The 72089-nt window shown below is 36.2% G+C and overlaps 1 protein-coding gene across 1 annotated transcript; it reads right to left on the reverse strand.

Moving 5' to 3' along the window:
* Nucleotides 1-2401: 2401 nt before the first annotated feature.
* LOC131077809 (eukaryotic translation initiation factor) lies at nucleotides 2402-14238 on the reverse strand. Its single transcript, XM_058015372.2, has 9 exons — nucleotides 13832-14238; nucleotides 7600-7674; nucleotides 7167-7268; nucleotides 6537-6788; nucleotides 5431-5528; nucleotides 5099-5186; nucleotides 4601-4951; nucleotides 3998-4240; nucleotides 2402-3864 (listed from the first exon to the last, which is right to left on the reverse strand). The coding sequence occupies exons 1-9, from the start codon at nucleotides 13997-13999 to the stop codon at nucleotides 2773-2775; spliced, it is 2469 nt and encodes an 822-aa protein (XP_057871355.1). The 5' UTR covers nucleotides 14000-14238; the 3' UTR covers nucleotides 2402-2772.
* Nucleotides 14239-72089: the final 57851 nt, after the last annotated feature.

Raw genomic sequence — 72089 nt, forward strand, 5'->3', positions numbered from 1 at the left:
AAGGCTCTCTTTGGCAAAGCTTGTGGTAAAATTCTTAAGTAACTTTTCACTACTTATCTTGCTATTTATAACCAAGAGCATTCTTTTTACGCACGTTTCCACTATTAACCCTAATTTACTATTCTTGATACCTTAGGACAATGTGCACAATTTTTTCAAATATTTTTTATTATGAAAAAGAAGATACATTTTCAAATATTTTGGGTTATGCATTTACTACTCAGAATTATCTTACATCAACATCATCTATGTTCCTAGTTGTACTACTGGTATGTTGTAAGTGGTTTGTTTTGACCTTTGTTTTGTTGACAATGGTATGTTAGTGACCCGCTGTAAGTGGCCTGTTCAACTTGAATTTGTACAAGGTCAGCACGCTTGCTTTACTGCTTCTATAATAAAAAACATATATGACGTCCATTTTCAAGACACAAAACATTATATTGAATTGTAATGACTATTAATGGATCTAAAGACTCGTCGTGAAAATATGAACACCACAAATGGAACTCAAAATTGATCTATGAATTTGAACATTCTCTTAGAGCTACAAACCCGATTGATCTAAAGAGGTCGACCTAAGAGAACCTAATCTGTAACAAATCCATAAACATAATAATCCTTGCACATTATTATATATCCAAACAACATAATTCAAAAGTCGACATTCAGCTAGCTCATTTTTGTTCATATTTGAATTATAAACAATTTTATGTAGAGCTGTTTCAAACCGACAATGCTGAAGCTCAGTTAATGTTTATATCGAACACCTAAGAACTAACCATACAACGACAAAAACTAGCAAGTTGCCGCCCACATGAATCCACACTATAATTCTTTCATGGCAAAAATTAAAAATTAACATCTGGACTGGATTTCTAACAAATTGATGTGGCGCCTGTATTGAGGCAAGTTGCTGCCACACGAATTCACACAATAATTATTTCATGTCAAAAATTAACATCTGGACTGAATTTCTAACAAGTTGATGTGGCACCTGGATTGAGGTTAGAAGGAGAAGTCGTCGTCTAGTATTTCTTTTGCTAGGATCTTTCCAACTATTAAGGTTTGTTTGCTAGACTTGATTTCTGTGCAATGTAAGAAAAAGCTAAGTTTAAGTCTGTCTACAGTGAACTTCTTGGACAAAACAGACCTACCGGCTTCTCTTGCATCCAAATGGTGTAGAGGCCTTGCAAGTTCATATGATTAAGTTGAGGGTTCTTATGTTGCAAAACAAGGCATGGAGCTAGTTTACAGCTCCTGCTTGTTTCAAGCCATTCATCCTCATGAACACTAAAAGTGAAATGCCAGATTGAAAGGGATTCATTAAAACGGATCTATCAGCTCTACATCAAGGGTCATCTCGAACAAAGTCCAACACTCTAATTCAAAATGGTTCCTGGATTCCAATTGTGCTTTTTTATTAAGACTTCACATCTAACAATTTCGAAGTTCTTGATTTTGCAATGGAGATAAATCTGTGATTCCTGCCGACCATAATTTTCTTTAAAACTCCTTTGACATTGGATTGCAGTTGTCTTTCAACTCTTATTAGGGCTAACTCATCATTAAAACTCTGCTTGCAGTTGTCTTCATAATGTACCTAGTATGGCATTCATAATGCCTGGCTAGAGATCAAAGATGAACACTTTATTTTGGCCTTGCAAATTCTCTCTTATTTCTTCCAACCAGACAAACTTCACCTCTAGGCAAAGACCCGCAAAACTCCCAAACTCAGAACTGTCAAACAAAGACCATTTTTAAAGGTATCATTTAACAGGAATCGATATTTGCATGAAAATGGAATGAATATATCAGATTAATATTTTTTAAATGCATTATTGAAATATCACATTAACAATAACATAGAAGTATCAGATCAAGGAGTGGTCACTAAAGATAAAACAGAAAATTATAGAATGATTTAAACAATATGAAACTCCAATCTTCCTGCCACATAATACAAACATCAATGCAATATAAGGAGGAGAATTTCATTACACGACAATGACCTCAAGTACTTATGACTAATTGCTACAAAAGAACACTTCCTTGGAAAATTTCCACAAAACAATGTTTGAAGTAGAACTTAATGTCTAAAGACATCTCTGAATAGTCATAAAATGCTTTCTTGTTATAAGTTTTCCACACTAAAGAACAACAAAACTCAAACATGGATAAGAGATGCTTTGAACCACAGAACATTCATCATGAATTGTAAAGCCTGTACAGGAAGAATTGTCCAGTTGCAAAACATTCATAAATGTGTCTCGCTATAAAATTCATATTGCATCATAAATAAATGCACGCTGCATATAAACTTTAACAAGATATTGAATAAAATGTAACTATTTCAACATAATTGTTTGTTGTTTCTCCATGTTGTGTCAGGGCACCAAAGAAAGAAAAAAACCTCCATTAGGCCCACTAAAATAGCTTTATAAGTTCAAAAATTACATTTCATGATAAAATATGTCCTCAAACTGCAAAATATCTAACGAACAAATGACATGCTTTCTTTTAGAAAAATAACTCAAATGACCTCGAAAAATATACAACTCATAATAACATGTTCATAAAGAGTTTCTCAGAGCACCTTAGTAGTATTCTGCACTCTAATTAGCCAGATTTGCCATCCCTTTTCTTAGATTTTAATAGATAAAATTCCAGTAAACTATACCTGAATGTACCAGGAAAAACATATGCCAAATAAAGTTATTAACATATTTCCATATGAAACCCTACACAACCAAAGGGTTACCAAGGAGGGTTTTTTTATGCAATAAGCTTCTCACACTCTCCGAGATCACCACTCTGAGAACCCAATACTCTTTCGGCAGATGGATTTGATCTTATAGTTCGCTGGGCTGCTTCCAAAATTGTTCTCCTGACCTGTACATCTTCCACCTTTAACATTGCTTCTTTTAGCAACCTCAGATCTGTTGCGCCTGTAAAGCTGAGTTTTCCTACTATCTCCCCAAGAAGCTTTGGTGCTAATGGTATGTCAATGGTTATATCATCGCACTCCTCAGCAATACGAATTATTCCATCCTTTATGTCTCTATCTGAAAGTGTCTTTTGAGCATAAAGGTACTCTAAAAGAGTTATAATTGATTCAACGTGACGTTCACCCTTTTCTATTGCCAACATAACTGCCTGGTGGACAAATTCAGGATAATAGCTAGGCCACTTTAACTCCTCAACACAAAGCTTTGCTTCTTTAGTATCACGAATACTAAAATACTCCTCCAACAAAGATATTGTTTTTTTATGAAGCACCTCACTTGGCGGTTTTCCTGCTGATACAGGTCTTTCAGTAACAGGCGGAGGTGCTGAAAATATATCTTTTTCCACTTCAACTCTAGAAATTCCTGAAGGATTGGAAGATCTAGGTCCTCCAAGAGGCTCAGGTGTTCCTACATTGGGCACCAAGGATGGCCTAGCAGCTGAATTCTGCAATAATGCACTTGATTTACCAGTAAGAAACCCTCCAGTACCTTGTGGCAACAATTTAGCGTTACCTACTGAAGGCTTTAAAACCGGTGCTTGTGTACGCCCTTGACTGGGATTCCCAACAGGCGACGACATCAAAGTTTCATTTTTGCTGCCAATCCGATTGCGAGAAAACAACTCCCATCCTTCAGGATCTGTTACAGGCATACCAGGCATCTTTCGAGTTCCAGGAATAACAGGCATTCCAGGCATTCCGGGCATCATTCCACCAGGCCGTCCAACACCAAAATTGCTCCCTGCATTCAAACCCATACCAGGTGCACCACGACCATTACGCATATTGGTTGTTCCAGGCCTTAAACCTAGTTTTTGCTCAGCTTCAGAATGGATTTCATTTATGGTTTTTGCTTTAACCTGAAATTATCAATGATGGAAAGTCGAAGTCAATACCACAGATAGATCCAACAAAAAGATAATCCTTATCATTGCAGCCTTTAATAAACAAAAGGCAACAAGAATGCAAATATAAAGTTAGATTGGAAACAACCTCTTCACGTCGAGGAATCCATTTATTAGCGCGCAAATCTAAAACATCACGAACCATAAACCTCATTCTAGATGCTAAGTGAGGATTATTGCCCAGTTCCTTCATCCGAGCAAAATAAGAATCATTGATAATGCGTGACTTTGGGTTTTCCTCAAGCTGTTTGCCAACTGTGTTGAACAGATGGCAAAGGGCCTCCACATTCTCCTCAGCTGGAGGAGCTTTTAAATCCAGACCTAATAATTCCTGATCCACAGATAATACAATGGAACAATAATGTCACTTTTGCTTTTTTATATTTTCCTCATTTACTATTAATATTTTGAGTAAAATTCTTTAAAGATGCATTCCTGATGAAAGCTAAACACAGTATTTAGAAAGGAATTGGTGCACAGATATCTACTGCTCACCATACTTAAAACATTAGAAGAAGTAAATATAATTTGAATCCAATAAACTACATGCTTGTGACAAATCTGCCTAAAAATATTAATTCTAATTAAATGAATAAGGATTAGGGTAAACCATAAGATATATGATGTTACCATGAATGGATAAGCATATGTAAGTTAAAGCAAAACTAGAATATGACATTCTTGTACCAACCTGAACACAGTGATGAACAATTTTTTCAGGTATCATCTTGTGTTTAAAAAGCTCTCCGATAAACCTTATGTTTCCCAGAGTGCGCAGCTTAACCATCTTCTCCTTGTCTCGGCGTTCTGCTTCTTGCTCCGGGGCTGTCATCTGTTTGATCTCATCCCGGAGAGCATCTGCACCTTCAAATGCTTCTTGACAAATATTAAGCAAAATCCGCCTGAAAGCTATAGGTTTTCCATCCGGATCATCAGAAGGGAATTGAGGTAACGCAGTACTCAGATCCTGACACAGCATGGAATACATTGAGCAGAACGTTGGTTCCAACACTGCCTTGTCAAATATGAGTGATATCACACCCTGGCAATGCAGCATATTATTGTTAGTCAAAACCTGTTCAGCTAATAGAGTGTAAAATCATATAATCTTTTTGCAAATTAAGGAAATTAATTCAGAACTTAACAGAATATAGATAAAGGATACATCAGAATGAAAAGAACAAAAGACCTGCAGAATATCTGCTGAGGTAATCCCTGCATTTATGAGTTGCTCTTTAAGAACATCAAACTTTTCTGGAGTCAGCTTATTGAGTATCCTGTGTATCAAATACTAATTAGACATTCACTTTAAAGAGAGCCCAAAAACTATCACAATAGATCAGTGATTCCAAAGATACAAATCATAGAACCAAAATCTAAGATCATGTTAAAGCATATAGTTAGAAGGGTCATCCCTTACATTTATGAAAAATTCACTTACTAGAGAGCCCAACCTTATGCCACAAATCAGCATTATCAGTTGTTAAAATTAAAATTAAAAAATATGATCACTGGGATTACCCTTTAACATTTTTTAGAACTTTATCCTTCTCTGACACAGTCCCCCTCCTAGCAGACCATGGAGCAGCAGCCTTTATTAGGGCAGGAGCTGGCCCCCCCTGTAAAGATAGAAATTTAAAGCATTAAAAACGAAATATCAATTTAACAGGCAAAGACTCCATGTCAGTTTACACCAGTTAGAACAACCCTACTGTAATTTCATATACTTGTAGATCTATGACTATAAACAAAAAGCTTGAAGATTTGAGCCTTAAGTGCATACTGAAGAGAGAGGATGTAAGATTCAGCCACAGGGATCATATATTGATCAACAGCTTGAAAGTTGAAACTGAGAAACAACAGTGATACCAATCAAAGCAAGGTAACCCACCACAACAGCAATGCTAAACAATGTTTTTACAAGAGAATAGGCTGTGCTAACATGGACAACCTGAATTTCACCCTGAAGCCTGCCTCATTGGCAAAGCCTTCCATATACAGAATGCTAACATAACTAACTCGACTTGCATAGCCATCAATGTCATACCACACTCATACACAACACATCACTGCACCTACAGAAATATCAGATAATGTAAAATTTAACACTACAATATTCTGATATCTACACCTTCCAATACATAACCCAAATTGCCTCATGTGTCTTAGCATTCTACCAACTCATCATAACTTCTAAAATTAGAGATTACAATGCTACGACCAATAGAAACGCCATTGCAACAATACTCTGGTATCTACACCTTACAAGACATAGTAACTTAAACTGCCTCATGTTTCTTAACATGCTACCAACTCATCATAATTTCTAAAATTAGAGATTACAATTCTGCGACCAATAGAAACACCATTGCAAGGCCCATCTCAGGTGTCTAAAGGAGCCACTGAACATTAAGGGAGGAAAGAAAGCCTCTCAATACTTCTTTCAAAATATCCTACATTATCAGAACCAATTCCTAAGTTTGCCTAACCTAGCTGATTTTGAAACAATGTGAGATGGCAGTAACTGAATATACATCAATTCAGGAACTAAATTCAATTTAATCAAAGTAATAAAACCAAGTAAAAGCAAATATATTTCAATGCAAGAAGAATCAAACAATGAATACCCCCGGAGTTGATGTGACTTGATGTTTGGGAAACTGTGTGTTCACTTGCTCCTGGCGACCAGACTGGTAACCAGATTCCTGTTGCCTTGAACTTAATCCATATGAATCCTCTGATCTACGAGCAGAATATTCTTTGCTTTCACGAAGTGTTTCCCATGGCCTTTCCTCTGGACCAGGAGTCGGTGGTGGTGCCCGACCTCGCCAATCACGGTTATCAGGCTCTGCATATCGTATATTGGATTGTGCTGGTGCCTACAGACATCAACATTGCGACAAGCTAAGAATAAGTTGGTTGAAGCAGTCAGCAATGTAGAATAGTGAAATGCTTGTGCACAGATATCAAAACACTTAAAACAACTCTTCAAAAGACATATTAAGAAACACACAGGAAGAACACTCAATCCTAAAACACCAGTATGTAGAAAATTATATCGATCTCTTTTTAGATTATTAATTTTGACCATTTCTATACTGGACAGTAACATAATATCAGAGACATGAACAAGGCAACCAATGTAATTTAACGTCTCTTTAACTTTACTCGCATGAAAAAAGAATTCAAAGGAATCCTCACCAACAAATAACCACATTCATTAGGGTAAACATTTAACCATCATATACGAGGCTTACATTAACATCGCTGCGGCCCCAGACAGGCTCATCACTGACAAGTAGCTCTGATTCTATGTCCTGTCTGGCTTTCAGAATATCATCAGGTGTGCTTACAATTGCCTGTTATCCACAAAAGAGATTATCAAACCATAAAAAGTATATAAAGATAAAAACAAAAGCATCTGGAAATCCATATGCCATGGAATCTTTACATTACATTTCGAAGAGAAAGTAACAACCAAATCCAATATTCATCCCTTTATCATTATAAAACAGGCTTAAATAGTGTCATCACTCTAATAAAAGAATATTGTCAAAATTCACATACAAAATTTTAGAAATTGGATAGGTATCGTGATGCATGTCATAAATAACTCAGATTGAAACTGTTTTTGGTAAACAGTGGTTAAGACAAAACTAAAGGATTATTCAAAATAGACAATATACACACCACATCTTGTAACTGCAGTATCTGCTCTCGTGTATATCGTGTTCGTTCACGACTCTCAAACCTTGAATCTGCCATCTGCAATAGACAGAAATCTTCAACATATTTATATGTGTGCCAACTTTTACACAAAAACAGCAAACAATAATACTAATTCAAACTGACTCAGGAAACATTATAATATTTTCAAAACCATGTACCACAGCATTTCAAGGATAAGGACAGCAGTCCAGAGGGGCATTATATGGAGGTTTTCAAAACCATGTATCACAGAATTTCAAGGATAAGGACAGCAGTCCAGAGGGGCATTATATGGAGATGAAAGGGGACAGCTCTGTGTGTGTATGTGCAGGATTTCCAGGGTGTCTGCGTGTTGAGGTGGAGGGCCCAGAGGGAGACTACAAGTTTTTACAAGTTTAGGTATACATGAATTAAAATTTGAATTTAAACATCCATATAATGTATTGAGTTCAATATAACATGTTCATTTATTCAAGCATCCCATAAACAAAAAATAAAAATTTCTGATTTCATTGTTCAATGTTCTCATTACGACATAACACCCACAGAAGACAGAATTATAAATGAAAGTGTAAAAGTGTAATGGCAACAAGCATATTTTACAACCGTATGCTCTCTTTTGACACATGCATGACTTATAATATTTGCTCATTCTGCATCTGCGTGCTCTCATTTTATATTTGTCTGCTCTCCTATGGTATTCCATGTTGCCAAATCAGTATCAGTTATGGGTAGACATGTGGCTATAGTACAACTGTACACCAATTTTCTTTATTTGAGAGGCAGGGATGGGTACACTCTGGGTATGTCCATACAAAAAACCTTAGTCACCACATTTGCCGAATTTTTAGCTTCAGGTTCGAAATTCTGTGAAAATATAAAAAAATGTATGAAATTCACAAAAAAATCGTTTAAAATTCGCAGGAAACAGGCAGAGATTTTTGCCATCGATGGATATTTTTTCACTGTTGCCGTCAGGAGGTACGAGGGCTGCAGGTTGACGCTATGCTTGCCGCCGGTAAGGTTTGTAAACAGCCGCATTGGGAGACAGGATTTAAATGTTAAAATTAAAAAGACATCATAAAGCTGCCCGATAAATGTGAACCTTTATTAAACATTTAATAGTATTAAACATCTAATATAAGTTGTCGCACGATATAATGTTAACTAATACTAAAATCTGATATAAATGTTAACTAATAATACTGTTAATATATTAACATTTACTATAAAAGTTGTCAGATTTAACACGGTCCTGGTTCGGGGTTCGGGTCCGGTTCGCCTGTGGTTCGGACAGGGTTCGTGGTTCACAGGCCTAGTTCGAACCAGGGCGAACCCAAGAGGACCCAGGGTCGAACCCAAGAGGACCCAAGTCGAACCCAGGGGTCTGACAGCCCAAAAATGGATTTTTTTTTTTTGCAAAATTTAATTTTTTTTTAATTCCACCGCATAAAAAATTAAACTGACCCTAAAAGTGAGTTTTAAAAATATTAACTTGGCTCATTTCACACAAGCAACATGACTACAAGCAAGGGGAAACGAAGATGTGGGATATGGAGCCAAAACATACTGATTTGGATAAATTCACTTCTCAGCTTGTTGCATTTGATGACTCAGATAGTGAGCAAACTTAAAGTGCAAGTACAAGTGTCATTGGCATTGGTATTGATTCATCTAATGTCAATGTCAATCATGAGGAGGAGGAGAATGAGGATGACGAATTAGAGAATCCATTTGATGATCAAACTTTAAATTGTTGAAAGTTGAAACAATGATACTTGAATATTTTATCATTTTGATATTAAACTTGATGTATATGATGCTGTTATGGTATGATCATGATGCTATGATTACAAGTTTATGTTGGTTTTGTTGTTTGTATGATACTATGTGACATGCTAATCTTAATTCATGCTTATTGGCTGCATATTAATATAATTTACATGTTTTTGTACTAACAAAACCCAAACGAACCCAAACCCCTTTTCAAAATTTTGCCATACCGGCATACCGGTTCTTCGAACCCGAACCGGTGCCCAAACCCGAACCGGCAACCTAGTAAAATTTGACAAATTTAAATTAAAATATACAAATTAAAATAAACAAATTTAATATTTGTGTATTCTGAAATTTTTTAGATATATTATTTATATTTTTTTTAAACTCAAATTTATATATAAAGCGAATTTAATGACAAATTTTTTTTCAAATTTTTTTTCAAATTTTTTCCTCACTCAAATTTTATCCGAATTCTATTGTTGGCGAATTCGAACTCGAACTCGAACACGGTGACTTAGCACAAAAATATAAAAAATCATAAATATATTATTATATACATAGTTGTAACCTAAAAACAGGAATTAAATTCATCAATACACATGTCATGCATTTGCTTAAAAACTACCAGAAATATTAAAATAAAGTATACTAATTTGATAAAAATTTGTTAAAAGCAGTTTGCAGGCTATGTACATGAATTGTTTATTTTCAATTCTACTTGAAAAATATAGGCTTATTATAAATATTAATAAGTCATAGAATCAGCAAGAATGAAATATACCCAGCAAGCAGCAGATCAAACTACAATAGCAGCAAGGCTATAAATCGTAGTTGGCAGCTATCTATGTCACAAGGTTCATGTTCGCATTCAATTTTGGCAAAGAAACATTTTGGAACAAATAAGTCACTAATAATATTTTCAATATTCTTCATCTTTATTATTTTCATTTTCAACCTAACATTAATAAATTCTAAACACTATTTATAATTAAGTTGTATTTATTTTTAATTAATTTTATTAGATTATTAATAACTAAAAGGCCTCCCCTGTTCATGGGGACTCTAGTGCAAATGCCACCTTGAAGTAGAGAAAGGAGGCAAAAGAGTCACCACCATCCAGTGGATGAGCAAAATTGAACTTTACCAGAGCTGCAAGAGGAAATCCTCGATAATCAACTACTGGGTGTATTGATGAAATGAGGAAATCCTCATTTCATCAATACACATCACCGATTGATGAAATGAGTAGAAATATATGATTTCATTACACTTCCATTCCACGGCTGTATGCAATTACTCAACAGTTGTGCAATTACATTCTATAGCTGTACGCAGTCATCTACACATTCTACAACTGTATGCAATCATGTCTTTGTACACCAGACATCCCATATGTCCCTTGGATGGCCAGGGATGTTTTGCCGCCATAGACATGTCCCCAATTCACCTGATGACAGGGAACAACAAGACGCCACCCACCATCCAACTGTACTGGGGATGTCAAGAAGGGCAGGGACGGAGGTTAGAAAGGGGACACATACACATGTAACCCTAGTTAATAACATATGCATCTGATATATATTTCTTCTAGTCTTCAAAAGAAATGACAAAAAGCAACAATTATGGCATAATGTCAAAACTTCATAATTGCCATTTCACATAGATAGGGGTGCAAAGACAGAAATTGAGATATGCTGCAATACCCAGGTCCGGGGTTTCACACACACTAAGCAAATATAGATGTTGTTCGCCAAGTCTATGACTGAGGAAGTGGTCATCATTGCACAGTCAAAACACAACATGCAAAAAACATACACTTCTGTTTGAACCTTGCATACTTCAGCACAAAGCAATCACAGGTTTAAAGTTGCCCGGATCATACAAGGAAAATGATTATGCCCTGTGAAGTCTAGCAGCTTGATGAGAAGGATTGTTAAAGAGTAAAAAACTGGACTAAAAAATTGCAGGGATAATAAGATTGGCATAAAGGAAGCCAGTAGCTTGCTAAGGCCTGGTAAAGTTAAAAATAACAAACACAATCTTACCAGGAACACCTTTAAAAAAACCTATGCTAACAAAGGCAATTCTTAAAGTAAACCTTAATAAGATACAATATGCTAGCATTTAAGAATTTTAAGTTAATCAGACATTCTAATTAAATTCATTAAAAATATGTCATAAAAAAACTCAAGCTCGAGCAACACAATTTCTACAATGGCATTGATATTTCAATCCAAACCTGGATGAAACCAGCACATATCACATGGTATAAGAGAACACAATCATCAGTTTACCGCTGTATTTAATAGCATTTGACACTTGAATCATGTAAGAGTATAGACTAGAAATAACAGTACCAAGTTTGATATGTTGATGCACACTATAGAATCTTATTTTCACTATATGGTCTGCATTAGATAAAATTAAAAAATGAACTGCACACCCTTATTTGTAACAACATCGCATACACAACCCAACAAATTCTATTGAGTTGATGTATAATACCATGATGTGGAATAGGTTGAGGGAATAGGGTTCAAAATAGAGCACTCTAATGCATCCTTGGCACTTATCAAAGAAATAGGATTCAAACTAAAGCACTTCAATGTATCCTTGACTCTTTTTAAGGAAATGTAGACATGATTTCAATGGAATAGTTCTGTATTTCAATGAAACATGGACAATATATTATGAAAATGATTGTAAGGAGTGTAACAAGAGGAATGGTTCCTCAAGAATAATTGATTTGCTCTGCATTAAGGACTCCATTAAGCAAATCAACAGACAAAATCAAGGTTTTGGTGCTTTTCAAGTGCAGTCTACTAATATAGAAACAAAAGCTACTGAAGATCGGGACTCTGCATGCTCTCACATAATAAGTGAAATATTTTTACTGTAGTTATACTTTTATAGAAACAAGGCTGGGTGCCTAACATGTCAAATAAATAAGTATTCTACACTCTCTTTTAAGGTTCTGGAATCCCTTATTTTGTGGTATTCCCTAAGTATCCTATTCCAAAAACAGTACACTACAAAAAAAACACCTAAATATACTTGTAAGAAGTTCATTTAATCTATATCGTATATAGGTGTCTCAGAATAAAACGCTTCAAGTGTGAAAGTGGCTCAAGCAGTTCAGTCAATTAAAAAGTGACTCAACTACATTTAGCCCAACCAACCCATCAATAAGCAGGACATGTCAAGGCACAATCATATCGAGTGCAAAATCTTATCCATAATACGTTCATCCTAATGATATTTTGTTGAAGGATATAAAAGATATGAGTAACAGCTCTCACTAAGTATCAAAATACTTATTATTGGCACAAAAAGGGATTGAAAACCCAACAAAGCCACTTTAGTCAGATACACTACAAACAGACTACAGACGATACACCATCCCATGTTATGCAACATATACTTCCCAGACACAATCCAACGAAGTACATAGGGCTACATAATAGCAGTTTTGATGTGGCATTTGTTGAAGGAATTAGATTCAAAATTGAGCACTTTAGTGAAACATTGGAACTGGTTGAAGGAATGAGATTCAAAATGAGAACTTCAATGAATCAATGGATGTTGTTGAGAGAATCCAGCTATATTTGCAGCAGCATAGTTGGCCTTCACTGAATTCTTGACAAGATGGCATGCAATTCTTGTAAACATTGCAAGAAAGTGCACAACCCTTCAACGATAGTTAACATGCCTTTGACTTGCTGCATAAACAACATACTACAAAAAAAATTAGATACACGTAGCAAGCGGAGTGTTGCAGTCTGCGCCACATATTGGGATCTTTAAAAAAATGATTCAAGAGTGAATGGTGCAGTTCAATCAATTGAAAGAGTGATTCAAAGACCTTTTGGAAATACCTCCTCATACAAGAGCAGTTGCTCAGTTAGTTGCAATCAGATCTAATGACAAAAATCTTATCTATCCATTCATCGTAACAATGAAATAAAAGAATACAAAAAAAGTAAAAGCGCATTATAAGAAACTTGACAAACAAATTGCCACAAAAAGAAATCACGATTCCAACAAAATCTCTTCAGTCGGGCTCAGATGAATAAAACTTCGCATCCCATGTATACGATACGAAAGCATTCAGATGTCCCAAAAAACACACAAAAAATTTTGACGTTGTTAATAGGAAATCAAATTTAATAGACCGGAGTTCTCTAATGGGATACAGCAGATTACACCACCAAAACCCAGCAGGTATTCAATAGGACAAAACAGATGAAAAGAACCCAATACTGCGATCCACACAAAACTTATATGATTAAAACCCAGATCACCTAAAACCCTGTTTGCTCCAAAACTAGGGCTTTAATCCCCACTCTAATATTGGTGGGTAGATGGGCAATCCAGAAAAAATTTCATTTTAAATACCCAGATCCAAATAAAACGCAAAAGGGAGAACATAACATACTTTAAAGGCCTGAGGTCGCAAACCCTGAGATCCATAGTTCGAATCGCCAGAAGCAGCAGCAGCGCCGGCTGAAGCAGAAAATACAACGCTGGAGTCAAAACGAGTTCCAAAGGAACGCCCTTTAACTCCTCCTCCTGGCCGCAAATTGATGGACTGATCTGCCTGCATAATAACTCTTTCTCTTCCTCTGATCAATAAAAACGCGCAGACTAGATAACTGCAATAGAGTTTTCAGAGGCCTCCTCTCAGCCTCCTCCAAAAAAATCCAACTGAATGATATTTTCTGATTGCAATGGAAGGAGACGTCTCCACCCAAGAGAAAAAAGAGAAGAGAGAAAAGGGATCTCTCGAGAGGAACAAGAAAAGAGAGATGGGAAGAGGATGATGAAATCAAGCAAGGGGCGTTAATTCTGATTAATCTTAATCGTGGTTCATTATTATTATTGATTATTTAATTAACTCCTACTTGTTCAACTATTTTTGCTTTAGGGTGATTATTATTTTAGCATTCTTTGGCTTGAAAATTTTTAAGATATTAAAAGCTGATTAGGATTCTTAGGTTTTTTCTTTTCTGTTACCTGTTTGGGTTTGGAGGTCGGTGAATTTTGTCATGGGGTGAAATGGATGGTTAGGTCGGCCTTGTGGAAAATGGGCCCCTAGTTCGCTGGCACATAGTAATACAAGGGGGAATCTATGGGGTATATGAAGATGCTAAAGGATTTATTTTCCAATGTATTTATGAGGTACAATGTTTTAAGAAAAAAAATGTTTGTCTTTTGTCTTAATGGCTACATTGAAAAGGTGTGCAATTTTGAGAATTATTTCTTAATTTCAGTGTTAAATTTATACAGTGAGTAAATAATAATTTTGGAAAATGAAAGATTTTAGTAATATGTATAAATTTGTGTTATTGTTTCGAGATTAGATTGTGTATATGTTTGTTTGCATCAATGTTTCGGATCACACTTTGTGATCTATCATCACAATGATAGTTAGCTCATAGAATAGTTAACAAACAAACACACACGATCTAATCTAGAAGTAGTAACAAGAACTACTATGGATTGGGGAAAACTAATATCTTTAACATTTACAAGATCAAGTAGTTTATGAGAGTAAGAGTTATCGTTAAAGTATGGTAATAGTAATATATCTATTTGACATGAGGGTTGTTTAATTAATCTTATGGAAGTTATCTTTTTTTTTTATGTTGAATCTTTCATTGTGCATCGGGTTCCAAAAGCTTGTTATTTTGTGTAGCCACGCTTCCTCAAATAAGGTAGTTAAGTAGTTTGCTTTCAATTTGTCTTTATACTTGATATGGATGTCATTGTAATCTACGCACTCTATGATGTAGTGTCGTTGTGTTTCTACCATCCTCATGTTACAAAATAGGCATGCTCTCATTTCCCACTCCTCTTTAGTTATTGTCAACTTGTCAATCTTGCATCTAAGATGATATGACCTAGTCCTTAACTAGATCATCAACATATTCATCTTCCTCTTGATTTTTTCCTATGTAGGTTTTTCCATTATGGTCTTGTGTGAGTTTAAATTCTTTGATATAGAAAGCTTTTTTTGTGCAATTTATTTTGTCCACATAATTGTCCTAAATTTTTATCACATACACTTTTTTATCTCACCATTAGTGCTTAGACTATAATAACAGTTTCCTACTAACATGGATAAATAATAAATTTTAACATTTACCAAACTAAAAAGAAGCCAACTAAAAATTTCAAGTGAAAAAAAAAAATTCTTCTACATTGTAACAAGAAATAACATGTATATATCATTATTATGAACATTAGTAGCATGAAACAAATGTTGATACAAGTAATAATCATATTCATCTTTCACAGTTTTTTACTTCTATGAAATTTAATCATTAATGAAACATATCATATAAGAAATAGAGAGAGTTAAGAGACTACTGTAGTTTAGATATCAAAGTTTTGAATCACAAGTCTTAGTATGGATCTATGGAGGGAGAGCATTATTTGAGCGCTTTACCTCCAATCATAAGCTTGGTGATCTCCCACACACCTTCTGAATTGGAAGTGACCCTACCCTTCATGAGGGTATAGACATGAGAATGGGTCAAGTTGCCACCTGAGCCTAGTGTTTGCACCCTACTCTAGTATAGCAAGTCACATAATTATATCCCATATTAACTATGCATGACCCATGGACTAGACTAAGTAACTAGACACTGTGAACTAGCTAAGCACAACCAAACCTTTGTTCCACCTTGGCCAAAGGTTTTAATGATGTCACTTATGGAGTGCATTCATTTTCTCACCCACCCCTACTCTACTTAGATTCTTTGTCTATCTATAAATTAGGACCAAATAGATTGACTAACTTGGTTGACTTGACTTCCTAGTCATGCAATTCACATTTCAATTCTGATAATGGTCTCATATGTTGATATGTGGTGACTGATCAACAAAGTACTATACACTCAACACGTATCCTCGCCGGGGTCCGGGGTCGGGCCAGGTTGGGCCCTCGGAAAGCGGGTGGAGCCCACTGCAGGGGTTCGGGGGTGGCAGCCCCCAAGAAAAAAAAATTGCCATTTTTGTTGTTGAAAACCGACATTGTAATAAAACCCTAAAAAGGCCGACTTTGTTTGTTGCCCTAAAAACGCATGTTATAAGCGGCTGGGATGCTTAAGGCATTGTAAGGTTGATGTACTATTTTTGCTAGATAATAAGAAAGATTGGACGGCTGTGTATGGTGGACGTAACCCATTATGGGTGAACCACGTTAAATCTATGTGTTATCTGTGTCCTATTTTATTTCTTTATCTTTTGTATTTAAATCTACATATAATTGTTAGTTGATATTTGCTTCGGATATGCTTGAAACCCTAACATCATACTCTCTTGTCATGGTTCATATGGTTGTTTTAGTTTACTAATCATAAAGTTTTTGACCTTCATGTTAGAAAATTACATGACTATCACTTCTTACACTCCTATGTCTAAGTGAACGGATAGGCTTAACAAATGTATTGTAATAACCTAATAAATTCCTCTTAGAGCCAATCTAGCCATAAAGCTAAAACTTATTGTAGTCTAAGCATCAGAGGTTTACATGAGTATCTAGGTTTAGGCTTCACAAGCTGCCATTATCATGTTACTTAAATGAGATGAGCAATATTTCAGTATTGTATCTTCTTAGGTTTTTTCAAGACTACTCATAGTTACTTAAAGTTTCTTCCCTTTCATGTACTACAAACCTATGGCTTTTAAACAACTTGAATAATATTAAAATCTGGGCTCTATTCTTGTATAAATTCTTCACCCTCCATAGAAGGACTTAAGACAAAATTAAATGTATCTTTTAGCTCAAATATATATCTTCTCTGTAATAACAAAAATAATTATCTTCCTTTAAGAACACTTCTCAAGAAAGTTAGAATAAGAATATTATACCCTGTTGAGGATTCCTTTATGGAATTTGATAGAGCTTGCACATTATGATATCTCCTACTTATGAAATTCGATAGAGCTTTCATCGTTATGTTTTTCAAACTTGGATATTAAACCATGTACTCTTTCAGTTTCACATTTACTAGTAATTAGAGATTTGACTCTTTATGGATGAGATTGTAATACAATCATTCACAATTTGCTAAATAAAATAAAGACAGGTTAACTTTAGCTAGTTATTTCTTATAACAAAAGAATGGTCACACCATGTACATGTTACACCAGAGTCTAAAAAAATAATAGAATCATTCATCTAAGAAGATCCTCATGCACATAAAGCTAGTATTTCTCCATGAGCAAATTTTATAGTTCAAGTTCTTCAATACACTGAAGTTTGCATCAAAGATTATATCGAATGGTTTCAAATAACAAAATATAAGAAAGAAGATCATGACTGTGAAACAAATAGAAGTTTGGTTGTAAAAAGTAACACTTCTATTCAGCTAGCTCCATCTCAAGGCTTTCAATTTTTCCAAGAGTCAAGCTTCTTGCTCAATATGAGCTTCAAAATCATGTAATAAAATCAAGACATATCGCCCCCCATCTAGATTGAAAAATATATATGAATAACTTGTAATGTGGTGAACAAAATTAGGGTTTCACAAGTTAAGCTTTGTAAACTAGGAAATGACCTAACTTCCAATTCATTACATTACAAGGAGGATAAATACAACAGGTCCAACCTCAATTCTATTAGGAAGAGGGTTGAATGTTGATTAGAGTCCTTATTCCCCTTTTGTTTGAGTTGAACGTGTAATTGGAATTGTATTGTTTGAATTTAGGGCAAAACAATAGATAATTGAGAGGAAACCATAAAAACAAGTCTTGTTATAAATATCTAATAGAGCCACAAACATGAATATAGGAAAAATAAAATATTTAGAATCTACACCCGAAAGTTCGACCTGATTTTATGAGACCAGGTAGTACAGATTTACCTTGGTCCTCTGACTTTCACTTCGTCGAAAGATGAACCTATTTGTCATCATTAACTTTATCGAAATCTTTGAGTATAGCTCTTAAGTCGACTCCCTGCACATAGAAAGAGAGAGAAAAGTGTTGTGGATAGGGGTTTGCCTTGAGTCAAACCCCAGTTTAGAAATTAGCCTTGAAATTAAAATAGTAATTGAAATGGAAATCACAACAAGATGCTTTCCTTTTGAGGGAAAGGCCAAATTTGAAATGAAATGCTTGTAATTGAAATGTATACCTTAATGAAGCTTGTTTAGATCCCCATGCAAGGGTTTTAGGATATCTTGTAGAATGTCTTCATAGAAGGTTGATCAGGGATGCCATCTTGAATGCTTGATCTTGACTTCACTTTTGCACCAATGTTTGATGAATGTTTGATTGCTTGCTCACTTGAATTGAATTTGCTCGAGTATTTTTGAGATCATTAGATGACTTAGATTTCAAATGAGAGGGGTAGACCTCCTTTTATACTTGACTTCTTGAAAATTAATTGAATTTTCAAAGTAGGCCAACACGGGATCAAATTTCCCACTCACTTGAGGTGGCCATTGCAAGGACCAAATTGTTGGAATGATCTAATACCGACAGTAAACTCTTGGGGGGGGGGGTGAATCAGTTTACTCACAAGTACAACAATTAATTCAATTATAAACCTTATACCGGAGCACAACACAATGAAAGATATATGATGAAGGCGCAACACACATAACACCAATATTTTGACGTGGAATACCCATAAAGGGAAAAACCACAGTGGGAAACCCTACCCACAATCAGATGAATACTCTGCAGTAGTATTATGAATAATTACAATGGGTTATGCACTTGCAGAAAGGCCAACAGCCTAGAGCGCACTGGTCATCACAAAGGGAAGTCTCACTAACTTACATAAACATCGAACTACAATCCAGAAAGAAATTAATTGTGAAAGTAGCATCTACTAATGCCTAATACAGTTCCAATTAAGCACTAATGTCTGCTCTGCAACACAAAACCTTTCCAACCTTCACTGGAATGATATGACTCTATTCGCACATAATCATCTCACTGATAATGCAAACATAACCTCTCATAACCATCGATTCCAAATTACATGAATAAGTCACCTATAAATACAGATCATCAACCTTATTGACAAGGTCGACTAAACCCTAAACCCATAAACCCATAATTACAAAAATTACATCACACGATACCACCGAACCAATATTATGATTTACATTACATGGCATGGACCTAAATCAAGTATTCAAGCAATTTTATTTGTCAAAGATTCCGCTAAGACTAAAATCCAACACGCTTCACCAACCGGTAGAAACCCTCAGTGAAATAACGGAAAGTTTAACCGGATCCAAATAGGAAATCACAACAACATGCCATCCAATGCAAAGTCGCCAAAAGTTTAGGTTATGATCAAGAAACACCTTCAGCATGATAGAAACTGATTCCATAAGTTAGACCCAAAATCCATTGACCAAGTCACCAAATAAAGCATATTAGTAAAGCTAACCGGATAGAAGAGGCAAGTCGGTAAAGCCATAAACTAGCTAGTATCGGTGAATACCAACAGCAATAATAGCCAAAGCACCAAATCATGAATCAACAAAATATAGAAAGCATGTAACCAACCAAAATAAGCATCCAAAATAGAATCCAAAGATCTGATCATACCGGATCAAAATCACAGCCAAAACCAAGATGATCACCAAGACTAACTGGGATAGTCTCCAACCAGGATACAGTGTTGACATAAATGACAATGCTTAACCAAATCCAGCATATTGCCAACAATCTCCCCCTTTAGCATTTATGGCAACATTGAATGTGAAAAACATCCAACTGCCAAGGAATGCCAACAATCTCCCTCAAATATATGATTGATTTTCACACGAATACTACCTCTCCCCCTTTGACATCAACACAAAACCTTTCCAACCTTCACTAGAATGATATGACTTTATTCGCACATAATCCTCTCACTGATAATGCAGACATAACCTCCCATAACCATCAATTCCAAATTACATGAATAAGTCACCTATAAATACAGATCATCAACCTTATTGACAAGGTCGGCTAAACCCTAAACCCATAAACCCATAATTACAAAATTTACATCGCACGATACCACCTGTTGAGCACCAAATCTGAATCAAATAAAACCTCTTGATTTGTGGAATTAAATCATAAAATCCTCCATTTTTAGAAGAAAAAATCATCATTTTCCTTCCAAAGTAAAAACCTATAAGTTGTCGAACAAGTATGATGGCATCCTATCAAAAAATTCAAAATCAAATGGTATCGATGAGACCCAGCGATGTCTCATCGATATAAAAGGGTTGTCGAAGGGAAAGGGAACACTGATGAACTTGAAAGAAGACTCACCGGAAGCAACATTCTTATTGAAATAATAATGTCGATCAAACAAAAGGAAGTTACATCGATAAAGGATATCGATAGGATATGAGTTTCAAGGAGACCAAAAGACAAGTTATCGATATGTATTGTTTCATTGATGGAATTTTATCGAGGAGATTACTAATGAGTTCATCGATGAGAGATGATGATGAAAGAAAGTCATCGAAGAAAGAAGGGCTTCGATGAAACGATATACTCATTCATTGAAGGGGTGTAATGATGTCGATAAAAAATATGTTTCGATAGAAAGATAAGGGAAGTTATCGAAGCCTAAGGTTTCTTCGATATGGAACCCGATTGGCATCGGATACGAATCGGTGAAAAGGCAGACGTTATCATCGAATACAGCATTTCGATGAGGGGAGAAAATACCTAATTGACATAATATTCAAAGCAAAAGTGTTTTTGATAGAAACAAAGAGATCGATGGACCGAAAAAATAAATGATCGAGAGACGTATTCTCATCAAAGTGATTATTGATTATCGCGAAGATCATAATCAAATCCCAGGGAGGTCACATCACCATTTAATTCAAACATGTATCCAAGTGACCGTTGTTGAACTGCCATTACTGATTGCTTAAATTCGCCATAAGTAATGAATTGATATCAAAGGACACAGTATTCAGGAATTCACAAGCAACGAATCAGAAGCAGAAATTGGGCGAATTCACAAAGAAGGCTCGCAGATTTCAAGTAAGTTATCCATACACAGAGCCCCTTTATAAATTCAAATGGAGTCATCATATAAAGCCAGTAAAACTAGAAAGGGGAAGGAGCCTATTACCACAAAGGAAAAACCCAAGAGACAGAAAAAGCAAGGGCGTTCTTTGGCCCAAGATTTCATTGACCAATGGTCATCATCCAGTTTAAGGTCTAAAAAGATTAAAGCTGATGAGGAAGGTCTGGAGGACCGGTTTGAGGATCTTGGAGACACATGGACCGAGTTAAGGGGGTATGAATTGTTCGTATATGGATACAACAGAAGAGTTGCCCCTTAGCCTATAAATAATTTATGGCGGTTAAACCTAGGCAAACTGGCTGTGGCTAATGTCTTTGTAAATGTAGAGCTCATGAAAGCCTTGGCAAACAACTATGACCCTAAAACCAGAACCATATATAACTATGTGGGTAAATCAATTCTTTCAATTACAAGGGAGGTTATCAGCACTGTGTTTGAGTTAGACTGGGGGTTTGAGGAACCAATTGATCTCAAGAAACTGACAAATGAATATTTCAACCTAGAACACATTTACAAAACATGGAGGCTCCCCGTACAGAGGCCTGGAAATGTAGGGTCTTTAGTGCCATTAGGCCAGAATGACAAAGCCCATTATGATATCAACTCACTCCACCCTTACTTCAAATACACTTATTATTGTGTTGCTCAGGTCTTAGGGATAAAGCTCATCCTTTAATGGATATTGCAGCCATAGTCATTTGTGTTGATTTGCAGTCTAGAGACCCCTACTTCTCCGATTTTTTTGCTTACCTAGTTGAAACCCTAAACCATGGGTTGGAGAAGTTGAAAGGGGATGTGATTAATGTGCACTTTAAGCATTATTCCCTTCTTATGCAAATGCTATTATATGTTGGCCAAGATGAAGGATTATGGCTTAAAGAATTATCTGTCCGAGCCTATGACAAGGCTAGAGTGAGAAAACCGGTTCAATTGTGGGTTTCCTCATGGGACCAGAGATATGCTAATAATCAGTATTGGCACTTTAAGGAATTATTTGTTAAAACGTTGTACAGATTGTTAGGACGTCCATATGACCATGCCCTTGCACCAGAGATTCAGAGATTCTCGAGGGCTAAGGATTCTGGTGAAGATTCCTCAATTGACCATAATGGGGGAGACTGGTATTGTTTTTCAGACTGCACACAAATTAGGGTGTATGGATTCGAAGGGAGACCATATCTACTACCACTTACAGTGCCTAACAGAGTGGACTGCTTGGAAATTGTGAGGCAATTTGTCAATTGTGAGTGCAGAGCATCTGACAAACCGTGGGAAACAGTCAATTGTGCCTGGATTGTTAGCCTTTTCATACTTTATTGTGAAGAGTTCCAAAAGTTATGGCTTGTTGCAACCAAAGTTGGATTATTATGGCATGGTAATGGGGGACCCAAGGCCAAATTTTGATCCTGAGGGATATCTAAGAACAACCCGGTCATCACAGAGGCTAAAGGCTAGAGAACATAAGTCATATCTGCCAGATGGTCTCATTAAGAACATTGGTAGAGAAGAGGCCAGATCAAAAAGAATAAAATTTGAGAAGGTAATGCAAGCCTACAAATGGAAACTTTTCAGGGGTAAGATGGATGAAAATGTATTACAAAAGATTAAGGACCCTTTGGAGTTGGCCAACAGACTTATGGAGCATGAATTGGAAAAACTTGAAGGAGTTCCACCTCATGTCTTTGGGGAGTATATTGATACCATCAGGAGTACAGAGCCTTTGGCTCATATGTCCCATGTTTCTACATCTGGGGTTATTCTATTTACTCCTAGAGAAGACTACCCTCCTGGTTATGAAAGGGACACACGGATGGATTTGACAACAGGACAGTTCAATGTCTGAGAGGTTGTTGATATTAGGTTCCTGGAACATGAGGATTTCATTGCTAGCAGTGACTTTATTGCCTCCAAAGAGTTCACCATATTCGTCTATCAACATAAGGGACTGCAAATTAGAAACATCATGAAGGATAGCAATGAAGATCAACGGGTCCAAAGGCTACAGGAGGAAATGGATCTCGTGATGAAATAAATGACACCTAAAAAGGGGAGGCAATTGCTTAAGGAGGCTGGTGTGCTATTGTACTCTGGATGGGACATGAAGTCTGCCTTGTTGTTTGATGCCTTTCTCAAGAAACAGGATCCAAACAAGAAAATGATGCCAAATGAAATTGATAAACTCTTCAGAGGATCATGATATGATCCAGATCAAAAGGCTCTTCTACAATGGGCTATTTATCCAAAAGATTAAAAAAAAAAAAACCACACTGGTTGACACAAAAGAAGCTTTTGGACATATGATGATACAACAAGTTGGAAAGACTGATCCCAAGATCACTGCCAAACTAAATTTGGATGTGGTTAAACTGAATCAAGATCAAATAGAGTTTCTTGTCAGAGAGAACTCTACATACAAGAGCCTATATGAAAAGCTGATGAAGAGAAGCAAAGACTGCAAGCAAGATTACTGCAAATTGATATAGGTACCAGTGAAATAGGGATGTCATATGGTATGGACCGAGATGCTATGGATGCTTGGACATATGCAATATATTGGAGGAGCAAGGCAGAAAAGTCATCTCGGCAAATAGAAAAAATGCAGCAAAAGATGGATAAGTTTGTTCATGAAATCATTGAACATAGATTCAGAAGTGTGTTGCAGGTCGCAGAGAACTACTGGAAGACATACACTAGGACAACCAAAGCTTTGAGGGAGCATGAAAGGCTCAGATCACGGTTGCAGGAAATGATGAATGATAATAGTTTAATGACTCCTGGTGAGAGGACTGAAGTCGAGACCTACTTGAAGTCCCATGATGAGTTTGCAGATCAATTGAGAAAAGAGCTTTAGAGATTGGACGATGGGAATACCCCTAGGGTGTCCTCTTTTTACAATGATGGTGAACGAGTGTTGCTAGAGAAATGGAAACAAGAGTTCGTTAATGACAAGGATCGAGCAGTGGTAGGATTGGATCGGGATAAAGACTTGTCACAATATGTGAATCATATTCTCTCCAATTATTTTTTGATATAAACCGACATGAGAAAGATGAACAGTGATATTGTGATGTACAAGTATGACAAATACATAGAACATGTAGGGATGCTAAATTTGTTTATCTTTCAGTTTGTTAACAAAAGCAATAGTTAGTAGCTATGTACTGAAAAGTCACACCTCTTGGTGAAGATGTATACTCTCATATAAATAAGGGAATTTTTGTAATATTAGAGGCATCATTAGAAAAGAAGTAGATTATAGCCTCAGGCTTACCATTGTACTATTTTGACGAATATATATAATATAATCAGTCATTTTTCCTTTGCGTATGTGCTGTGGATTACAGCATTTTCTGCAGGTAGTTGCTTCTGATATTATCTAAAGGAGATAAGGTTATTTGTGTTCTTCCAGTAAAATTTTGTGTTTCATATTGTAAATTTGGATCAAAAAAGATTTACTTGTGAATTGTAATTGTTCCCTGTATTTCTTCCTTGGATGGTCTCTTAAAGTCAGGGTTAAATTCATTCAAGCGGTTTACAATATAGACATTGAAGTAGAGCTCATAAGAAACAATAACTGACAGACTCGTCGAGAGGGGGTGGGTTTAAAAACTGTCTCGTAAGTTTACACAATAAGTCCTAAAGAAATATAAAGACTATGTAGTCAAAACAGCAAAGGAGGCATTGGTCATCAATAAAATACAACTCATTACCATATCAGTTCACATTTTACTTTGAAGCAATAGGAGTATCTGAGTAGGAAATATAGAGTAAGTTAGCAATAGTGTATACATGTAGATTTTAAGCACAATGATCAAATAACTTCTACAACAAAATCCTTGAACTCATCTGCTATATCTCCATCCTAGGAACTTATGTCGTTCTGAGATAGGAGGAAGCCAGATCAAGATACTTAATTTGTTGTAAAAGGCACTAGTCATTAAAAACAACTAGTGAGTAGGTATACTCGCCTAGGTCTTGCAAAGCCTAAAGTGAGAGAGTTAGTAATCAAATAGGTTCACTCTATAAGTTGGCCAAGCCAATTGGAGGGTTTGAGCATAGGAGTTGGTATTTCCTTAGAACCTATCCAATCTGTTGATTTGAGACCCAACACCACCGAACCAATATTATGATTTACATTACATAACATGGACCTAAATAAAGTATTCAAGAAATTATATCCATCTGAGATTCCGCTAAGACCAAAATCCAACATGCTTCACCAACCAATAGAAACCCTCAGTGAAATAACAGAAAGTTTAACTGGATCCAAATAGGATCATCATAACAACACGCCATCCAATGCAAAGTCACCAAAAGCTTAGGATACGATCAAGAAACACCTTCAACATGATAGAAATTGATTCCATAAGCCGGTCCCAAAATCCACTTACCAAGTCACCAAATAAAGCATACCAGTAAAGCTAATCGGGATAGTGGAGGCAAGTCGGTAAAGCCAAAAAGTAGCTGGTACTGGTAAATACCAAAAGCGATAACAACCAAAACACCAAATCATGAATCAACAGAATATAGAAAGCATGTAACCAACCAAAATAAGCATCCAAAACCGAATCTAGAGATCTGAATATATCGGATTAGAATCACAGCCAAAACTAAGATGATCACCGAGACTAACTGGGATAGATCCAACCGGGATATAGTGTTGACATCAATGACAACACTTAACCAAATCCAAAATATTGCCAACACAAATTTGGGTCCTGATTAAGAGGACCAGGGTGCTCAACGCCCCAGTTCTAAGAATCAAGTCTCGAGTTTGAGGAGAAGGCAAAGAAGGTGATAAATTTGCAAGTTTTTAGGTGATGTGAGAAGGATCAAAATAGGAATCGAGCATTTAAATACGAACCACCAAGGTGAGGTCTAGGCGAGGATGAAATTGTATGTGGATACAATAATGAAACTACATTTAGCCCCCACTTTAGCGGGAGTGTGAGACTAAACATACTCATGGTAAATTACAAAGTCACATTGAAAACTTTTACCGATATATCAAAGAGACAAGACACACCAAGCCCTTGGGGTCATTGGGATCTTACTACTCTAATATCAAGATAAAATCATAATAAAAGGGACAACACATGAAAGGGAAAGAGAGATCATGACTAGATTGGCCTAGTAAGATCAGTGCTTACTATGAGTCATGAAAAAACAAAAATACCAAATTACAAAGCAAAAGGCTCAGTTCACAAAGTAACTCGAGTATCAAAAAAATGTCACCGTATGTGCATAAAGTGTAACATTGAGCAGAGTGTATCCCCCACATTAAAGTGAATGCATATGCCTTATCATGAGCAATTTCTTTAAGGTATCATGCATCCAAAAGACAAGCATGTTACCATAATGAGATGCCCTCTAGAAAGGACATATCAAAGGATAATGGACACAAAACATATAGGAAAAAGCACATAAGGGATCCACTAATTATGGGGTCAGTATTCTCTTATGGTAAATATTGTATATTAAGAATACTTGTAATGAATTGACCTCATCTTCCAAAGGTAGTGGAACTGCGAACACAGTGGAAGAAGAGCACGAGAGATAACAAACAAGTGTCTTTTTTAGTCAACATCGAAGAGACCAAAAAGAGACCTCAATGCATTGCATCTCCCCTAAGTAGACAACACAAGGCACATTTACAATAATAAAAAATTTAAAACATAATATAGATATGACATATAGAAGAATTGAGATAAAAATAGAGGAATGTGACAACAAATTCAACATCTTTATTACTTTGCACCAACAAGGTTTCAAGGGTCATCCAAAGAGAACCTAACATAACACGAAAACATGTCAAGTAGCACATCACCGAGGAAGAACATTATGAACAAGAAATCACACAAAAGAGAATCTACAACATGAATGAAGCTAGTCAAGAAAATCATCTGCCTCCTAATCTTGCTTAACATCATCTAGGGATGGTGAACGAGATGCAAGAGGAGCCACTTCGAGCACAACAAATGGAGCTACTACAAGTTCCAAACAAGGAATTTACTCTAAGGATGAATCACTCTATTTGTCACTAGGAGTTAGGGTTAATACTTTTGAAAAATGTAAGATAACTCCTAATTAATTTCAGCAATTGCATACATATCATCAGAATCTTTAGAATCAACATGCTTAGCATGAACAACATTGTCATCATCCAGATTAATAAAAATAGGATCTTTAACATGAAAAGAAGTTGAACCATCATTTTTCTTAAACATTTTTAATTTAGGTTATTTGAGTTGACCTTCCTCCCTAGGGTTAGGTAGAGGTTGGACAAATGGGACCAAGTCAACATTTGGTGTGTTCAAGGGGGAAACAGTTTGGGAAGCATGCTCGCGAGCCTTAGCACAATGTCTTTATTGGCATTTTCTTGCACAACAATTTCTTTTAATTTTAGTCGAGACTTGCAAAGGTTGAGGATCAATGGACATAGGCTTTTTTTCTTCCCTTATAGGAGGAGGAATGGATAAAACCTCAATAGGTTGAGAGAGACTTAATGCCAAGAACTTTCATTCGTAGGACATAGAAGGGGGGACTGAAGCATATATAGGAGGAATAGAAGGAGTAGGAATAATGTTAGGTCCATTATGAGGAGGAATGTCCATGGGTGTAGGGTATCTAGGCTTACTCAAGACCATGATCATCTCATCTTTCCATTTTTTATAAGATCAGAAAAGGATGTCATTTTGAGGCTTAAGAGGCTTAAGTTGTTTAGGCCAAAAGTAATCAAGAGTGAAATTTCTATGCTTTGGAGTGCATTGGTAAAGGCTATGATTAGTTATTATAATAATACCATTATGAGGATATTTCAAACATTTATGAATTATAGAAGGGATATCTTTCATGGAAGAGAGCCCAGGATGTCCCAATTTCACACAATATTGATGCGATGTAGGAATAATAGCAAAGATAACATCTAAGCACTTAGTACCAACCTCAATAGGAAGGGTGATAGAACCAATATTAGGGAAAGAGAAACCATCATACACCTTAACCAAAACATCAAATTTATCATATGTTACTTGATGCAATTGTCAAGTATAAAGATGTTCTTCAATAATCACATTCAACATACACATTGGATCAATGAGCACCCCTTGTGAGAGTTTGCCTTTGATCTTTGTAGTGATATATAATGGGTCATCAGCTGCAACAATGGTCTCACTAGGATCAAAAGTAATACATAAGTCCTTTGGAGGTGTAGGTTTGTCAACAAGGTTCACAAAATTATTAGATTCTATGCCAAGGTCATTAAGAGAAAAATCAAGAGACTTGGACTCAACAACATTGGTATAATGAGAAGATAACAAATTGGTAAAGATTTGGAGATTTGGATTAGGAGCAATTAGATTTTTCCCTTTGTCATGAACACCATCTATAGATATAGTATTGTTATCAATAAAGTATTGGATCTTATTTATCAATCAGTAACAATTCTCAATATCATGGCCTGGTTGACGATGATATTGACAAAAATATTTAGGATCATGGTAAGTTGGCAATGGTTTATAATTGTCAATTGATGGGAGGAAGTTGCAGCACATTAATATTGATCAACCTCAATATTATACTATGCAAAGACTCGAAATGAGGAGTTAATTGTTTTCTAAAGTATTTGGATAAAGGGGCCATACTTGATGTCGTCTCTACCACTTGAGTGTTGATGTTGTCATTGATCTTAATGAAACCCTTTGTTTGGTTTCAACTTCATAAATTATTTTCGAGCACTTTCATTCTCATCAACCAAATCCATTGAAGAGGGTGCTTCAAATTGACTCACTTGAAGCTGATAATTATGAAGCACTACACACAATTGCGTAAAAGAAATAAACTTAGACATTAGAAGCTTATCTCTAGTATCTTTTGTAAATTAGTAATAAAAATTCTTTGAACATCATGACCAGGCACTGGATAAACAATTTGTGAATGCAAATGTTTATATCTACCGATAAAATTCATCACTTTTTCTTTAGCTCCCTACTTACACTGAATCAAATTAGTTAAAGTAGACTCGGGACCAATGTTATTTTGAATTTGTTGAATGAAAGCATTAGCCAATTGTTGAAAGGAAGTAATAGAATAAGGAGACAAAGAACAATACCATTGCAAGGCTTTATCTCTAAAGGTTTCAACAAATAGTTTAGCCATAAGTCTCTAGTCATGAGTAAAATCACTACGTAAAGTTTGAAATGTCTTCACATGAGCCAAGAGGTCACATTTTTCATTGTACAACTCCAATTGAGGAACTTCCATGATATGCTTAGGAGGAATTGCACAAACAATGTCATTAGATAGTGGGCTCACTACATCAAATGTCATAACATTGAACTTGGATTGAGTTATGGAATCCAAATGATGTTGTAATGATGTAACAGTTTGAGCTAGGTTATTGATGGTTGCTTTGGTGGATGGATTGAAATTGGACATATTGGATTGTGATGGAGTAACATTGTTGTAAGTAGGTGGTGATTGAGAATAAGGAGGGGGAATGTTGTGGTATGTTGATATGGGAGATGGTTGTGAAACAAATGGAAGATTCGTGGAAGGAGGTATGTAAGAATATTGATTTAATAGGATTTCCCCCATGAATAACATGCGTAGGATTAACATTTTGTGTGGAAGTAATCATAATAGACTTGATGTAAATGTAGCCACACTAGGCAAGGATGTAGGCATAAGAATGGAATGGTTAACTTGGCTAGTAGGTTGAGAATAACCAAGAGCTTCAACACAACTTTTGATTGGCATAATATTAGTATCAACAATATGAATAAGGTTGTGTACCACACCTATCTTATCACTTTGCACCATTATTTTCAATCCTTCAATCAAGGTGATTGCCTCACTATCTAGGTATTTTTGACCCATCTAGAGTATTTTTTAGTGGCAAATTTTGCGATTCCATTTTCTCGGAATCGATGAATAGTATTGGACAACACAATGGCCAAATCACCGAGAATTTTAGCATTAATGGTCCAATGTATTTTATATTCGCCATTTACCATATACTGTTTCACGTGGATGCTTGTTATATTCGCGTGGAATCACTCGGACGTGGGTATTAGATCACCTCCCTTATTCGCCAAAAATAGTAACACGACACTGTACCCAAGACCTATTTTGCCAACGATTAATTAAATCTTCATTGCACGCGCCGACCCATTTCGCCAATTGTTAAATTTTACGTTAAGCATAATGAGTCCCAATTCGCCAATAACAGTTAAAACATTATAAGCATTCGAGGACCCATTTTGCCAAATTCCAAATATCTAATGCATATAGAGTACGACACCTACATACAAATTGGAGGGCCAATAAAACATTATAAGCATTTGAGGACCCATTTCGCCAAATTCCAAATTTCCAATGCATATAGAGTATGACATCTACATACAAATCGGAGGGCCAATAAGATGCATTTTGAAAAGCTCGTGAAATTCGCCAAAAATAGAATCATGGATTGATATAAATACAATTAAAAGTTTGAAATAGTATTCCTTACAATTTGTTCATGTCTGATTAGTAAATTTGGGACCTCTCGATTCGCATTGCGCAATTTGAGTTGGAACCTTGAATTTGATTGTAGGGCGGAGGGCTAGAGTTGTAATCCTGCAACATAGGCCCAAGCATTCCTGATTCCCGATTCAAAGAATTGAGAAAGCGTAAAGGTGAGTAATCATTTCTTCATACTTCATAGTATTGGTTTTAATTTTTAGTGAGGGGTCAAGATGTCAGACAATGGTGAGACTCCTCTGAGTGGTGAAGGGATTGAGATGTCAAACAAGGGTGATACTCCTCAGGGCAATGAAGGGATTGGGATGCTAGACAAGGGTAAGACTCCTCAAAGCGGTGAAGGGATTGGGAGGCCAGACAAGGGAAGGACTCCTCAGGGCGGTGAAGGGATTGGGAAGCCATCAAAATGCCCAAAACTTAGAGATACTACCATAAAGTCTTACTTTGGAATTAGGAAAGTTTCTGGTCCATCAACTTCTGCAATTGTAGAAGCCATTCACAATAGCTCACCACCACCACAAGGTGGGATTGTCATTGAGTTAAATGCGTCAAATGAGGATGACAATATCAACATGAGAGAAGATGTTGTAAGGGATACCCACAATGAGATAATTCACTTGGATGAAAATGCTAGCACTGAAGATGATGTTGGTAGGAAGAAAACAAAAAGTAAAGTAAAAATGGGGTGGGAGTGGGAAATGACAAGGAGATTTAAGCTTGATTGGGTAGCAAAGTACCCATTCATTGAACTAATCCCAAACAATGATGAACAACCAACAGAATGCAGGTGTAAGATTTGTAGCTGGAAAACTAAAAGAGAGAAGAAGTTGCAGCTAAAGTTTGACACCATAGAAAAGCATATTGGTAAGGTGTATGAAAATTAGATCATAGATGGAAAGGAAACACCAGTAGTAAGATGGAAATCAAAGGAAGAATGTCTTCATGTTAAGTATTCTGCGAAATATGAAGAGCATAACCACAAAATGACACCGATTGGTAATAGTGGAAATACAATCAAGGTTGGGCTTGAACATGCAGCGAAAGATGCAAACCTGGCAAAGACTATTCAGATGAGTGTTATTTTTCATATTCTGTCGAGAGGGCATCCTATGAAATATTTCCTAGAATATAATAATTTATTATCTTCTTTGAATGTTCCTCACTATCCTATGTCACATTGGTCAATAAACGCTAGATGGGAAATGGCAAACTATCTTGCTGAGGTGGAAAAGCAAAATTTAAAGGAGAGTGTAAAAGAGTCAAATTTCATTTCATTATCCATAGATGAACTTACTATAGTAGATAACACTGCTTGGGTCTGTATGCAGGTGTATACCGTAAAAGAACACATCTGTCAAGCTCATCTACTCCATGTTTGTAAAATGAGGGGCAATTCAACAACAGAAAATTTATATTTGGAAGTTAAGAAAGCTTTGAATGAAATTGCTGGTATGGATGACTTGACAATTGCCAAGAAGTTGGTGTGTGTTAGAGTTGATGGAGCTGCAGTAATGCAAGGTCAAAGGACTGGTCTTTGCGCAAGATTACAAACTAGTATTGCACCATACATGCTTGGCATTCACTGCATGGCCCATTGAATGAATTTAGCATATAGAATTGTAAGCAATTTCCCTACAGTGTCAAAAGTTGAAGATGTGGTCCATGAGCTCCACTCATACTTCTGTCAAAGTCCTAAACGTTTTGCAAAATTTTAGATTTTTGCTAAGGGAGTAACAACATAAAACAAGCTTCTCAAGGATGTTGAGACTAGATGGATCTCCTTGCATGAACCAACGGGATGAGTTCTAACAGAATATCAATCCTTGATCGGACTAATGTACAAGCAACGTCTCACAGTAGACAAAGCTCCTGATCTCTTACATAAGTTAAGTGATATAGAGACTCTGTTAACTTTAGCTAGTCTTCTCCCCATGCAGGATTCAATGAACAAACTTGTTAAGAAATCTCTAAACATAACTATGTCTATCAATGAGTATAGCACTCTACATAAAATGACATGCTTGGCCCTGGATGGTCTATATTTAGATCTAATAGGGTGAAGCCCAAATTTTTTTAGGTGGCAGATAGTTACAGATTTGAATTATGTTGAATTTGATTTACATTTCAATGCAAAAATGAGTTATGTGTCTTTGTAAAAGGATTTCAGATACCAATGCACCAATCTAAGACGGGCAAGCGAGGCAGAGCACTACCAGTTAAAAAGGAAGATTTTGACAGGATTGTTAAATTTGTTAGTGATACTTTGAAGTCTATTACATACGAACTTTCAACTGAGATTTGTGAAAGATTCCCTCGAGAAGAAATACTTGAAGCCATGGGTTGTGTGTACCCTCAATTTTGACATTTATTTGGAGATAATCCAAATGACGCAAAGGTGTTTCATATAAAACTAGAGGAATTGATATTGACATTTTCAAAAGATGCATATTGCAATGGACAACCAATAGAAGGAATTTTAAATTCAAATCATCTTAAAAAACAATGTTTACGCTTTGCATTATGTATGAAACAACAGATGGAAAACTTCGAGAATCCATTTGAACCTGGATCAATAACAAGGCTTTGGAAAATGATAGATTAGAGTGAAGTATTGCATACTTCAATACCAGAATATTTCAAACTTGTTGATTTATGTCAAACAATGGTATTGGGGTCGATGGAAGATGAGAGATTTTTCAGTGCATTAGGGATTTTGAAATCAAAGATAAAAAACAAACTAGACAAAAATTTGGAAACTTGCTTGAGGTTGTTTGTAACTCAGTATAATGTCAGAGATTTTCCTTATGATAGGGCACTGGAAATCTGGAATTCCATGCGCGAAAGACGAGGACTATACAACACTTCAAAAGTTGGTGGTGCTACTGCTAGTGCTGAGACAAATGATGGATCTCAGAGTTAGCATGAAATTGAAGACGAAGAAATTTTTGAATCCCCGACTCAAAATGAAGATGGTCCAGATGGACCTATTAGTACTAGTTAGGTTCAGGATCTTGAGTCCATTTGGGATGTAGAAGCCTTAGAGTCCAGACTGAGTCATTGAAGTGAATTAGCAGTCAGTTTTTTAGGTATTTATACTACACTTCTTGAGTCATATTAGTTATTACAATTTACAAGTAACAAAACTATAGTTGTTGTTGATGATTTTTTATATTGTATTCTTTGAAATTGTCAATTAGAACAGATACTTATTTCATATTTTTAATTGTGAATTTGAATTATTAGTAAACAATTAGAATTTAGTTTTTGATAGTTGTTTGTAACTGCATGTTGACTGTTACTGTATATTTTAGTTCTAGTTTAAGAAATTTAGAGTCTTTGACTCTTAGAGCTAAGAGAATATATTTAGTTTTGCATGAAGTTTGATTCTTGAATATATATTATCTTTGGTAAATTCATTCCACATTATGCTTAACATGAAATGCAACAATTTGTATCACAAGATCTATAAAATTATTTATATTGCATAACTATTAGAACCTTTCTACATTAAATGCTTAACATGATGTTAGAACAACTTTTTTTTCCATTTTTCCAAAATGCCAACTCCACGGTTCAAAATACCCTCTGTGATCATAATCTTCATCTTAAAATATGATATATTCCCTTGTTCAAATTGTCCAAATTCAAAAATCCCCAATATCGTTCATATCGGGAAGACCAGACAAAGTTTGTTTGACTTCAAGGGTCACACCTATTAGGACTGCAATTTTTTTGGCTAATTCATGTCGAGCTTCGATTCATGTCATGGGTTTATCCTCTGGTTTTATGGAAGTGTCTTTTCCTGAGTTCTGGTCATGTTCATGGCGATTAGGTTTTTGTGTTTGTTTTTTTGCTTTCGTTGGCTAGTTGTTGTGCATTGAAAATCTGAGTTGTCCTCTACTTATTTGTCCATGTCAACGTCAAGGGTGGTCAAACAGTCGATCATACATGTTTTATTTTTCATCTCTAACAAGCGAACTAATTTCATGTTTAACATTTTAAGTGGCGAGTTAGCGAGTGTTGGTTCGCATTCGAATTGCGAGGTCTCTAGCTTTTTGGGTGTTAGCGTTTTATGTTGGCGAGCTGGATATTGTTAATGAAATTGCTTGGGTCACGAGGTCTCGAGTTGGTCTGATGTCATGCATTACAGCCGCGAGAGTTAGTGAGTAATTCATTTCATATAGTTGTCGCTAGCTCTCATGTTTGTTTAATGTTAGCATTTTTAGGTCGCGAGCTAACGACTAGACAGTTTGTTGTTAAGTTTTATGGTTATCGCCAGCTTGTGAGGTTAAATGTTTGAAGAGGCAATCAAGCCGCAAGCTGGATACAAGTTGGTTTGGGTTTGCATCGCGAGCTCTCTATATTTTTGGGTGTTAGCGTTTTATGTTAGCAAGCTGGAGATTGTTAATGAAATTGCTTTGGTAGCGAGGTCTCAAGTTGGTTTGATGTCATGCATTATAGTCGTGAGAGTTAGCGAGTAACTCATTTCATATAGTTGTTGCTAGCTCTCATGTTTGTTTAATGTTAGCATTTTTAGGTCGTGAGCTAGCGACTAGACAGTGTGTGGTTATCACTAGCTCACGAGGTTAAATGTCTGAAGACGTGATCAAGCTGCGAGCTGGCGACAAGTTGGTTTGGGTTTAAATCTCGAGGTCTCTAGATTTTTGGGTGTTAGCATTTTATATTAGTGAGTTGGATATTTTTAATTAAATTGCTTTGGTTGTGAGGTCTCGAGTTGTTCTGATGTCATGCATTATAGCCGCGAGAGTTAGCGAGTAAGTCATTTCATACAGTTGTCGCTAGCTCTCATGTTTGTTTAATGTTAGCATTTTTAGGTCGCGAGCTAGCAACTAGACAGTTTGTGGTTAAGTTTTATCGTTATTGCCAGCTTGCGAGGTTAAATGTCTGAAGACGTGATTGAGCCGCAAGCTTGCGAGTGAAGTGCTACCGGTTAAGACATAAATAGTTTTATGTTGGCGAGTACGTGACAAGGGTATGCGATAAGGGTTAAAGTTACCACTATCTCCAGGTCGGTGCGGTGATGAGGACTTAACATTTTGAGATCAAGAATTGGCGAGTGGCAATTCAGTTTCCCTCAGTCGCTAGCTCTCGAGGTTATGAAGGCTTAGCATTTTCAGCTTGCGAGCTGGAGATAGAGTCATAAGGGCTTGTCACTAGGTTGCGAGATTTTCTAATGGATAGTCTTTCAGGCAGAGGGCTCACGACTGTGTACCACGTGTTTTAATGACTTGACGGGGATTGTTGAGGTGTATGGAAACAAAGGGTCAGGACAAATAATGAATTGACATGTGGGTTGTTTTGGCGCCTTTTGTTGAGTAAATACTAAAGTGAAATTTCATTCTAAGATAGTTTCTAAATTTTGCATACAACTCATTATGATGTTATTGTTTTTACGGCTAGTTTGTAGTTTTAAATTTTTAATGGCTGAATGCATGAGCATTAATGCTCGAGATGACGATCAGTTCTTTCAAGGCCAAAAAATTATAAAGGGAGGATTGTGTTAAGGATTTTGCACACTCGCAATGATTTATGAGCCTTAGTTCGAATGTTGACGATGTGAGTGGTAGCTTTCTCTCTACAACTGCAAGTTGTAGGCCCTAGGGTTGTGAAGGTGTCGAGTTCTCCGGTATAGCTATAATTTTGTAGATTTTGAAGCTGTGTTCTTTAAGAAGATGAGTAGAGTGATGAGTAGCAGCAATTCTCAGGCATCGGGTATGTAATCAACCAGAGAGATGAAGTATTCAGAAGAATTTATTGAATTGCTGCCAGGGACATCTAATGGGTTGTCCATGAATGAGTATGCCTGGAAAGACACATGCAGCCAGTGTAGAAACCCAGAGACCCCTGATATTTTTGGCGCTTATTTATTTTTGTACTTCTAGAACAACAGGGTAAAGGGAGTGCCCATGTCTAATCCTTGGGACTTGAACATGGCTAAACTAGTTGTGCTTGATGTATACATGGATGTGGACCTGGTTAGAGAGCTGGCTAAGGCATATTGCCCTATAACTAGGGTAATTCAAAAGAAGGATAAATTTTCCCTAGTTACCATCAATAGGGCCAGTTTTGTTGAAGCTTTCTAGATATCTGATGCAACTTGCACGGATATAGACCTAGATAGAGAAAAGTAGGATTACGAGAATCATAAGAATGTTTTAAAGAAGCACGCAATTCCCTAATACATGCCTAGGTCTGGCAGCCGGTCTCTGATTCCAATTCCTGACAATGTGGAGGAGTCATTTGATTTGAGTACTTTTCATTTCTATATGAAGTGCACATTTTATGGATTATGTAAGGTATCGGGGATGGATGGGAGCAGTACGGTGCCAACTGAGCTTTTGATGATGGCAATGAACATCCAACACCCAAAAGTCAACACAAATTATGATTATGTGGGATATTTGGTGCAACAAATCCATGAAGCCTAGGTGGACATCCAGAAGAATGCTTCTGTCATTAATTTAAAACATTATTCCATATTGATGCACTTGATTTTGTACTACAATGCAGACACGATGGACAAAGATTTGGTACTAGAAAGAGTGGAGTTCAACATGCCTATGCCATTACAAAAGTGATGGGTGTGGAATAATAGCACTTACGATTCCTCTTTTCTTTATTTTTAAAATTGGATTGTTTTACCTATCACAAATATGTTAGGAACAAAGAAAGAAAGACTTATCCTGGGTGTGAGGAGGCTTTTGAGGCCACAATAGTTTGTCCCTATTTGGCCCATTACTCATAAATGGGGGGATTTTTATTTCTTTGATAATTTTACTATCATGAGGGTATATGGGTGTCCTCAACCCCCACACATTTTACCAAAATTTGTTCTAATGAGATTAGCCATAATTAAATTTATTTGGCAGCTCACTTTAGTTGATAAAGAATATTTGTTAGCTCACAGAAATGGCACTTTTTTGCCTAGGTTGTGGGTAGTTCCTAACTTTACCATTGGCAAAAGAGCTTTAGATGAAATTAATAATTGGTTAAAACAATATAGAATGGTAACTACTTATTCTAGGTTTTGTGACCCTGAGCAGTTTACAAAACTTGCACTAAAGAGAATGACACCTTGGGCACAAGTGAAACATCATGAGCCTCTTGATGAAGAGGATGTAGTCAGGAATTTGATAGAAAGGACTATTATGCAAGAGAGAAGAAGGAAATGGGGTAATTTGATGAGGTTAGAACAAGAATTCAAAGAGAGTGACCCCACTTTCGTTGGTTTTTATCATCAAGAGGGTTATTTTGAAAGAATGTTGAAAGAATGGAGAAGATGCTCAATGCTTATGAGGACTTAATGGCTCAAATTCCAGGACAAAAGGAGCCACAAGAACCAGAGGATGAATTGTCCTCTCAAGGCAATACACATGTTGATTGGTTGGTAATGGATGTTGACATTGTTGAGAGTGGTGATGAGGTGGAATATGTGAGGGAACCGCCTATGAAAAGATAGAAGGTTGAGCAACGAGGAGAATTGGTAAGGAAGGACCCTACTAAGGTAATGGTTGTTGAGAAAGGTAAATACTTTCAAGTTATCAGACAAAGGCTTAGGGAGAAGCCATCTAAAGAAGAAGTGGGAGAAGTGGATTTACCTCTGGCTACTCACATGGACGAAAGGATTATGCTATCAAAGTATTTTATGGAAGATGGTTCTCTCATAAAAATAGATGAGTTCAAAAGTTTCCTAATCAAACTTAAGCAGATTGAATTGAGAAAAGAATTGGATTTGGGGGAGGGAGGTACAGAGAAAAATGAACAAATTGTTCAAGCCCTCCAGTTGTATGATCCTGACAGTGAGGATTTAACGATGAAACAAGCAAGATTACTTGTAGAAAATAGTGGAATGTTGTTGTTGCCTGGGTGGAACATTCACTCCACCTTCATTATTGATCAAATCAGAAGGCAATCAGATCCTCTTTTCAGATCAAAGGTTGATGTAGGAGATTTTGTAAGAGGATCAAGATTTTATCCCAAATCCAAGAGACTTGCAATATAGTCACTTGCCCCTACCACATAGAAGCCCCATATCATAAATATTCAAGGGGAGAGAAGGGGAGACAGATTAATTAGGAATTTGCAAGACACTAGGGATAATGAAATTGTAGATTTAATGACACGTGTCTCCTATATGAATAAGGCTAAAACAATGGACTTGTAGAAAAGAAATGTTGAAACATATAAGGAGCTAGTTGTAATTGCAAAGAAGTATGAAGAAGAGATAATGAAGAGTGCAATGATGGAGGAACAAATCAAGGAGCTCACTGAAAAATTGGCCAATATGCAAAGTACATCCCATGGCCATACTGCAGAGATGGTGGATGCTACCACCAATGTACCTGAGGAGTTTGTTCCTGTTTCTATTGAGGTTGCATTTCCTGACCAGATCAAGATTCAGCTTGAGGAGTATGCTAGGAGGATAGAGATGTTGGAGGAAACCAGAAATGAGAAAGGGGTGTTTGCTTTGTTGGAGGTTCTCCAACATAGAATTGATATGTTAAAAGTTCAAATTGAAGATGTTCATAACTTTCACATCTCTATGAAGGAAGCTGGTGGTGTGTGTTTTTCTACCATTTCATTTTTGGAACCATTATTCAATGTGTGGTCAAGAAGGAAAATATTAATGGATAAATTGGAAGTTGCTATAATTTATAGGGATGACCTACCAAAGAAAATAACTGACACCAAGGAGATTGTAGGCAGTGTGAACTCTTTGTTTTCATTTTTCAAGGGCAAGGACCAGCTAATAAAGGGAAAACTGCAGAAATTTGTTGATGGCTATAGTGTTTTCGTTCCTGCCATATATGACAAAGAGGGAAATATGAAGCAATTGGATTTTAGAAATATGAATTGGAGATGATAGTAGAAAATACAAAGACTTTACTCCACCTAGGCAATGACATAGATATTCCTGGTTTTAATGAAGTGCTGGACGCACTATACAAGGCTGAGGTGGATTTTTTAAAGTTTGTTGTTGATGCACATGCTGTAACTAATGCTTGGTGGCATGAGGTAATTGGTCAGTTAGAGGAGGTTAAGAAGTTTGCCTGACCTACAGATAAGGAAGTAGCTAGATGGGAAATAATTATGAATAAGGGCAAAAGGGCCCAAACTGAAATTTGAATGATTATTTTGTTTTTGTTTGTTTTGAGGAGTAGAATGACTTGGCACCTAAGCGATGCTAACAAGGAGGATAAGTGTTTGAAAAGGCATCTTGATTTCACTGTGATAACTATGGATGACCTTCATTGAGTTAAAGACGTTATCCTGAATACCAATAGACAAAGGTGCCAAGTCAGAGTTTCAGTTGCTGCTTCAGTTTCCAATTTCCTAAGTGATCGGTAGCTTCTTTGCATTCCTTGGTTATAAAAGGAATACCATGATCACTTAGGAAGGGGCTGAGAAATTTTGTAAAGTCTAGGTTTATTGAGTCATATGTCTTAGTCATTGATAGGAAAGATACATGGTAACATGAGTATTCTGTAACTATTTATAATTGTATAGAGAAATATAGAAGTCTTAATAGTGTTCATCGAGTCTTTGAGTTGAAAATTTTGAATCTCTGAACATTGTATGATGGAAGTGATTCTATAATATCAACATAAATGTGATTTGAAGCTTATTTATCTCCTTTCTATCAAATAAGTGAGTTGTGAATAAGTACAACCTCCATAAGTAATAAAAATAGGGAGATGTCACAATAGAAGTGATCCTTCAATTGATATAATAGTTGATTCATTGTGGATGAGAATGTTTTCTTTTTATATGATCATTGTCTCAATAAGAGATCACATATATAATCTATCATACCATGATACTTGCATCAATATGGAGATGTCACAAAAGAAGTGACCTTCCAATTGTTGGTTCCCAAATGGGTTTACACTACAAGAGGCAGAAACCAAGCCAATTCTTCAAATATCTATGGAGAAGCCAACTCCAACTATTAAAATCCTCAAGAACTTGGACCAACTGACAAGGATTCAACAAATCCTTTGGGCTCTGCACAACCCGAGAGGGTGATCCCTTTAGCAAGTTTTATGATCTCTGCACCACACTCAAATATTCACTAAAACAAGGTAGATGATCTCATATACAGGCTCAACAACAGGGAGAATACTCAAGGATGGCAAGTCCTCCAGTGTGGTGCAGAGGCACCTAAGCACACAAGCATACCAGGAGGTCAAAAGCCACCATATGAGCAATTTTATTGTATTTGAGTCATTCATAATGTATTAAGGTTATTTGAGTCCATTGAATCATAATATGTAAGGCTAAATGAACCATTTTGTCCAGAGATATCATATTTGGTCCATTAAAAGTGTCCATGTAAGAGTTAGAGTCATTTATGTCAAAAATTGTAAAAATTGCAAAGTTGCAATATTGCCAAAAAGTGCAACAAAAGTGTAAAAATGAAATCCATTGGTTATAATGTGGTTGGAGTAGTTAGAAAGGAGTTGGAAATGGTTTATAAAACCATGTTTGGTCGAAATCAAGAAGGTAGATTAGTTTGGAGGGGATTTGACAAAGATTATCCATCAAACCCTCAAACTGTCATGAGGTTTTAAGGAATCTATGGCTTTCATAGATCCATGGAGGATCACATTTGGTGTAATTTTGTATGTAGATGTTATTGAATGATATATTAATGAAATATATTTCAGATGAATTCTTTCTTATGCATTTTTGTGGAGTATTTGGCAAGATAAATTTGTTTTTACAATAATTGTCAAAACCCTACCAAGGGTTACCCGTTTTTGGGAAAATGATCATAACATTTGATTTCACCATTGGATCTGGCTGAAATTTGGAGAGAACTTGTGTAACTCAGTATAAATTCTAACCGAAGTGATTTTATTTATGGAAAATATGTAAAATGTTATTGATGATTGTTTGTTACAGTGCATGGTGAAAGGCAAACTGGTGAAGGCAGCAACAGTCCAGTTGCAATATTTGGTGTGGTCACATGAGGAATATCAATGAAGAAAGACTATATGTGTTGGAAAGGTCTTTGAATATTCTTTCCAATGTTTTTGGTATTACTTAATTTGGTTACGAATTGAATATTTTGTGATTATTTTGGTGAAAACAGTTTTTAAGGGATGAAACCCTGAAGCAGGGTATTCCATGGCAAATAAAAGTTTGTTCTCTCATGTTATGGTGAATTTTATGACCTAAAATATTGAATTAAGGGTTTTAGGGATGTAATATAACCTTTTAAATTGGTTTGGAGTTGAGAAGAGTGATTGATCGTTTTATATGTCTCTTGATACAAGTTTAAAGTCTACCCTTGAATGAAGGTTTTATGGTTTGTGATAGATGCTCTACATCACAATGATTCTCAACCTAATTGGAGCATGAGACGGGTAGAATAGACAATAATAGACATTAAAAGAAATGTATTCTGATATTCAAAAAATTATAGCGATTTGTCTGTGAAATTGAAAACAAAACTGATATTTAAAGACGGTTATAAGTTGTGATCAGTGCCTTACTTCATTGGGTACCTGAAATTACAAGATGTAAAGTGAAAATATGACAGAATTTTATCTAATAGTATAAGATCTAAGACAATATATCTCATATGCAATCCCAACCTGAACTACTTATCTAAATCCCTGCATAAGCCCTACCACTGTGTAATTCCACTCAAACATTTAATCGACCCCATAGATCGAAGCATGAAATGAAAAATTACATACACCATAACAATGTTACAAATGAAAAAAATCTTGATTATGTTCATTTCAAAGATGATAGAATTATACACCGGAGAGAAATAGATCAAAATTTTATTTCTATTGAATTAAATTATTACTTCTGTCACAAAATAAATTTAAATATAACTCCTCCAAGAACCTGCACAAAGCTTGACACTAAATGCTTTTCATTTGCTTTGTAAACGACTTTACAACTTGCTCCCTTCACCTAGACTCACTACTGGAACCAGAAAAGGAACCCCAAAGGCACTAGAATTTTGGAACCCTCAAGGGACCCCCCAAAAAGGAACCCTTCTAATGGCCTTGATTTCCTTTTTTATAGAAGAAAAGGGAGCAACAAGCTTTAGGACAAGAGACACATGTCAACATAATATTTACTCTCAGCAATTAGGCCTAAAAGGCCATATGCAATTTTGTTACAAAAATATTCTTTATCCATGCGCTGGCACCCGTGAATCAAAATTTTCAACTGAAAAATTGGTAGAAGCAAAACTGCTTGAGTCGTGCCATTATCACCCTGATGCCTTCAGATGGAGTGTGAGATGCTACATTCTATCCAACAGAGTGTTTCCCTTCTCATAAGGGATATTGGGTCCTGGAAAGAAGTAAAGTCACCCCTAAAATAGAGGAGCTTCAACCTTCATGCCCAAGATCAGAGAAAGTGAAAAGAGGAGCTTTAGGGTAAACATAATATGTTGGGGAGGGGTCACAACTTCCATGCCATCACATAGATGACTGGTTGCCACTCCCCACCCAAACAAATCCTTCTTTCATTTATTTGCGGGCTCCTTCTTCGAACCCCCTGCCATCCAGTGGTAGAGTAGAAGCAGAGGATGTGCCATGTGTGTCCTTTTTGATAAGAAAAGGCTTTCACGCCCCCTCTGGTAATCCTTTTCACTTTCACAACCCCTCTGACAATAAACAAACTCACATAGGAGAAAAAAAACAAAAAAAAAAACACCTATCCAGTATCACAGAGCACACAACAACTCCATGCATGATCCTGCTCAAACATCATCTTCCTTTATGAGGAAAAAACCACTCTTGGAAAATGCAAAAGGTTTCTTTTCTCTTCGACCAATTAAGTCACCACCCCATTGTATTTATAAAATTTTAACACTTCATCTAGTGATGCTGATTCATGTGAAAAATCATCATTTTGGTGCTTTTCAACTCATCTTACTAGTTATGGACTCTAGAAGTCATTCCTATCAAATCCACTGCATCCTGTTAAGGCTCCTCTTATGTGAACGATTTTGTTCTAATTTTATTCCTCCTTGATTGTACAAATTTTTCTTCAGAATCCTTGACAACAAGCAACCTCTGATTTCTCAGAGAAATTCATGATCTCCCATCTCTAACTTAGAAGTTATCCAATCCTTTTATGCCTCTGAAACCGTCATCCTTGCTTGTCTAATCAACCTTGACTCAAGAGAAACCTTCAAACTAGTCCCTCAGGAATGAGTTGACATCCAAGCCTTAAAAATTCCTCGTACATATTAACTTGCCACCACAGTTGTTGCTAGCTCTCATGTTTGTTTAATGTTAGCATTTTTAGGTCACGAGTTAGCGACTAGACAGTTTGTGGTTAAGTTTTATGGTTATCGCCAGCTCGCGAGGTTAAACGTCTGAAGACGTTACCAAGCCGTGAGCTTGTGAGTGAAGTTCTAGCGGTTAAGAGATAAACAATTTTATGTTGGCGAGTACGTGACAAGGGTTAAAGTTACCACTATCTCTAGGTCACTGCGGTGATGAGGACTTAACATTTTGAGGTCGAGGATTGGCGAGTGGCAGTTCAATTGCCCTCGGTTGCTAGCTCTCGAGGTTATGAAGGCTTAGCATTTTTAGCTTGTGAGTTGGAGATAGAGTCGTTAGGGCTTGTCACTAGGTTGCGAGATTTTCTATGGGCAGTCTTTCAGGCAGAGGGCTAATGACTATGTGCCACATGTTTTAATGACTTGATGGGGACTGTTGAGGTGCCAATATATTTTTTTTACATTTTGGAAAAAGGTTGAAATCTCCAATATTTTTTTTATGGTTTGAAAATAGGTTGAAATCGCCAATTTTTTATTTTTTTTATAGTTTGAAAATAGGTTGAAATCACCAATATATCTTTTTTATGGGTTGAAAATAGGTTGAAATCGCTAATGCAAACATTTTTCTAGTTTTAAAAACATTACAATTCGTCCATGCAAATATTTTTTTTGGTTTTAAAAACATTACAATTCGCTAGGATTTCACAAACTTTGAGCAATCACGAATGATTCGCCAATGGATATTATTATTTTTTCTCCATAAACCGCAAAATTTCTCCAGTAAAATTAATATTTTCCTCGACAATTATACACCTTTCACCAAGTTTTTACACCTTGTCCAAGGGGGGGGGGGGTTTCTTAAAGTTTTCCCTGGACCCATCCATTGGTGAAGATTCTCAAATTTATTATCAATCTTCTCTAGTTGGTCAATAATAACCCTAGTTAGTGATTCATCCACATCATGAGAAGTATGAGGAGAATGGGGACAAGTGATTTCATTTGTTGGATCAGAGGAATCACCAACATTCACATGGAATAAGTTATCAAACTGAGGCTCCATATCTTTAGTGTTTAAACCTTGGGAAGCCTTAAGTTTACAACTTCTTCTCACTGCAATATTATATGTAGGACTAGGGGTAACAAAACTCATGCACAAAGGAAGGAAAATTTGATGCAAAAATTGGAAACTATGATTAAGCAATGCAATTCTTTAAAAAAATTATTGATTAACCAATAAATTAAACAATTTGAATTATGATGTTGGATATTAGATGCATGTAAAACTGAACATAACATGTCATAATAATTAGATCTAAAAACACAACTAAAAAATCATGCAACCCACAAGTCAATTTTAGTATAATAAATTAGGTTTTTTTATTGAATTAGCAACTAAATTTTGATAATTCAATTGTAAATGTGATTTATGAGTGCAAAAATTAATGTTAAGTGTATAAAAATCATATATGAGACAATAAATAAAAACACAAGCAGGAAATAAGTTGGGTTCACCAAAATGTAATGTGAACAAAATTAGGGTTTCACAAGTTAAGTTTTGTAAAGTAGGAAATGACCCAAATTTCAAATTCATTATATTAAAAGGGGGATAAATACAATAGATCCAACCTCAATTTTATTAGGAAGAGGGTTGAATGCTGATTTAGTCCTTATTCCCCTTTTGTTTCAATTGAAAATGCAATTGAAATTGTATTGTTTGAATTTATGGCAAAATAATAGATAATTGAGAGGAAACAGTAAAAACATGCTGCTATAGATATCTAACAGAGCCACAAATAGGGATATGGGCAAAATAAGATATTTAGGATATGTACCTGAAAGTTCAACTTGATTTTTCGAGACTAGGTAGTACATATTCACCATGATCCTCTAACTTTTGCTTCGTCAAAAGATGAACCTGTTCATCATCATCAACTCTATCAGAATCTCTGAGTATATCTCCTAAGTCGATTCTCTACACACAAAAAGAGAGATAAAAGTGTTGTGGATAAGTTTTTGCCTTGGGTCAAACCCCAGTTTAGGAATTAACCTTGAAATTGAAATGGAAATTATGGCAAGATGCTTTCTTTTGAGGGAAAGACGAGATCTGAAACAAAATGCTTGTAATTGAAATGTATACCTTGATGAAGCTTGTTTGGATCCTTGTGTAAGGGTTTTAGGATGCTTCATAGAAGGTTTATCAAGGATGAAATCTTGAATGTTTGATTGCTTGCCCACTTGAATTGAAGTTGTAAGAGTGTAACTGAGATCATTAGATGACTTAGACTTCAAATGAGAGGGGGACCTACTTTTATACTTGACTACTCGAAGATTAATTAAATTTTTCAGAGTAGGTCGACGCGGGATCAAATTTTTCACTCACTTGAGGCACTAACCCTTGTGAGGACCAAATTTGGATATGTTGCCCCACATTTGAAATACCCAAAATTTAAACTTATAATTGGTTAAATGAGTGTGCGTGTGATCCAAGGTTGTTATTTTTAATCTACATTGTGGTCAATCATAAATATCGCGGTCAAAATGTGAAAAATTGACGAGTTTTAAAAATTACAAGGAATTGAGGGAAGTTGCATTGTGAACATGTCCCGAGCATCATTTTGTGCCATATGACCAATTTTTGTGCGAACCCAGTTCACAATTTGCGATATTTTAAACTTTCAAATTTTGATGTCCCTCACTCAAAATAAATTAAAATCCCTCACCCTAGGTATCGTCATGAGGAATAAATGATGGTATTTTCTCATCCTCCTACCTTGAAGGCATGTTTCAAATTTCGGAGCCTAACTGCTTACCAATTGAAAGTTGTGGCCATTTTTCCTAAATCAAGGCATTAAAGTCTAATGGGAAATATTTGAATTATTCTTTTAAAAATAATTCAAATATTTTAAATTGTTTTCAATATATTTCCCATTTTGCCCTTTTTGAAGAAGAAAAGCAATCAAAAGTCTTTATGTACGTACAGATGGATTAGTTGCAAGTGATCCTTTTCTCAATGCCCTTTGTTGCTAAAAAAATTCATATTTCTAACCGTGAAAGGATAGAAATGCTAAAAAAGTGAGCATTCCTAACCTAAATTTATAACCTCAAAAAAAAAAGAGGTTAGGATTGCTTCAAAATGAAGCATCTCTAACCTTATTTTATAACCTTGTGTGGGCTTGCTTTATGAGTTACATATAAAGGTTAGTTACATGCAGTGGACAACTTTGTACTACTTTAACCAGTGGAGAGCTTTCAAGAAAATGCATGTAGCAGAGTTGGACAACCATCGAAGCTTTGGAAATCAGGTTATGAAGATGCATCAAAGCATCAAGTAGTTTGAAATGATCCGACAAACATGCTTGCAAAATGTGGAGGATAGACACGACATGTGAACTCTTTTACCATAATGCCTCAAAGGACTCTCATTGAATGCAATGATTGTAAATTATTGTTAAGTTTACAAGTGCTATGAATAGGTGTGGCTAGCACAAGATATGTTTGACAAAAAGCCCAAAGAAACGTGGTTTGTTGTGCAGAAAATGAATATGATGAAAACGTCATAGAAACTTTTGAAGAAATGCAATAGCTGGGTTTATAAGGCCAATTCCTACAACTTCAACTACACTCTTTCTACTTGTGACAATATCGGAGTTTTTCAACATGGATATTCATGTATGCAAAATATAGCAGTTTGTCATTTGTTCGACATATTGCCTCAAATAAATATGATGCAATAGTAATAAGGTTGTGAATTGCTTGATAAAATGCCTCGAAGAGATATCATCTTGAAGAATGGAATGAATAAAAAATATGTTATCTCATGGATGCTATAGTTGCAGGATATATTATGAATCGGTTAAAAACACTTTGGAATCTTTCAAGCAAATACAATTTCCAGATGCAATCTGATTCAACAACCTCTTCCAGTATTCTCACGGACCGTGATGGCTATACTGAGGACATCCTAATCTTTATAATTAAGATGCGAGTTAGACGTGTGGTGGTTGAGTGAACATATTCTCTTACTGTAGAAGCAAACATATATGCAGAGTCTCAATGCACAGACAAGGTGGAAACATTGGGACAACGCGTGATCATGTATATAAGTGTGGAAGAACAAGTGACGCATGACCCAATTGAGGCAAGATGCATGTAAAATGTGACAACTTACACTAAGGCATGCAAATTATTTGTTAAATGTTTCAAATAGATATCATCACATCGAAGGATAGATTCGTTGAAAAATATTTAGAAATATACAAAGAAATGCCATTCATCAGTGTAAGGATAGATTCATCAACATCCTCATTGCACACTAGAAAGCAAGAAATGGAGGCATAGACAGCGTGCGAACCATGTGACAGATGTTTTTAGATGATACCATCTCACATCACGCAATGAAATAAGGATATACACATAATAAATCCTCTCATATGTGTAACGAAATGACTGCAGAATGATTTTGCGAGGGTTGCACTCAAAATCTTTGATTTAATGAAGCATTATGGGATAGGCTTGAAATGTCCATATATACGAGTAGTGCATAGAATCATTGGTGAGGCACGTGAACTATTTGACATAATGCTTCATGGAGATGTCATCTCATGTGGTGTTGCAGTTGAAGGAAGAGCACGCTACGTTCTGATTGAAAAAGCTTTCAAAGCTTTCAAGCTAATACAATTGGCAGGTGTATAGCCGAATTCCACGACCTTTACTAGCAATCCACTCGTGCCAATATATAAGCTTTAAACAAAGACGCCCCAAAGAGATGTCATTACAAGGAATGAAATGATATAATTGCAGCATATGGACAAAATGAACCTTGCAAAAGGAGCTTCCAAAAACACCGCATATATGTTGCTCACACACATCTTAACATCATAAGCTTTGTTTGTGTATAGTTTGTGGATGAGGGTCATGCATACTACATGGTTGATGTTTATGTCCACGGTGGCCAGCTTGAAGATATTCAATAAACTGTATTTGTCGCGGTTGTGTGGGCTTGTTACCTTGGTGCGTCTTGAAAATGCTTTGTAAGCTTACAAGCATGTTAAATGTGGAAGCATCGACGAGGCACAAACACAATGGCAAAATGATGAAAGTGATGTGGTCTCATGGTTTCGTATGGATGTTTGAAATAGGATACACTCATCTACCAAAGCACATCAAATATTTTTGTCAAATCTCATAGTTACAACCACCAAACCTCATGGTTGTAAGTGCACTGGCCGATATACATGCAAACTGGGCAAGTATAGTCAAAGCGTGTGAATAGTTTGATAGGTCATCTCAAAGAAATATGGGCGCATTGTATTCCATGATTGCAGTGTATACAAAAAATTGGTTTGTTTAAAAATATTTAGAAGCTCTTAAGAAAATGCGATTAAACAGGTCCAAAGTATAAAGGTGTAAAGCGGAAAAAATCGAACCCTAGTTGTTCTCCCCTCCCCAACTCCAAGGAGAGAGAAGGGAGAGTCACTAGGGTTGATGGTTTTCACTTAGGAGAGACTTTACATTCAAAAGAGGGGTTGAAACCCACAAGATCCAATCCCACACAATGCAAGATTGGATTCTAAATGAGTTTCAAGGGTTAAGACATCAAGGATACCCTCTTTTGTAAAGAAATGTAGATAGAAAGATTGAACTAGGAATGCATGTAAAGTAGGAAAGATTCACTTATAAACAGAGATAGGGATATGGGATGAAGCTGCGGACCTGGAATTAGCAGTAAAATGTCAAGACGGTGTTGTTCTGCAAATTTGAGCGAAAGTTGACGGGACGATGGCGCCCGGCGTGCACACGGTCCTCCGAAAAATCCGCGAAACGAAGGGGGATCTGTTCGTCTCTGCACAAGGATTCCAGATCTTCAATTACAGCCGTGTACCTGCAACCTACACACAGAAAAGAGAGGATGATTGGGGGGTTAGGGATGAGGGGTTTGCCTTTAGGTCAAACCCCGGTTTTGGAATTAACCAAGAAATGAGAATGCTGTAAATGTAAATGTTTGTAATGTAAACAAGTACTGATACCTTGTTGTAAGAATGTTTGTATTCTTACATGCGAAGGTGTGATGTATGTAGTATGTTGTATGTTGTATGTGATCTCCTCTTCAATGGTTGAATCCTTGTCTTGAATGCAACACTTAGCCTTGAATGAAGACTTAGAATGCTCAATTGCTTGAAGGAATGCTTGAATGCTTGAATATCGTTTCCGCCCTTTTTTTCATCTCCCAAAATGGGAGAGGAAATGTAGTTTATATACTTGTCAATTAGGGCTGATAGACTGATTTTCCCGACCTTAGGCCGACCAGGAAAGATTATTTTCCAATTTGCAAACTTAAAGACCCGAAGCCCCATAAGAGACCGGGCCCAAAATAGGGCTAGGGACCAGGGCGCTGGGCGCCCTAGTCCTGAAGGACCAGGGCACTGGGCGCCATGGTCCCACCTCCAGGGACAGCAGGGTGCAAGGAGGATCAGGCCAGGGTGCTGAGAAATGCAGTTTTTGATGTCATAAACAGGTTTCGGGGTCTCCATTCAGGTTCCGTGTTGCATCGCCATCGTGAAGACCCAAATGCAGTCGAAATTGCAAGTGTCGCAATTTTAGGACGCTACATTTAGCCCCCACTTTAGCGGGAGTATAAGCGTACGCTCATACTTCCAGTAAAGTACAAGGAAACAACATTGAAAAACTTTCACCACGTCAAGGAGGCAAGATACACCAAGCCCCCAGTGGACTAAGGATATTACGACTTCGATTGACAAAGTAAAAGGGAAGATCATGAGGGAGAACCATGACTGTCAGTAGTAAGGCTCCCTCACTATGAGTCATGCAAGAAAGATATCAAAAATTTCAAGGCAAAGCTAAATTTGTCAAGAAATTTTCAAGTATCTTGAAAAGATATGAACGGGATGTATGCCCCCCTACGTTAAAGCGATCGCACACGCCTCACCGGGGGTGATTGCTTTAAGGTAGTGATACATATAAGAAATGAGAAAGGAAAGGAGCACGCTATCACAAGGATTTAGCCCCCAAGTGTGAGATAAGCCCAAGGATAATAGACACAAAACACGAAGCACAAGGTGAATTCGCTTTCCTCAGGGTCAGTATGCTATATGATAATTCATGTATATCATATGTATGTATGCATAATTGTTCTTCATTCCCCAATTAGGGAAGGTCACCTAGAAGAAGGGAACACATGTGTCTTTTGAGTCAACATGAGAGAGACCAAGAGATCTCAATGCTTTGCATCGTCCTCAAGTAGACAACACTAAGGACAACAAATAGAAGAATGAGAATAACACATAGAAGAAGTAACAAAAGAGAGGAGGAGAGAATCTGCTATGCTAATGAAACTAGTCTAGCACGTCATCTACCCCCCGATCTTGCTGATCAATATTTTGGGAAGGTAGGAAACACGCTAGAGGAGGAACATCCAACACAGCAGATGGAGCTATCACAAGATCCAAACAAGGGCTATGTTCATGTTCCGAGCCATGTTGTTCTTGTCTAGGAGCTAGGATAAGTGCTTTATAAAATGCGTTAGATAAATGGTTACCAACATCAACATATTCATATTCACTGTCAGAATGAACAGGAGTAACATCATCATCAAGATTTATAAAAATAGGATCTTTAACTCGCACAGGATCAAGACCATCATGCATCTTATGTTTAGGAGATTTCGGTTCAATCGTCGGCTGAGGAGAAAATGGAATAATACTAGCTGAAGGTGTTTTTGGGGATTGCAAAGTTTGAGAAGCAGCTGCCTAAGCTCTAAGACGACGCTTTCGTCGGTGTTCACGTGCAGAACGATTTCATCTAGTCTTAGTAGGAAGTTGAGAAGATTGAGGAGGAGAAATGTTCTCATCCTTATCATTTGGGTGTTTAGGTTGTGGTCTCTTAGGTTGAATAATAGGAGAAGAGGAAGGTCTCTTCTCTCCATAAGAGGAAGGAGGAGGAACTGCTCCATATAAGGGAGGAATATTTGGTTTAGGAAGGAGACCAAGTCCATCATGACGAGGAGGTATAGGTCTACTTTTGGGAAGTTTATTAGGTATAGGCATAGTCACATCCATAGGGATGGGTTGGGAATCTTCTTGAGGAAAGACATTAGTTTTATCTTTCAAAGGAAGAACTTCCTTCTCAAGAATGATAGGAATGTCAAGTTTGGGTGTTCTAGGTTCACTTAGAGATAGGATCATATCTTTTTTCCACTTTTGATAAGATTTAAAAAGATGATCAGTTCGCGGAGGAAGAGATTGGAATTGTTTAGGCCAAAAGTAATCAATAGGAACGCTAGAAGTTCTTTCAGCTGGTTTGAAGAGACTATGATTGACAGTAACAATTTCACCATTATGGGGAAATTTCAAACACTTGTGAATAGGAGAAGCAATAGCTTTCATGGAAGATAGCCAAGGATAGCCTAGCTTCACATGAAATTGTTCGGATGATGAAATAATAGCAAAGTCCACATCAAGGGATTTGTTATGGACCTCAATAGGTAATGTAATAGAACCAATTGCAGGAGAAGAAAATGCATCAAATAGTTTCACAACCACATTTGTTTCATCATAGATCACTTGATTCAATTGCAAAGTAAAAAGAAATTCTTCAGTAATGATATTAACCATACAAGAAGGATCAATAAGCACTCCACGGCAAGGTGTATTCTTGACTTTTGCAACTATATATAAAGGACCATCAGGTGCCCTGATAGTTTCACTGGAATCAAAGGTGATGGAAGGTTCTTTAGGGATTTTCTGCTGCTCTACAAAGTTAATCACATTCGGAGTCATAGACATCATCAGGTGAGACAGAGGAATCATTAGTATCAATCGCATTAGAGGTATGAGAAGGCAATGGATCAGTAAAAATCTTAAGATTTTGGTTAGGAGGAGCTACAGATGTGTTCCCTTTATCATTCACACCAGAAACAGAGATAGTATTATTATCAATCAAATCTTGAATTTTACCCTTTAAAGCAAAACATTTTTCAGTATCATGCCCAGGATGACGATGAAATTGACAAAAAGATTTGTTATCAAAATAGGGTGAATTAATCTTTGTAGGATCTATTTGCTTTATAGGAGGAAGAGTAAGCACATTTTGTTCCAATAACTTATTCATAATACTATGCAATGATTCATTCAAAGGAGTAAACTTTCTTTCTTTCTTGAAAAACTTAGAAATAGGAAGTACACCTGATGTCGCATTCACATTGTTGTTGATGATGTTTTGATTGAATTTAATTGACTCTCTATTCGGTTTAAACTTCCCAAATGGTTGTTGACTACTATCACCCTTATCACTCGGAGCCATAGGATTTGCTTGTTCCATTTGACTCACAGTCAGTTGATAATTGTGAAGAGTTGCGCACAACTGTTGGAAAGAAGTAAACTCAGAAAACAGGAGTTTTTCTCTAATATCTTTTTGTAAATTAGAAATAAAGATTCTTTGAATATCATTGCCAGGCACTGGAAAAGAAATTTGAGCATACAAATGCTTATATCTACCAATGAAATCAGTCACTTTTTCTTTAACACCTTGTTTACAATGCATTAAATCAATCAAAGTAACTTTAGGACTTATATTGTTTTGAAATTGTTGAATGAAATCATTTGCAAGTTGTTCGAAAGAAGTAATAGAATAAGAAGGCAACGAGCAATACCATTGTAGGGCTTTATCTCTTAATGTTCTAGTAAACAGTTTTGCAAGCAACCTTTGGTCATAAGCAAAATCGGTACATATTGTTTGAAAGGTCTTAACATGTGTTAGAGGATCACCCTTACCATTATAAAGCTCCAAATGCGGAATTTCAACATGTTTAGGGGGAATAGCTCAAACAATGTCAAGAGAAAGTGGGCTCGCAACATCAAATGTGGGCACACTAAACTTAGATTGATTCATAGAGGCATTTTGTTGCTGTAAAGAAGAGACAGTTTGTGCAAGATTGTTAATGGTCGCTTCAGTCGAAGAGTTCATATTAGACGTGTTAGATTGTGATGGAGGTATTATGTTATTGAAAGAAGGTAGAGAGTAAGGTGGTGGGACACTATGATAGTTAGTCATAGGAGATGATTGGAAGGGAGGAACACTACAAGGAGGAATGGAATGATTAAACGAATTCCCCCCTTGCGTCATGTTCATTTGTGGAGATATAATAGGGACACTCATTGAAGGAATGAATGAAGAAGTTGGATTGATTGAAGGATGAGGGTTGATTGAAGAAGAGGGATTGCCCCCATGACTAGTGATAATAGGAGGAATGTCTTGTATTGAAGTAGTCATTATGCTTGATGTAAAAGTAGGTATACTAGCGATAGGAGTTGTCAAAGGAATAGAATGATTAACTTGAGTAGGAGGTTGTGTATAACCCAAAGTTTTGGCACAACTTTTCATAGGCATCACATTCGAATCCACAATGTGTGCAATACCACGCAAAATATCAATTCCATTCTTATCACTTTGAACCATACATTTTAGACCCTCAATTAATGAAAGAGCTTGACTATCGGGATACTCTTGAGACATCCATTGCTGAAAATCATCAAATTGGTTATCCAATTTCGAAAGTTGTTCTACAGAAACCTCATGGAGAGCTTCTTCATCATTAGGAGGATTAGAGGAATTACCCGTGTCCTCGTTAAAAAGGCTATTCAAATTAGGTTCCATCTCCTCGGTAATTAAACCTTGGAAAGACTTAATTCTACGGCTTCGTCTAACGGGAATAGTGTAAGTAGGGCTTATTGTTGTAAAACTCATGCACTAGAGAGGGAGAGAAAATTTTGAGTTTAGAGGTAGCAAATTTCAATAAAATCAGCCAATCTCCTAGATTTAAGCTGTTAAATGCAATCATGACAATCTCCCGAAATTTCGGAAAAAATGTCAGGGACCGTGGCGCTCGGAGTGCACACGGTCCTCGCAACTTTTTTCGAAATTTGCAGGGATGAAAGTTATGATGATTTTAAAGCTAACCTGAAAAAATTGAGTGATTTTACGATCTGTAGATAGGCCAAATTAAAGTTGCAATCTCAAAATTGAACCCTACCCAGATTGTTGAAAAATGCAAAATTTGAATTTTGAAAAAGAGGGGGAAACTAAAATTTTGAATTTTATGATTTTAGAGAGAATGCCAAAAGCAATGCAAGTTTTGAAATTTAAAAGTTGACTCGATTTCATGCAAAATTCAAATTTGAAAGTGGAAATAAAAGTTGTTGCAATTAAACACTTAATTTCAAAAGTCACAAACTGCAAAAATTTGAATAAAACACTGAAATTTCGAATGAATGCCAACACACTTTTCAGATTTAGGACTGTAAGAAACACAATTTTGATAGGAATTTTAATTTCAACAATTTTTGAATGATTATAAGCCTTTATCCGAGCAATCACTAGACCAACTTTGACTTTAATTTTGAAAGTGTTAAATTTGATAACATCAGCCAAAATTCTGGATTTTAGCAGAAAAATACAGTAAGATCTAGCTCCCAAAATTTCGGGAAAAATGTCCGGGACCATGTGCACGCCGAGCGCCATGGTCTCGACAACTTTTCACCAAATTTTCAGGGCCGTCAGATATGATGATTTTAGAGCGAATCCCGAAGTTACAGGTGATTTCGAGATGTTTTGACCCCCGAAATCAAGCCCCCAAGTTCAAAATAGGACCTAATTAGGGTTTTTGATTAGATGATGTATTGGAGGAATAAAATGAAAGGGGCCCACTTTAATGAAAAGGGCCCAACTTTATGATATGGAAGATGATGAAATAGAACCTTAGACCTAATTAATTTGATTAATTAAGTGCTAAAGGGGAAATGCAATGCAAAATGCAAAATGTGCCAAGGCGGGTGCTAAACTAGGTGTGAAATTGTACCACCCTAGCAAGTGCGTACAATTTACAATGCTACATTTAGCCCCCACTTTAGCGGTCATATGAACACTACGTGCATATGCAAGCTAAAGTATACAAAAGTAAACATTATTTGAAAAAGGATATATCCATAAGTCTGTCGAACGAAGCCCCCAGTGGTATCTGCAGTACACAGTTAGGAACCGCACCCTACAAAACACACGTTAGATCACAAAATCACCTAATGCTTACTAAGGAAGGTGATGAAAATTCGAGGGTAGCTATATGCCCCCCCTGTTTCAGCTTGCTAATTTTAGTGAGTTGAAACCGGGTATCATGTTTACCACTTCGAATTGTTAAAGAATATTGATGACAAATGCTCACAAGAAGATTTGATATGAGATAAAAAACTAATGGAGAATCATTTGGTAAGAAAGAGGACTAAATCTGAATTCCAACACAACAAAGAGTGTGAGGGTTTGAGAGTTCTCTAACACAAGATGAAGGATGTAAATGGAAACAAAATGCAAAGAGAAGAAAAGAAAGGAAAAAAAGCATGAATACACACATTGGTGATCCATGAGAAGAATAGTGAGAGAGAAATCATGGACTTCTCGCCCCTAGATCTTGTCTAGGTGATCCATGGGACAAAGGACATGGAAAACTAGCCCCTAGAGTCTGTCTAGGTGATCCATGTAAGGGAGGAGAGTGAGAAAGTCTAGCCTTATGCCACTAGTTCCACTCAACCTCGTGCATGTGTGTGTAAGTGAGGTTAGAAGCATCTCATAGGAGTCTATGCCCGAGTATGCTACAACCTGTATATGTATAGTACAAAAGCGTGACATCTCGCTCTAAGAGTCTGTGCTTTGGTTCCGAGAATAATCACCTTGCATAAAAGAAAAATGGAGACATCTCGCTCTAAGAGTCTGTGCTCTAGTTCCGAGAATGACCCATTGCTCAAAAAGTGTAATGTTTATGTCATAAGTAAAGTAGAACAAGGATACCTACCTTCATCACAAAAGAAGATACCCCAAAAATGCAACAATGTCATATATCTAAGCAAGAGAGTTTTGCACTCTTTAAGCATGGATAAGATAGTTGAAAAAGGGATATCTTGTAGTATGTGTAAAGGAGATCCTTAGAGGAGAAGAGATCTTTGTACAAAAGACACCTATCCCCAAGAGGAATTGTCTTAGATAAATATAACATCTTCTAGAATAAGACAAAGAAGAGAATAAGAATGCAATACTTCCTTCTTTTGCGAGGCGAAAGTGATTCTTAATGAAGGATGACACTCTTTTTAACCCAATTGGGAGAGTGAATTCATTATGGATGTATTTTACCAAGTGCAAAAGAGGTTGTAGTCAAGGGCTTACACCTCTTGTAAGAGAGAATCCTTGAACAAACAACAACAAATGCATACAAGGAATAACATCAAGTAATAAAGTTCACACCATCCACGAAATAGGAAAAAGTGGATCCTTAGATAAAAATAAGGAAAGATCATTGCCTCCTAAGGATAAGGATAATGAGAAGGACTTACACAATCTTCTAGGGAGAGATTTAGACATAAGGAAAATGTACTACATACTTACATGAGTTCATGCAAGCAAGACATTAGTGTATGTAAAATGCTCCTCACAAGAAGTGGGTAAGGTAAGAAAGAGAATACACATCTTCTCCCATATCTAGGAAAAGAGGATTCTAAAGAAAAGATGATCAATATTTCCACATTGTTACCCCATAGGAACAAGAGATAACATAGAAAAATTAGGCTATTATGTTGCTTCAAAAATATGATTGCACTTGAAATTGTACCATCATGAATGACAATGAGCCCCCAGTAAATGAGCTACCAATGTCACATAATGATGAGCAACATAATAGCCATTAATGTTATTTAAAGACATGATAGATTGAATGAGGTATTTGAATATAACATGCTGAATGCTCAACTATAAGTGAGATCAAAAACATGTATAAAATGATAAAAATTGAAGAAGGAAAGTTACGAGAAATCTTAGAAGAAAGATGAGTGTAATTTAGTAGAGCCTTATCCCTGGAGGAAAGGACTTTATGATGAATAGGAGATAAAGATTCATAAGTGGATTTAGAAATTTGAGGGGAGTCATAAAGAGATTTGTTCATCGCCAATATTTCCTTATGAGGGGAATGAGAGTTGATAGAAGTAGAAGATGATTTAGTTGAAGTGAGATCATCATCACTACTAAATATAGCATTCACATTGAGAGATGGTCTTTTAGATGCTTTGGTGGGCTTAGAAAGATTATATCCAAGTCCAAATGAATATTCATGCATGTTATGTTCTAAAGGAACTTTAATTCCTTGTTCATTTGCACCACAACCATTTCCACTATAGCCACTCTTAGCCAAAATATGAAAACCATGACCATAACAATTAGCCATTTCAGAAAGAGAAGGTGGTTTTTCATAAGACAAAGAATCAAATTCTTTAGAATTAGAGGTGTGAGGAGAAGAAGTTTGAGAAGTGGCCACAAAATTATTGCTCATAGGTTCAGGTAAGACCGATTGATCTCTAGTTTCTTCCTTCTTTTTAACTTTAAGCTCTCTAGGAGGAACCCTATACTCACCTACAAAGGTGGGATTAAAATCAAGAGATCCCCAATCGTCTTCTGCGAGAACCTTCTCAGGATCAAAAGCCTTTTCATGTGTAGATTCAAGTTGAGAAGAATCTTCTTCAGGAACTTCAGACTCATCCAAAGAATTTTGATTATTAGAGGGTGATGATTCATCCATAGGTATCTTGTTTAACGAGTCATCACTAGAAGAGGAAGGCTTAGAAGAACTCCCTTTGGAAGTAGATGTTTGCAAACAAGTTTGAAAATTAGTATCACCTATCAAGGTATATGTCTTATTGTTATAAATAAATTTAACTTGTCTATGCAATGTAGAGGGGACAACTTGCATACTGTGAATCCAAGGTCTCCCTAATAACAAGTTGTATGTTAGATTTCCCGACATAACATGGATAGGAGTAGGCAAAGTAACAGGTCCCACTGTGATGGGTAAGGTGATAATACCTAATGAATACTTAGCCACATTATCAAAGCCTCGAATGGGACGAGAGTCAGGCTCAATAAGGGATGTATCCACATTCATCTTATGCAATAGATTAATGCTACACACATTAAGGCCAAAACCATTATCTACCAGTGTTCGTCTTATAGCAGTGTTTAATTGCAACAACTTTGATTTCCACTTTCAAATTTGAAAGTGTTAAATTTGATAACATCAGCCAAAATTCTGGATTTTAGCAGAAAAATACAGTAAGATCTAGCTCCCGAAATTTCAGAAAAAATGTTGGGGACGATGGCGCTCGGGGTGCACACGGTCCTCACAACTTTTTTCCAAATTTTCAGGGATGAGAGATATTGTGATTTTATTGCGGAATCCAAAGTTACAGCCGATTTGGAGGTGTTTTGATTAGTGAAATTATCAGTCAAAGGTTGAATCAAGAGGGTTTTAAAAATTAGGGTTTTGACATTTAACCACTTAATTTTCAGAATTAAAGCACAAATATGAATTGACAATTTGCAATAGAAGGGTAGATCTGAAACAAGCATTAACAATTAAACATTCCACAAGTTTAATTACTAAAAAGAAAATTTTAGGGTTTTTATGCAATTAACCTCTAAAATTTGCAAAAGATCAAACATGGAAATGTAATTAAGGAAACAAGATTTTCAGATCTAACCATGAATAATCAGAATGAGGATGTTCACGTCGGGTTCACCAAAATGTAAAGCGGAAAAAATCGAACCCTAGTTGTTCTCCCCTCCCCAACTCCAAGGAGAGAGAAGGGAGAGTCACTAGTTTTCACTTAGGAGAGACTTTACATTCAGAAGAGGGGTTGAAACCCACAAGATCCAATCCCACACAATGCAAGATTGGATTCTAAATGAGTTTCAAGGGTTAAGACATCAAGGATACCCTCTTTTGTAAAGAAATGTAGATAGAAAGATTGAACTAGGAATGCATGTAAAGTAGGAAAGATTTGCTTATAAACAGAGATAGGGATATGGGATGAAGCTGCAGACCTGGAATTAGCAGTAAAATGTCGAGACGGTGCTGTTCTGCAAATTTGAGTGAAATTTGACGGGACGATGGCGCCCGGCGTGCACACGGTCCTCCGAAAAATCCGCGAAACGAAGGGGGATCTATTCGTCTCTGCACAAGGATTCCAGATCTTCAATTACAGCCGCGTACCTGCAACCTACACACAGAAAAGAGAGGACGATTGGGGGGTTAGGGATGAGAGGTTTGCCTTTAGGTCAAACCCCGATTTTGGAATTAACCAAGAAATGAGAATGCTGTAAATGTAAATGTTTGTAATGTAAACAAGTACTGATACCTTGTTGTAAGAATGTTTGTATTCTTACACGCGAAGGTGTGATGTATGTAGTATGTTGTATGTGATCTCCTCTTCAATGGTTGAATCCTTGTCTTGAATGCAACACTTATCCTTGAATGGAGACTTAGAATGCTCAATTGCTTGAAGGAATGCTTGAATGCTTGAATATCGTTTCCGCCCTTTTTTTCATCTCCCAAGATGGGAGAGGAAATGTAGTTTATATACTTGTCAATTAGGGCTGATAGACTGATTTTCCCGACCTTAGGCCGACCAGGAAAGATTATTTTCCAATTTGCAAACTTAAAGACTCGAAGCCCCATAAGAGACCGGGCCCAAAATAGGGCCAGGGACCAGGGCGCTGGGCGCCATGGTCCTGGGGGACCAGGGCGCTGGGCACCCTAGTCCTAAAGGACCAGGGCGCTGGGCGCCATGGTCCCACCTCCAGGGACAGCAGGGTGCAAGGAGGATCAGGCCAGGGTGCTGAGAAATGCAGTTTTTGATGTCGTAAACAGGTTTCGGGGTCTCCATTCAGGTTCCGTGTTGCATCGCCATCGTGAAGACCCAAATGCAGTCGAAATTGCAAGTGTCGCAATTTTAGGACGCTACAAAAGGATAAAGGACTTTCCTCAGGTGTCTGAGTTGCAATTTCCATGATAGACATGCATGGATGGGTTTGAAATTCTTTTTGTAAAAGCAACCTATGGCACTTATTGTAACTAAAGTTAGAATTTGAACTTGACTTTTGTAAAAAGTTAGGTAAATCCTAACTTGTCATTGAAAGGGTAGTTATCCTAAGTGGTTAGTTAGGTAGTTACACAAAGTGGTGATGGGTTGGTTATCAAGTTAAGCCTATAAATACAAGGCTTTTTCATTGTGAGAGGAACTTTTACGGAGGGGATACTCAACATAATTTTGTAGAGAAACTTTAGAGAACTTTTTGGTTTTCACATTTGGTACTCAAAGCTTTTGGACTTGTACATTTTCAAAAGAATAACAAAGAATGCATTTGATTCGTATGTATTGGATGTGTTTATGTGTTATGTTTATCTCTTTCTCGTATGTTAAATTGATAATCCTTTTGTGTATTAGTGGAATCCGTTTATTCTCTATTCTAAAATTTATGTAACTGATGAATCGCATCATTTCCTGGTATCTTGACTTGCATGTGACAGTACAACTCATCTCTTCATATGTTGAGGTTTATTATACTTATTTCATCAGCACTGCATGTTTCAACCTATTTGGTAATAAACCCCTTTTATAATCGTTATTAGTTATGGAATCTCAATTGGTTTTCATATGTCTAATGTTGGGGTTTCTATGAGTCATCTTTCCTTAGTTTTATGTTTTCTCCTTTATGTACTTTCAGGTTAAAAGTACACAAAAATCTCAAATACCCCCATCATACGAGGGAGCTGCCCCTCTCAAATGCAAAGGAAGATTGTGGTTTTACTACAATCTCTCCAACTGTTGGAATGTTTGTCACTGCCCTCCGGGAAAATAGGGTCAGTTTTAGATAAACAACCACAGTGACAAATCTGTTTACCAACATATTTTTGGCGACTTTGCTGGGGAGCAAAATACCAACTTGTTTTGTTCCTAAAAAATTTTAAGGTACCTTTTTCATAATGAAGGTTGGGGACTTTGTTTAAAAGATCAAATTCAAACAATGGTTTGGTACAAAGGAAAGTTGGAGAGTGACAGTGAAAGTGATAATGAAGACTATTTATATCAAAAGAAGCAAGTTCCTGATGAGCCCATACAAGTTTAATTCTTGAAGAGATTTTATGGTGGCATGCAGTTTACTCTTGATAAGATTCATCCCTCCTTATGTCGAGTGTTGCAAGATATTGAAGAAAATCATGGAAAAGAGATAGGTTTTCTTTCTTATGATCATCTACCTAAATCAACAACAATCAAGAAAGATGAAGACAAAAGTGATCTTTCTCCTTACCAGTTGCTCAACAGAATCAAAGTCTTGATAATCTTAAGCAGGTCAACTTCTTGAAAAGTTTCTACATTGGAAAGAAACTTGATCCTCATAAAATTAATCGTTCTCTACTCCAGACTCTACAAAAGATTGAGGAAAAAGATGGAAGAGAGAACCAAATTTTTGCTCGTGATTGTATTCTTGAATCAAAAATGGATAATAATGATGATGCTCATTCCCATCCAGCTATTTCTCAACAAAATCAAATTCTCAATGAATCACATATCAAGTTTTTGAAAAGTTTCTATGGAAATAGGAAACTTGACCACAACAAGGTGCATCCTTCTCTGCTTCAAAAATTGTGAATGATTGAACAAAAAGAGGAGGGAGAGGATTATTTTCTTGAAGATATGCACATTCCTGATTAGACGTCTTGTGATCCAAGTGTTGAAAAAGATCCATCACATTATGCATGTGTTGAGGAAGATGAATCCATATCGGTTCACAAGGATATATGTCAAAAGAAAGATCAAAAGAAAGTTGCGTGCTATGAGTTCCAATTGGTGGTGTGAAATATGCAAATTGCGCATTGATATTTGGCTGACTTGAGCTACTCATTCCTGCTAATCCTTGGTTCACATTTTGACCAGTGTATGTAGATCCAATGGCAACTAATATTGTAGGTTGATATGTACTTGCAGAAATAGTGTTGTAAGCCATGGTTGTTGTAGCTTGGGTTGAAGTATTTAACATGCTTGACATTGTTTGAGATGTAACACTTGGTGTAGTTTGAGATGTGACACTACTGATTGAAGATGTAGTTGTTGATTGAGCTGAAGTGGTTTTAGCATGGGTTGTTGTTGCTTGAGTTTGTGCCACACTAGGTGCTTGAGTTACATTTTGGGTCAATGTCACTCTTAGCGGCAAGATTTTTGAAATATCAACACCTGAAGGCAACTTGCCCCTGTTTTGAACTAAAAGTGTGAGATATCAATCTCTATCATTATTGATGAGTGCATTTAAAACCATAAGAAGTGTTGGATCTTGTTGGGCTTCCTCCAATTCCTCTTCTGTTAGATTATATTGGATTTTGTCTATGGAAGGCATCCTTTTGGTGTTTGTTGGTAATGTTATAGGTCTTCTACCTTGTGGTTGTTGATATGTGGATAATTCATATTCCAAGTGGGATTGACCAAGGGGTCGTTGTTCGGATCCAACTTAGCTTTTTGTGATCTTGTTAATGGTATCAATGTATCTTCAAAGTGATCTTGACTCTCTATGACTTACTTTGATAATCTAAAATACAAATGGTAGACTAAGATGAATGCAAGACTTATGAAATGACTAGATATGTATGTATGCACTCTATAGATGATGACACTCTGTTAAGGTCTCTAGCGAGGAATTAGTCTATCTGCCATAGGTTTTTCGACAATTTGTCAAAAATTTTCTTGTTCTCTATGTTCCTTGATTTATTTTTCTAGTTTTATATCAAGGTGGACAGATTTTCAAATTTCATCATCTATAACAACTTTGACTTCCTCGTATTGGGGAATATCAAAGTTGGTGTTGGAAATAAGCCACACCCAGACCGATGATGGATTGGTCCAAGAGGGGCTAGTAGCTTAGTGGTAGAGCACTCCAGCAGCGTATGGAAGGTCCTAGGTTCGAGTCCTAGCTAGTCCATGTCTCAACATGGTATCAGAGCCAGGTCCAAGCTAGGAGCCCCAAGCACATGAGAGGTGTGGCTTAAGGGGGGGTGTTGGTGTTGGAAATAAGCCACACCAAGACCGATGATGGATTGGTCTAAGAGGGTCCAATAGCTCAGTGGTAGAGCACTCCAAGAATTTGATTTGCATTGCCTAAGTCCTTCATCTCAAACTCCCTGGCAAGATGAGTTTTCAAATGGATGATTTTATACATGCTGGGACCTACTACTAGCATATCATCAACATACAGTAGTAGAATAATAAAACTGCCATCATCATACCTTTGAACATAGACACAATGATCAACCTCACATCTACTAAAACCTAAACTCATCACGAAGGAATCAAACTTCTTGTACCAACACCCTGGCACCTATTTCAAACTACACACTGATTTTCTCAACCTGCAAACAAGATTCTTCTTGCCTCTTTCCTCAAAACCTTCTAGCTATTGCATATAAATATCCTTAGAGAGATCACCATGCAGGAAGGTTGTTTTAACATCTAACTTGTCTAACTCCAAATCAAGACTAGCAACAAGAGCTAAAACAACTCTAACAGTACTCAACCGTACAATAGGTGAAAAAATTTCGTCAAAATCAATACCAGATTTCTGTGCATACCCCTTGGCCACCAATCGAGCTTTATATCTCTCAAAATTATAATTTAAATCCCTCTTCAACTTAAAGACCCACTTGTTCCCAATAGCTTTTCTCACCTTAGACAATGACACAATCTCCCATGTCTTGTTCTTATGCAGAGCTTCCATCTCCTCTTCCATAACAACTCTCCATTTGCTTGCACATTCAGCTTCACAAGCCTCCTGATATGAACTAGGTTCACCAACATTAGTAAGTAATGCAAAAGAAAAATTACAAGTAAGAGAATACCTTATAGGTGGTTTGATTACTCTACCGGATCTCTTTATAATAGGTGATGATTGACCATGTGTCTCAACTCATTGCAATTCTTCAAGTTGATCTTCATTTGGTTGTTCATCATCAAGCACATCTGGATGATCATGATGTTTTTCCACCTATACTGATAAAACTTTCATACCTTGTTGTTTTTCACCTCTTTGCATTGATTTTTCATTAAAATAAACATCTCAACTAACAATAATCTTGTGGGCAGTAGCATCCCACAATTTGTATCCCTTTGTACCTTCTACATAGCCAAGAAAAATACATCTTGTGGACTTCTTGTCCAACTTATTTCTATTCTCTTTAGGAATATGTACATAAGCATTACAATAAAAAATATAGAGGAATGAGTAATCAACTGGTTTACCTTTCCATATTTCCTCTAGAATTCTATTGTCAAGAGTAGTAGTGAGAGATCTATTGATCACGAAACCAGTTGTATTTATAGTCTCACTCCAAATTTCTACTCCAAACTAGCAGTACTCAACATGCATCTGGCTCGCTCCATGATTGTATAGTTGATGTGTTCGGGAACACCATTTTGTTGTGGTGTCCTAGCAACCGTCATTTGCCTTACAATTCCATGCTCACAACAAAACTAGTTAAATTTTGTTGAACAAAAATCACCTCCGTTATTAGTTCTAAGACATTTTATTATCTTACCTTTTTGATTCTCTACCAGAGCCCTAAACCTCTTGAAACAAGAAAACACTTCAGATTTCTTCTTGAGAAGATAAATCCACACCTTATGAAAATAATCATCTATAAACGAAACAAAATATGATGAACCTCCAATAGATATTACAAGAGCTTCCCAAGTATTTGAATGAATTAGATCTAATACATCTTTGCTTCTGGTAGTACTTCTAGGAAAAAAATCTGTCTATTCTGTTTTCCAAACAAACAATGTTCACAAAAACTTAAATCTTTAGATTTTGCACCTAGGAGAAGATTTCTATCTAGCAGTACCTTGAGACCTCGTTCACTCATATGACCTAGCCTTTGATGCCAGGTTGATAATGAGTCCATCTCTACATTAGATACCACATCAGCGTCTCCAATGTTAGTTTGTTCAACCAACCTATAGAGATTGCCAAATTTCTCTCCCTTTAGTACAACCAAAACTCCCTTTGTTACCTTGAGACAACTATTTTCACCACTGAATCGATAACCTTGTTCATCAAACACTCCAAGTGAAAGTAAATTTTTCTTTAAACTAGGTACATGCCTAACATGTTGAATAGTTCTAACTACTCCATCAAACAACTTGATTCCTAGCTCTCCTTCACCAACAACCTCACATGGGTTGTCATTTCCCATGTAAACCATACCTCCATTACAAGACCGATAAGTAGAAAACTAATCTCTATGTGGTGTCATATGAAAGGAAGCACCAAAATCAAGAATCCAAACATGAAGTAAAGAGATTTTCATATTAGCTGTTAATACCTCTCCATCTTCCAATGGTGTTTGAAATTTTGTAGTGTTACCCTCAGATGCAGGTGCACTAGGATTCTCCTTGGTTGCTTTTGGCAACATGCAATACTTCTTGACATGTCCATTCTTGCCATAGTTCCAATATTTCACCCTTTTCCTCCCCTTGGATTTGGACCTGGTTTGTCCACGCTCGGTATTTTCTCTTTCCTGAGTTCTACCTCTTGCAACAAGGGCTTCATTAGAAAAAGACCCTTGAGATGTCTTTTGCTTTGAATCTTCAGAGATTAAAGTAGCCACCACATCTTCAAATACCAGCTTCCCACTCGGTGCAAAATTATTGAGAGCCATAACCAACTGATCTCAACTATCATCTTGAATCTCTCCCAAAACATTTGGAATAGTTTTATATGGGGAAACTTAGCTAGCTCAAACGATTGGAATAGTTGTGCTAAGGCTTTGGGTTCATCACAAGTAAGTCCAAGGTTAAATTATCTAGCAAATCACATGCAATTTTTTCCTTGTAATAGATACCATCATTTACAACCTTATATTTGTCATCCTGTACATTCCTTGACATAATGAAGGATATCATTTTTTAATCCTTGAACCTTTCTCTTATTTGTCGATAAGTTTTAAAGTATCCGGGATGCCTTGCTAAAGGAATATCATGCACTGATTGGAGGATTTTCTCCTTCAGCTTTGAACCGGGTACCAAGTAAATTTTGTCCTTGTAATAGATAACATCATTTACAACCTTATATTTGTCATCTTGTACATTCCCATCTAGCAAATCACACACAATTAGCTGGTCTTTGAAGATGGTTATGACTATCATCTTGAATCTCTCCCAAAACATTTAATTTATATCTATAGATGTGAATATACTCAGAGAAAGATATGTACCAACCTCCAGTTCTCATGCCTCCTATTCCAGGAAAGCCACTTCTTTTGTACATATCTTCATCTTCATACTATTCATTAGAGTTAAAGGTAGGTAGTTTCGAACTCCCCATTCGTGAAAGGAAAGTTTGTCATTATAGTTAGAAAAACTATAAAAGATCATCAATTTAATAATGATAATGCATATGTATAAGCCAACATGATACAACAATCAATTAACGCTACATTGTCCTCCCAAGGAGATGTGTCAACTCATCCTGTTGCCCATGAAGCTTTCCCTGAAAAGTCGCCCATCAAGTTGACAATATGTTGTTGGTCCTTGAATAAAAAACCGAGCCTTTTTATATATCTTTATTCATAAATGGTCATAAACTAAATAACTATTTTTCCATTGCCGGTGCAGGATTACCCTATTCTACCAGTGCAAAGACAAATTCATCAAGTTTTTGATCTCATCTCTAGCAACACAAATATACACTTTCCAAAAATGGAAATATACATTAAAAGAAATATAGAAATAGATAAACATTTCCTAATGAAATATAATTCCCTTGCATATATTAAAACAAATACACAATCCAAAGATATTAATTAGTATATATATATATATATATATATATATATATATATATATATATATATATATATATATATATATATATATATATATATACTAATTAATATCTTATATATAAATACGCCTAAATTAATAAATTAATGACTGAATGATTTAAAACCTAGCTTAGAAGAAGACCCTTGAGATGTCTTTTGCCTTGAATCTTCAGAGATTAAAGTAGCCACCACATCTTCAAAGACCAGCTTCCCACTCGGTGCAAATATCACTGAATCATGATGCATTAACAAAAACTTCCCTACAAAATTCATACAAATTAAAGGGCCTTTACAACCTTCAATTAAATCTACATAAATTAATGACACATTTAATGTGACACAACTTAAAATTTATATAATCATCTAGTGAAAGTGAAACTTAGGCATTTTAGAGGTTTTGTGTGATTTTTGCTTATGTTTTAAAACACCAAACTTTGCCTTTCAACGTCTCCTGCTTTTTTTAAGAAATTTGGCCAATCCATCAATGTGTGCAGTTTTAATAAAAAAATTGCCTAACTCACCCCCTTTAACCCTCTTCTCGAAAAAGAAATTCGGCAAAAATGGAAGAAATATGCGACTTTTACTCTTTCTCACCAAATATTCAAAGGGGGTAATAAATAATAGGACATAATCTAATACTATAATAATAATAATGGTCCTAAATAGCTTTAGCAGTAGATCTATCTGATAATCCCATGATTTGATGATCTGATGGTAAAACGGGAATGAAAATCCAAGGTTACAAAAGTTTAATAAATAAAACCTCATTTTAGAAAGACACAACCATTTGATGGTTTGTTAAAAGACATTTTAAAAGAATGTAACTTTTCATGAAAGGCTACGTAAAGAATATATAGGGGAATTAAAATAAAAAAAGAGAGAATTAATGTGAGATACGAGTGGAGAATAATAATTCTGAACTCATTTCAGACTGAGAAAATATTAGCGTGGAGAAGAATGTGAGCATGTGAAAAGAAAAGTGTATATATATACACACATACACACCAGATTCAAAAAATATGTGTGTTGTGTGTATCGAGTCTGGTATCATGCTTTTATGTGTTATTGTTCTTCTTTGCAAATTTTCAACACTTGTTATTTTCCTAACAATTGGTATCAAAGAATAGGTTATTTGTGTAGAAGTTGTTTGTTTTGAGAAGTGAGCAATGGCTAGAAATAGTGTTACCAGATTTGAAGTACATAAGTTCGATGGTTTGAATTTTGCTCTATAAAAGCTTAAGATTCAAGCTTTGTTGGTGAAGGATGGATGTGACAGAGCTCTTAAAGGAGTATCATCAAAACCTGCAAAATATGAGCATGAGAGATTGTAATACCATGGATAGAATGGATAGAGCAACAATCCAGTTATCTCTAGCAGATTCAATTCTATTCAATGTTGCAGAGGAGAAATTTGCTCATGACTTGTGGAATAAGCTTGCAAAGATGTATGAGACGAAGTCGTTAGAAAACAAAATTCTTCTAAGGAGACAGTTGTATAATTTGAGGATGTGTGACAAATAATCTATCACAAATCATCTGAACGATTTCAACACACTGACAAGCAAGCTGGTTTCAGTGGGTGTAAAAATTGATGAAGAAGATAAGGCAACGATATTACTTTTCTCCTTGCCAGTAATATAATATGATTTCGATATCATATAAATTCTTCTAAGGAGACACTCTTTTTGGCCCAGATATCGTCTACCATAGATCAATATGATATTGAAATTGTAGTCACATAAATCTGTCCACTTAATTAAATGAATACTTAGTATTTATTTAATTATTTAGCCATCAATTAATAATTAATTAAATTAATATTTAATTAATTCATCTTAACCCTCTTCTCCTATTAATTAAATAAATTATTCAATTTATTTGATTTAATTCACTTAACCAAATTCAAACCATTAATTAAATAAATAAATCATATTTATTTAATTAAGAACTCTCTCACATTTAAATAAATTAATATTTATTTAAATCCCCCAAAATCCCACCTCTCACATTTAAATAAATTAACATTTATTTAAATCACCTTTATCCTCTACCCACTTGCATTTTCCTACAAATGCAAGTTGCACAATTATTTTAAATAAATAATTTATTTAAATCACCTTTATCCTCCACCCACTTGCATTTTCCTACAAATGCAAGTTGCACAATTATTTTAAATAAATAATTTATTTAAATCACCTTTATCCTCCACCCACTTGTATTTTTCTACAAAAGCAAGTTGCACAACTATTTTAAATAAATTATTTATTTAAAATCCTATTTATCCTCACCCACTTGAAACCTTTAATGGTTTCCCTTAAAGTCTTCAAACTTAATAGCTTCCTTCTAGAGTCTTCTCAAACCTTTAATGGTTTCCCTTAAAGTCTTCAAACTTGATGGCTTCCTTCTATAGTCTTCTTAAGCCTTTAATGGTTTCCCTTAAAGTCTTCAAACTTGATGGCTTTAAAGTCTTCAAACTTAATGGCTTCCCTTAAAGTCTTCTTAAGACTTTAATGGTTTTCCTTAAAGTCTTCAAGCCTTTAATGGTTTCCCTCAAAGTCTTCAAGCATTTTAATGTTTTATCTTCCTTTTTCTCATTTAAATAAATTTGAATATTTATCCAAATGCAAATTACACCATTTAATTGAAATAAATGATTTTATTTTAATTGAAAATACCAAAATTCCTCCCACTTGCATTTTCCTACAAAATCCACTTGCATGCCTAAACCCCTTCTAGATTCTTCTAAACCCTTCCTAATTAACCTAATCCATCCCCTAAATATTGTCACATTCCTAAGCAAATTGGAGTCACTTCTCAAAGACTCCAAATTCTTTGAAAAGCAATTAATGCTTTGTGTGTTCAACAAATTAACCTCTAAAGTCTTCCAAACCACTTATGGCTCTTACATGACCATTAATGGTTAATTCCACTTGCACCCATGGTTAAGGACTTTGACCCCTAACTTAACCCTCATGTAACCCATGTGTCTCTTCAAAGCATTTATTTCTTTGACTAGGGTAACCATCATGTCCCCTCAAGCATTTAATGCTCCTTATCTCTCCTCTCAAGCCTCCTCATGGCAACACTTGTCAACATGGGATTGGGTTGAAAGTCTCACATGGATTGAATATCTTTCAATCCTAACCCTTGTTAAGATTGCTCAATCTTAACCCTTCATTTCCCCATTTCTTCTATAAATAGAACCCTTCTCCTCAAGCAAAGGAGGAAGCATTAGAGTATTGTTGTTATACTAGCATTAGCATAGAGCTTTCTCATAGCATCACTATCTACACTTGCATAGGATTTGCTTATCATATTCAACCATCTTGAATCTCCATATGACATCCATGGCTAGTGCTAAAAGCTGAGAGCTACACTCATTTGAGACTTGGAGAGGAGAGGAACAAGGGAGGAGCAACTATGAGCATCTTGATTAGCATTTGGAGGAGTATAGTTTATCTATTCTATGTTTGTATGCTTTCTATTTCATGTTTAATATCTCTCTTGATATGCCTATTTAGGATAATCTTTTGTTGCTAACACTAACGTTTGTTTCTTGTGCTCTTGTGTGTGTTGCCATCAAACAGATTTTCTAATCCTTTTTGCAGAGCATCATTTGGTGAACCTGACGTGAATCCAAACACCAAAAAGATCAACTTTTTTTTTTTTAACCAATAACATGTTTGAATGTTAAAAATGTCACACAGGTTGCGCTTTTGACACTGTTTTGGCGCGTTTGACATTATTTTGGTGCTATTCACCTTGTTTTAGCGCTTTTCCCTTCTTTGTCTTTCCCTTTCTTTTAGCATGTTTGTGTTAAATAGCGCCTCTGTTTAAACGCAGACTAGCGCTATTGTAACAGAACATTGTACAAATCACCTTGTAACCAAAAAAAAAAAATTAGGCTTGTAGAAGCCCACCAAATAGGTGGATTTTACTAACTATTTTTCTCTTTTGTGCAGATTTAAATTAGATTAAAAAGTAGATTTATATTTTTTACTAACTTGTTTTTGAAGTTGGTTTTAAAAATGAATTCACTTTTTATTTTGGTTTAAAATTAACTTCACATTTCAAAT

The sequence above is a fragment of the Cryptomeria japonica genome, chromosome 10 (genome assembly GCF_030272615.1).
Source record: "Cryptomeria japonica chromosome 10, Sugi_1.0, whole genome shotgun sequence".
Classification (NCBI taxonomy): domain Eukaryota; kingdom Viridiplantae; phylum Streptophyta; class Pinopsida; order Cupressales; family Cupressaceae; genus Cryptomeria; species Cryptomeria japonica.

Excerpts from the sequence above, each read along its gene's own strand:
- LOC131077809 (XM_058015372.2), bottom strand. The coding sequence starts at position 13,999 with ATGCAGGCAGATCAGTCCATCAATTTGCGGCCAGGAGGAGGAGTTAAA. Across the intron at positions 7,269-7,599 it reads TACTGCAGTTACAAGATGTG|GCAATTGTAAGCACACCTGA; the intron begins GTGTGTATATTG and ends TGTGGATAACAG. Across the intron at positions 4,952-5,098 it reads CCTCAGCAGATATTCTGCAG|GGTGTGATATCACTCATATT; the intron begins GTCTTTTGTTCT and ends CTGCATTGCCAG.